General features: G+C 46.3%; 2 protein-coding genes and 2 pseudogenes across 2 annotated transcripts; all 4 read right to left on the minus strand.

Annotated features, from left to right (window-relative positions):
* Positions 1–12,970: 12,970 nt before the first annotated feature.
* Positions 12,971–14,077, minus strand: LOC124697408 (BTB/POZ and MATH domain-containing protein 1-like). The gene has a single exon (XM_047230005.1). The coding sequence runs from the start codon at positions 14,075–14,077 to the stop codon at positions 12,971–12,973; it is 1,107 nt and encodes a 368-aa protein (XP_047085961.1).
* A 3,838-nt stretch (positions 14,078–17,915) lies between these two features.
* Positions 17,916–21,685, minus strand: LOC124697409 (annotated as a pseudogene).
* Positions 21,686–25,748: 4,063 nt separating this feature from the next.
* Positions 25,749–28,590, minus strand: LOC124697410 (BTB/POZ and MATH domain-containing protein 2-like). The gene is made up of 5 exons (XM_047230006.1): positions 28,501–28,590; positions 28,349–28,409; positions 28,203–28,255; positions 27,691–27,787; positions 25,749–26,896 (listed from the first exon to the last, which is right to left on the minus strand). Exons 1-5 carry the CDS (start codon positions 28,588–28,590, stop codon positions 25,749–25,751), a joined length of 1,449 nt encoding a protein of 482 aa, XP_047085962.1.
* A 118-nt stretch (positions 28,591–28,708) lies between these two features.
* On the minus strand, positions 28,709–36,029 carry LOC124697413 (annotated as a pseudogene).
* Positions 36,030–72,089: the final 36,060 nt, after the last annotated feature.

Consider the following 72,089-nt stretch of genomic DNA (forward strand, 5'->3'; position numbering starts at 1 on the left):
AGTATACTATGCATGAGGCTTGCAACTTGTAAGATATAATTTACATAACTCATATGCTTTATTACTACCGTTGACAAAATTGTTTCATGTTTTCAAAATAAAAGCTCTAGCACAAATACGAGCAATCGATGCTTTCCTCATTGAAGGACCATTCTTTTACTTTTATTGTTGAGTCGGTTTACCTATCTCCTTCCACCTAAGAAGCAAACACTTGTGTGAACTGTGCATTGATTCCTACATATTTGCATATTGCACTTGTTATATTACTTTATGTTGACAATATCCATGAGATATACATGTTACAAGTTGAAAGCAACCGCTGAAACTTAATCTTCCTATGTGTTGCTTCAACACCTTTACTTTGATTTATTGCTTTATGAGTTAACTCTTATGCAAGACTTATTGATGCTTGTCTTGAAGTACTATTCATGAAAAGTCTTTGTCATATGATTCACTTGTTTACTCATGTCATTACCTTTGCTTTGATCGCTGCATTCATTACATATGTTTACAAATAGTATGATCAAGATTATGATGGCATGTCACTTCAGAAATTATCTTTGTTATCGTTTTACCTGCTCGGGACGAGCAGAACTAAGCTTGGGGATGCTTGATACGTCTCCAACGTATCGATAATTTCTTATGTTCCATGCTACTTTATTGATGATACCTACATGTTTTATGCACATTATATGTCATATTTATGCATTTTCTGGAACTAACCTATTAACAAGATGCCGAAGAGCCGATTGCTGTTTTACTGCTGTTTTTGGTTTCAGAAATCCTAGTAAAGAAATATTCTCGGAATTGGACGAAACTTTCGCCCGGGGTCCTATTTTTGCACGAAGCTTCCGGAAGACCGAAGACCTAACGAAGTGGGGCCACGAGGCAGCCAGGGGGTGGCCGGCGCGGCCCAAGCCCCGGCCGCGCCGACCTATCCCCTGGGCCCCTCGTGTGGCCCCTCGCGTTGACCCTCCGCCTACTTAAAGCTTCCGTCGCGAAAACCCCGATGCCGAGAGCCACGATACGGAAAACCTTCCGGAGACGCCGCCGCCGCGAATCCCATCTCGGGGGATTCCGGAGATCGCCTCCGGCACCCTGCCGGAAAGGGGATTCATCTCCCGGAGGACTCTACACCGCCATGGTCGCCTCCGGAGTGATGAGTGAGTAGTTCACCCCTGGACCATGGGTCCATAGCGGTAGCTAGATGGTCGTCTTCTCCTTGTTGTGCTTCATTGTTGGATCTTGTGAGCTGCCTAACATGATCAAGATCATCTATATGTAATTCTATATGTTGTGTTTGTCGGGATCCGATGGATAGAGAGTACTATGATTATGGTGATTATCAATCTATTGTTCATGTGTTGTTTATGATCTTGCATGCTCTCCGTTACTAGTAGAGGCTCTGGCCAAGTTTTTACTCTTAACTCCAAGAGGGAGTATTTATGCTCGATAGTGGGTTCATGCCTCCATTGAATCCGGGACAGGTGACGGAAAGTTCTAAGGTTGTGGATGTGCTTGTTGCCACTAGGGATAAAACATTGATGCTATGTCTAAGGATGTAGTTGTTGATTACATTACGCACCATACTTAATGCAATTGTCTGTTGCTTTGCAACTTAATACTGGAGGGGTTCGGATGATAACTCTGAAGGTGGACTTTTTAGGCATAGATGCAGTTGGATGGCGGTCTATGTACTTTGTCGTAATGCCCAATTAAATCTCACTATATTTATCATATCATGTATATGCATTGTTATGCCTTTCTCTATTTGTCAATTGCCCGACTGTAATTTGTTCACCCAACATGCTTTTATCTTATGGGAGAGACACCTCTAGTGAACTGTGGACCCCGGTCCTGTTCTTTACATAGCATACAATCTACTTGTTTTACTGTTTTCTTTGCAAACATCTTCCACTCGATACGTTTAATCCTTTGTTACAGCAAGCCGGTGAGATTGACAACCTCAGCTGTTTCGTTGGGACAAAGTACTTGGGTTGTGTTGTGCGGGTTCCGCGTTGGCGCCGGAATCCCTGGTGTTGCGCCGCATCACATTTCGCGACCATCAACCTTCAACGTGCTTCTTGGCTCCTACTGGTTCGATTAAACCTTGGTTTCATACTGAGGGAAACTTGCTTCTATACGCATCATACCTTCCACTTGGGGTTCCCAACGGACGTGTGCATCTACGCGTATCAAGCTATAATCCGGGGTCGCCTGGGGCCGGATAATCCGGGGTTCTGAAAAATTCCAGAATCACGGGGAATCCATCCCATCTTTCGTTGGTTATTTGCAAGACTCATGTGTGATGCAATAAATTATCACGTCACATATAAGGTGCAAATTTACCAATAAGATGGAGCAACCTAGATCATCCGACCGAAACACCTCAAACTCCAAGTTTTTACCAAACATGACAAATGAGCAAGATGGAAATGGCTTATGGTAGAGAGTAGGCTTAGGTTGTAGAAGATACAAAGCTGTTAATGGTACATGATCACTCAAGTTTGCAAGATATGAGCAAATAAGGCCAAACTAGAGTGATTTCCCATAAGAACATGGAGTTGTCAAATAAAAGGCGATAAGACTCAAATAACTCCAACTCTTCACAAAGAAGAGTGTGGTGGCCTAGGCCACCATATATGAGTGTTATGGCATGGCACCGCGAAGATGTATCTTGGGCCCAAAACCACTACTCATCATTGAAGCTCACATATCATTATATGATATAAAGAGAATGATTTCTTTTAATGTTGGCATTATGGGGGGAGGGATAGTTCAATAGTTTAAACCGCACTCCCCCTATTTCCATGCCCACATCTAAACCAAATAAAGTTTTGAGACAAAGGTGTGTTTGCAAGATGGTCAAGCTATACTCCTTGAATCAATGATATTTAGCTCATTCCTCAAATAAGAGAACCTTGCTTCATCAAGAGGCTTCGTGAATATATCGGCAAGTTGATCTTTGGTAGGAACATAGATGAGCTCAATATCACCACGGGCAACATGATCCCTAATGAAATGATTCCGGATCTCAATATGCTTCGTTCTTGAATGTTGCACCGGATTATAGGCAATCTTGATGGCACTTTCATTGTCACATAATAGAGGCACTTTGTCACAAATGACACCGTATTCCTTTAAAGTTTGCCTCATCCATAACAATTGAGTGCATCCACTTGCGGCGGCAACATATTCGGCTTCGGCGGTGGAGAGAGATATACAATTTTGCTTCTTAGAAGACCAACACACCAAGGACCTACCAAGGAATTGGCAAGCCCCGGAAGTTGATTTCCTATCATCCTTGTCACCCGCCCAATCCGCATCGGTATATCCATTGAGAATAAAGCTTGAGCCCTTGGGGTACCAAATACCATATCTTGGGGTATCAACCAAATATCGAAAGATTCTTTTGAGAGCCATCATGTGGCTCTCCTTAGGAGAAGCTTGATACCTTGCACACACACCAACACTCAACACTATGTCCGGTCTAGATGCACAAAGGTAAAGCAAGGATCCAATCATGGAGCGGTATACCTTTTGATCCACCTCTTTACCATTGGGATCTAGTGCAAGATGACATTTGGTAACCATAGGAGTGGCCACGCCCTTCAACTCGGTCATCTTGAACCTCTTGAGCATGTCTTGGAGATATTTTGCTTGATTGATGAAGGTTCCTCCTCTCAATTGCTTGATCTCAAAACCAAGGAAGAACTTCATCTCTCCCATCATAGACATCTCAAACCTATCGGTCATAAGCTTTGAAAATTCATCATTGAAAGCTTTGTTAGTAGAGCCAAAGATGATATCATCAACATATAATTGGCAAACGAAAAGCTCCCCATTAACCCTCTTAGTAAAAAGAGTGGGATCGATTAACCCAACATCAAACCCACGGTCTACCAACAATTCTTTAAGGTGCTCGTACCAAGCTCTAGGAGCTTGTTTGAGACCATAAAGTGCTTTATCAAGCTTGTAGACATGGTTAGGAAAGTTGAGATCCTCGAACCCGGGGTTGCTTAACATAAACCTCTTCATGCAAAGGACCATTAAGAAATGCACTTTTAACATCCATTTGTTGCAACTTAAAGTTATGATGCGATGCATAAGCAAGAAGGATACGGATGGACTCAAGACGAGCCACGGGAGCATAGGTCTCTCCAAAGTCAATTCCTTCAACTTGAGAGAAACCTTGAGCCACCAATCTTGCCTTGTTCCTCACAATATTTCCAAACTCATCTTGCTTGTTCTTGAATATCCACTTAGTGCCTATAACATTGCGGCACTCCTTTGGCTTCTCTACTAAGGTCCACACTTTGTTGCGCTTGAAGTTGTTGAGTTCCTCATGCATGGCTTCCACCCAATCCGAATCTTCAAGGGCTTCAAATACTTTCTTGGGTTCCACAACGGAGATATAAGCATGATGATTGCTAAAGTTAGCCAATTGCCTTCTTGTGGAGACCTTTGCTCGAACATCACCAAGGACCTTGTCATGAGTGTGTCCACGAATTTCAAGGATCCTATCTCTTCTTGCTAGACGACGGGCCTCGATCTCCTCCTTGGTTTTTCTAGGCCTTGGAGGTGTCACTTGATCAACTTGATCATTTGGGTCCCCGTCTTGACCTTCAATTTGAGCTTTCTCAATTTCTTGAGAATGCTCATCCTCATGTGCTTGATCTTGGACAATATTTGGTGAAGCGCAAATATCAAATGGATACTCATCGGAGCCATCATGAATTCTAGGTTGATCTTGTCCTTGATCTTGTACATGAGAGGGAGGGTTTTCTTCTTGTTCTTGGGTTGGTGCATCATTAGCTTCAAGGGATGGGGTTTGTTGATGTTGAGAGGATGAGGGCTCCACCGTGGTAGAGCATAGTCCTTCCCGAGACGCCACACCGTGTCCCTCAATGGGGCGGAAAAATCCCACACCCATTCTTACTATGGCATCTTGAGGTATTTCATCACCTCGCACATACATCAACTTGCCCCACTTGGGAGCCATCATTTTCTTCGAACCTCACACTACAAGATTCGATGATAATCCCGGAGGCTATATCAAAGATTCTATAAGTGTGAGATTCGGCACCGTAACCAACAAATATACCCTCCAAAGCTTTAGGAGCAAATTTAGACAAACGGACTCCTTTGATTTTGTAGAAACACTTACAACCGAACACCTTGAAGTATGAGATATTAGGCTTGTTGCCGGTGAGTATTTCATATGGAGTCTTGTTCAATCCCTTGCGGAGATAGAGCCGGTTAGAAGAGTGGCAAGCGGTGGAGATGGCTTCGGCCCAAAAGTTATAGCGGGATTTATACTCCGCCATCATAGATCTTGCCATATCCATAAGAGTCCGGTTCTTCCTCTCCGCAACACCATTTTGTTGAGGGGTGTAAGCAGCGGAATATTGATGACGAATCCCCTCATCACTAAGAAAATCATTGAGTGTGTAGTTCTTGAACTCGGAGCCGTTGTCACTTCTTATTGCCATAATGAGGAGGTTGTGTTGGCGTTGCACCTCGGTGGCAAAGTCAATGAATATTTGTTGAGTCTCATCTTTCGTCTTGAGAAAGTAGACCCAAGTGTATCTTGAGTAATCATCAACAATCACCAAGCAATGTTTCTTCGCACCAAGACTTGCATGAGTAACGGGACCAAAGAGATCCACATGAAGGAGCTCCAAGATCCTCTTGGAAGAGATGATAGTCTTGCTTGGATGCGGAGAGTCATGCATTTTGCCTTCAACACAAGCCCTACAAACACGATCTTTAGCAAAAGAAACACTTTCCATTAGTCCCACAATATGGTTCCCCTTGTGAAGACTTTGCAAAGTTCTCATGTTGACATGGGCTAGGCGGCGATGCCACAACCAACCCACATCCGCCTTTCCGAATAGGCACATCGCACTTGAAGTGGTGGTCCCCGAAAAGTCCACCACATACAAGTTATGTTCGCGATACCCAACGAAAGCGACTTTTAGAGTCTTGCTCCACAAGAGGACCACAATATCATTATCAATAAAGACGGCGAAACCCATCTTGCCAAGGGCGGAAACGGAAAGCAAATTGTAACCAAGAGTTTTGACAAGCATGACATCCACAAGTGTTATGTTGTGTGCAACCACAACCTTGCCAAAACCCAATACCTCGGATGTAGAATTATCGCCAAAGGAGACGGTGATATTGTTTATGTTGGGCCTCAACTCCTTGACGAGGTTCTTGCCGCCGGTCATATGACTTGTACATCCACTATCAAGTACCCATTTTGAACCTCCGGCGGCATAGTCCTACATGAGATCAATTCTTGGATTTAGGTACCCATTTCTCAATGGGTCCTCTTTTGTTAGCAACAAGGGTCTTTGGGACCCAAATAGACCAAGCAACATAACCATCATATGGGCCAACATATTTAGCATAAACATCACCATAATAATCTTTAAATAGAACATAGTGAGGGTTAGCATTTCCCGCATTATCATCATTAGTGGTGTTGCCCTTAGGGGCTTCACCATTGGTGATATCTTTCTTTTTCTCTTGTGCGGGCTTGGCCTTTTGCTTGTTAGCCTTCTTCGCCTTGGCATTGTACCCTAGGCCCTCCTTCCCATTGTTTGATCTTTGCTTACTCAAAAGATCATCCAAAGAAAGTTTATTTTGGGGAGAGGAAGCCTTAGCAAGTTCATTCTTCAACCTAGTATTTTCCTCAATAATATTTGCATGATCACAAGAGGGAGTAGAGGCATATGAAGCAAGCCTAATTTGAAGTTGCTCATTTGACTTGGATAGGAGAGAGTATTCACTCTTCAAAGCTTTGTGAGCTTTGTCTAGTTCATCTAGATCCTTCACAAGTTTCTCATGATCAACACCAAATTGGGCCTTTTCCTTTTTAAGCAATTTAGTCTTAGCCCTAGCATGATCTCTAGCTTTAGTGAGCTTGTTAATTTCATCTTGAGGCTCTTCAAGATTTTCTAGCCTCTCCTCAAGAGAGGCTATAGTTTCTTGACTTTCCTCAAGGGCATTTTTAAGAGCATGGATTTCAAGAGAGTCTTCTCTCTCTATTTGACCCTTTTTCTCAAGCATATCATTTTGTTGAGCTAAACGAGCCATGAGATTTGAAACATGCTTTTTGTTGATACCTTGTAGGTTAAACATGAATTCATCAAATTCTAGCATTTCTTGTTTCACTTTTAGACTAGCATCATCAACCCCTAGATCACTTGATATGTTAGGCATAGAGGGGCTAGGAGATGATACCTCGGAGGATTTGGCCATGAGACAACTTTCTTCCTCCACATGAATGATCTCATTGGGGGATTCACTTGGTGATGAAGAGTTAGTGGAGAGGGAGGCAAGAGCGACCAATCCATTAGAGGTTGCATCTTCTTCATCATCAACTTCATCATCCCCGGAGGAATATTCTTCTTGAGTTGATAGCACAATAGATGTGTCCAAGGAGGATGTTGCCATGAAGCAATGTGCATTCTTGATATGAGGATTCTCATTGGGGGATTCAAAGAGAGATGAAGAGGGAATGTTGGTAGTGACAATGGCGGCCACTTCTTTTGAGCTTCCTTCTTCATCATCACTAGAGCTCGCAACTTCATCGGAAGAATATTCTTCCCTAGTCACTAGCACAACTTTTGGGTGCCTCTTGCCCTTCTTGGTCTTGTTGTTGTAGAACTTCTTGTTGGGGGCTTTTGAGTATTTGCCCTTTGATTCTTTGCTCTTGTCCTTGGGAATGAGCCTTCCATTATGAAGCTCTCTATTTTCATAGGGGCATTCGGCAATGAAGTGGCGCTTGTCATCACAATTGTAGCATGATCTTGTCTTTGGACCAAAGCTAGTGAACCCACTCTTGTGGTTTCTCTTGATGTTGTCTTCCTTGGCCTTGGAGGGATCAACCCAAAAGGACTTTGCATGGAAGGCCATGTGATCATGATAGTGGCATTCCAAATCTTCCGGATAGGACATACTCCAAGATGCCCTATATTGCTCTTGAGGGTGCACTTCTTCTAAGGGGTTGACCACCAAGGCAAGATTGTTCCCTTTTGACATACCAATGGCACGATTGAGAGAATCATGAGAGTTTTGCTCGAGCACCTTGAGGGCTTGCATCTCGTGCACGGCATCTTGAGAAGAGAGAGAGGAATAGCATTCTCTCCCAACAAGGGTCTTGACATCAATGGGTACATATGGCATCATGCATTCAATGTACTTCTCCTTGATCCAAGAGTCATTGATGTGGGTGGCACCAATAAGCCGGAAGGAATCGGCAACAATGAGGAGTCTTGAATACATGTCTTGATGATCTTCATCCGGTAGCCTCATGAATCCTTCGGCTTGATTCCGAAGAGCATTATACTTGTTCCTTCTCGTGCTCTCACTTCCAATGCAACTAGCGGCCAAACCTTCCCAAGCTTCCTTGGCGGTGGTGTAGTTCCGGACCCGAGGCAAATCCTTTGTCCCCACACTAGTTTGAATCATGTGCAAGGCGGTGTTGTTGAGTTGACTATCAACCGCTTCTCTTCTAGTCAACTTGTCGGGGTTGTAAGGGTTGAAGCCTTCCTGGATGATTCTCCAAAGTTCATTGGAGGCACTGCAAACATGGGAGCGAAACTCAAATCGCCAAGTGTCGTAATTCTCAACGAAAAACTTAGGTGGGTCGCCCCGAATGTTCAAATGAGGATGGGGAACCGGTATATCGGGAGATAGAAAAGGTGGAGCTACTTGATTGTAGCTCACACCTCCACTAGTATCCCTAGGAGATGCAATGGTAGATTTGTTAGTGTTTAAGTTATCACCTTCCACGGGTTTGGTAGAGGAGGGTGGTGCCGAAGCACCTCCCTCTTCTAACACACCCGTGTCCTTTACCTCTACGACGGGAGCCTTAGGAGGGACCGGAGTCAAAAGCTCGGAAATCAATTTTCTCATGCTTTCCATTTGAGCGTCCATGGAGGATCTCAACGAATTGATTTCCTCCATGATGACCAACTTATCGGACTCTTCCATAGGCGTCTCGTCCGGCATACTCTTAGGCGGTTAAGCCCGAAATAAGAGCCGAGGCTCTGATACCAATTGAAAGGATCGTATGCCGCACCTAGAGGGGGGGGTGAATAGGTGCTAACCAATTTTTAGTTCTTTTTCAATTTAGGTTTGACACAAAGGTAAATTCTCTAGATATGCAACTAAGTGAATTTACCTATATGACAAGGTTATCAACTAAGCAAGATATAGCTACGCAATATATAGGAGATAGAGTGGGATAGAGGTAACCGAGAGTGTAGCACGCGTTGACACGGAGATGATTCCCGTAGTTCCCTTCCTTTGCAAGAAGGTACGTCTACGTTTGGAGGAGTGTGGTTGCTACGCAAGCCAAACCAACAGCCACGAAGGCTTCACTCGGATCTCCCGTGAGCAACGCCACGAAGGCCTAGCCCACTTCCACTAAGGGATTTCCTCGAGGCGGAAACCGGGCCTTTACAAGGTTCTTGGGGCACACATCCACAACTGAATTGGAGGCTCCCAAATCTGTAACAATACAACAATCAACAACAACACATCAACAACAAATCAACTAGGGAACCAAATAGGAACACTAGCATGAGATCCCTCAAACAAGTGAGGGGAAATAAAGAACGCTTCGGTGAGGATGTAGATCGGTGGCTTCTCCTTCGAATCCCCAAAGATCAAGAGCTTTGGTTGGGGGAGGAAGGAGATCTTGCAAATCTTGTGTTTCTTGAGGTGGCTCTAATGGTGGTGTAGCTTGGCAGAATTCTTGAGCAATGATTGAGCAAGCAACCAAGGTAGGAGAAGGGGGGTATTTATACCTCCCTTCAAAATCGAGCCGTTGCAGCTTCCGGGGGGCCGGATATTCCGGCCTAAGTAAGGGCCGGATAATCCGCCCCCCCGGATAATCCGGCCTACGGGACAAAAGTGTGACATTATCCGGCCAAATGTCCGGCCCACAACCAGAGAGACAATTCTTCAGGTCCTTAGCCAAATTCGAGGGGGCCGGATATTTCCAAAATATCCGGCCCGGATATTCCGGCCCTGGTACAATACCGGGACAATATCCGGGCAAATGTCCGGCCCCCATACTGAGCTGCTTTTCCTCGAAGACTCAGCCAAAATCAGGGGGTCGGATATTTCAACAATATCCGGCCCGGATTATCCGGCCTACCCAACATTTTCTGGTATCTTTTGGCAGATGAACAATTCCAACATACATGAATAAATATCTATGTAATTCCTGTACCACTTAAGCAATCATTAGTGTATCACATACATTGACATCAAACACTCAAAACATAATATGAGAGATGTTCTTTCACAAGTACCGCCCCGACGGCGCCATCATTTCCTGCGCGTCGGGCGTGTACCCCCACGGGGCAGTCGGCGGGGCTGTTGACCTTGGAGGAAGGGGCTGGGTCACGGACGAGGCGAAGCTTCCCGCCGAGGCTGAGCCGACGCCCGGGGCAATCAGGTGCTCAGCGAGCGCAACGTGGCCGTAAAAGAGCATGACATGCTCTTGCATGGCCTTCGCCTTCGTCTCTGTTTGGAGGAGCTGCAACTGCTCGGCCGCCCTCTGTCATTCCTCGGCGACAGCGGCCTCCTTCTTCCGTTGTTCGTGCGTCCTGCGCCGGTCGGCCCGCTTCTTGCTCTCGATCGCCCTCTGGTCCGTGGTGAGCTTGGGCTTCGCCTTCTTCGTCACCACCACGGGCTACGGGACCACCAGAGCGTCCAGGACAGGAGTCTCCTCCACGACAGGAGCGACAACGGCCGCGAGCTAGACCTCGTCTCCGATGGTGGCGGTGGCGGCGGCAGGAGCTTCGTCGGCCGTCTCTAGGTTTTGGGAGTGGACTGGAGTGGGTGTGTTTTGGGAGGCAGACAGGCGGGCCAGGGGAGGACGCGAGAGGGCAGCCCTCGGTGTCCGCGGCCACGTAAACGGGCCCAGATTTGTGCCGGTTTTGGATCGTCCTGGACACCGCGGCCATCCGTTTTAGGACGAGTCCGCACGCTGGGTCGCGTTTTTGTCCGGTTGGATTCGTCCAACCATCCGGAGGCACGGACGCGGTTGGGTCACCCCGGTGGAGATGGCCTTAGTGGCTGGGCGACGGCGGAGAAATGAACCGTACTCTGCTGCAGACTACGAATTTTACACGCGGGCTGAGTCGCCTGATGGTAAACTTTCGACGATGCTCGTTCACATCTTATTTGGCTCCACTTTTAAGGATTTGTCCTTTTCTCTTTGTTAACCATCAACCACCAGGAAACACGTTCTATATTGCACGGCTAGAGAATGTTTCTCCTGCTGCATTATCATCTGACACTGGGAGGAAACTGTGTACGACGTCAGAGTCATTGTCTAAACCTAGAGCAATAAAAGACCCTAGTAACAGCTAGGAACAAGCATTGCTGTAATTTCAAACGAGAGCATACCTGACATGTGGAGGAGAAAACCGTCACATATCCATTTCACACTTCAATTTTCTTTTTCTATTTATTGTTCCTTTTCAACATCCCTAATTGCATGCTAATGAATTTCGTACAAGAGATGAATCATCCGTAAATTTTGATGCTCTAGCTCAAGATTAAGTGAGTAATGCAGTTATTCCAACTACTACTCAAGACAAAACGGACATAAGGAACAATGGATACGAACATGAAGTCAAAATAGGCCAGAGGTTATAGTTATAGATCGCGTGAGATACCTGTTACATCATCGACTACTGTGTAGGGCATGTTTCGTTAAGCGTTGTAATTTACCCATTAACTGGAATCCATGGTCGTCCATCGTTCCAAGTTTAAGGCCTGTTCACAGCAAATTGTGTATTCCAGCAAGCAATGAGTAAATGACAAGTAGACAGTCCTGGAGCTCAAGAACAGCTCTAGCTGCCGGAAGAGAAGGGAAACTATACTAGAAAAATGTTAAGCATGTACTCCCTTCATTCCATGAAACATGTCTTAACTTTGTCAAAATTTAGATGTATCTAGACACTAAATAGTAGCAACACATAATTTTAGACAAAGTTAAGACAACTTTCATGAATATTCAAACCAAAAAGTTCCAATGCAATGTGAAAACTGCGGTAACTAGGAACTATGACACACTCATCTAAATCAGTCAAGTTTGTGGAATCTTTACTCGACATGGAGAGCACAATAAGCCTGTGTTTATTTCAAGCAGAAGGTTATCCAAAATGAATTTCTAAGCAAGTACCAATATGTAGGGATGTAAACATGCTGAACATTTTCCACTTCTGAAACTACTGTCATTTTATCAATGAAAAACTTGGGGCTCTTTGAGCTCCTTAATTCCAAAATAAAACATCCAATATACTAAAGACATAACAGCTTGTGGTTACAAAACTGCAAAAGAAAAGAAGGGGATCATAGCCTTACATGACAATACATGAGGCCAAACTTCATAACCTTTATAGGATCACTACACCAGCAGCCAATACTATGTCCGAATATCGTCACAACAAACTGCAGCTGCAGCCGCAAAAATTTGTAATCCTGACAAATAACAAGGCTAGCATTTTTCACTATATCCAACCCAGCATTTAAACAAGTCATGGTCTATCTGAAACTACTAAATAAACAGTGCCCTGTAGTGAACAGGAGGTGCATGAACACAGGAAGCAGCCCAATGCTCGCAGCGGTTGCTACAGAGCAATGAGACGAGCTCTGGGAAATATGCTACGTAGTTGAAAGAGTTAAAAGTTGTGAACTAAATGTTCACTAATTAGCATACATGGTTCTAGGTTTGCACATAGATTGTGAAACCGTTAATAGTAATTCTCTGCGTAGGATTCGACGACCAAACAAAAAAGGAGCAACGGACATCGCATCCTTGCGAGAACCAAACTACACATAAATCTACCAATACTAGCATTAGATAGCATGTAGGGTCTTTTACTAACTTCCTGGACCGGTGATTGCAGGTCACATCATGACTGAAACCGCATGTTCATTCCCTTGGCTTTCTTTTCCCAAGTAAACTAGGAACAATCTGGGACCTGAGGAGATCCTTCATAACACCTGGGCAGCTCTTGGCTAAAACATCAAAACCTTCAGACTCCATGGCCTCATCCAGATTCACCGGCGAGCTGAGGAACTCCATGCATGCTGCCTTAAGCTCATGGCAGTGGTGCTGCTCCGCCAATGCCAAGATGGTCGACACGGAGCTCGTGTTGATATGATTGCACAACTTATCTTCACAAAGGAGCTTCAGCCTCTCCAAATCATACCTGTCTGCTGCAACAAGCAAATTCAGAGTCATGGCATATTCTTCTTCTTGCTTCATATCTGGCAACGCATCCGCGTACATGAAGGAAAGCAGAGCCTTAAACACTTCTGCCTCCATGTCATCTATGCATATGGCCTCTGTGGTGGTTCCCTCCTTCATCGGGCCATAGAACTGTGCTCTGAAAACTGGAGACCATGCTGCGAGCACTAATCGGTGCGCCGAGAACATCTCCCCGCCGACTCGGAATTCAACGTCGATGCCTGTCTTGCTCGACAGGAGATCCCTGAAGAGCCGGTGCATGTGAGACGGTGGCACCACGATGGATGAGATCTCCTGCGCGTGGCACTCTCCCATGACAGTAACATCGACCTTGATAGTGAAGGAATCGTCCTTGAGATGCTCTGATTTCTCCAATGCCTCCCTTTCAATAAACTTGTCAAATCCCCAAGAGGTAATACCCACGGAAAAGTCTCTGATCTCGGTAGTCTTGGTATAGGCCGGCACCGGCTTCCCATGTTGGTCGACTAAGCTGAATTTGGCTTGTGCCTTCACTGTCTCGGCTTTGGCAAGGGTATCATGGAGTACGAGATAGAGGGATACGCAATCCACGGTATTGGAGTCGTCCCCATTGGGATAGTAACTAACATGCCATGTGCGGCCTCCGGCCACGAACGGGCAAGAGTCGATGCACTTGGCATTAGGGACCTCCTTGGTGCGCGAGTAGCCGACGATCTTGAGCAAGTGGTAGCCGCTCACGGCTCCGGCGATAATGGAGGAGGCGGATCCGGTGGGGTGTCCGTCGCCGGAGATACGATCGGAGGTCGTCATGGTGTAGGGGTGAACGGCTGGGAAGATCGCCGGTGGGGAGGAAGGAAGGGGGCGGCGGAAGGGTTTGGTCTCTGGGAGAGATGTAGCCAAGGAACGACTAGACGAAGAAAGCAACTGGACTCTTCTGTGGGTATGAATGGGCCGATAGAGGTGGATGTTGATGGGCCGATACAGAGAAGACGGGTCCATGGTAGCTTGCGACGAGGGAGAAATGATCTGCGACGCTGTAGCTGTAGGGCATGATTAATTAAGTGATGTAATTTTTCACGAAAACGCAAAAATCTTGCGTTTCGATGCATTGATAGATAAAGAAAAATTTATGTACAAGTTCGAGGACGGACACACCACGCCGTACAACTAGACCAAAAAAAAGAAAAAAACCTAGACTAGGGGAGTAACTGGCGCACATCCCAGGCTCCCGCGTCCGCCCAAAGCCGCGAGTCGGTAGTGATGTTGTTGAACAAGGATGTCACCAAAGATTGTGCGTTGTTGAAGACCACCGTTTTCCGGTGTTTCCAAATTCACCATGCCGTGAGCATGATAACCGACGAAGTGCCCTTGCGCACCTGGCGAGGGGCGGTCTGCACCGCCTGCGACCACCACTCCGTGAAGTCACCCTCAGCCGTGGGCGGGCCTGAAGTGGATCGGATCCACGACAGGACCTCAAACCACACCGTCCTGGAGAAGGAACATCCTGTAAGAAGATGCATCATGGTTTCGGCACACTGGTCACATAACGGGCATCTCGGCGCATGCGGCAGCCCCCACCGTGCCAGTCTCTCACCCGTCCAGCACCTGTCGAGGCAGGCCAACTAGATAAAGAACTTTACCCTAGGTGGCGCCTAGAATTTTCAATTGAGCTTCCAAGACCCTGAGATGATTGCCCCTGTAAGAGGGTGTCATAACAGGATCCAGCTGAATACTGGCCATCCGTCATCCACCGCCAAACCAACCTATCCGGTCCCCGATAGTTGAGTGTCCCTGAGTCTGCCCCACAATTGCACCTACTGCCGACGCTCGGTGCACCTACTATATCGGGGATCCAGGTGCGTTCAACCAACTCACGGACCGTGCGCGCCTTTCGCCAGCGCTTTGGTACCAAAGCGTATACCTTCGGCGCCATCTTCTTGATGAACCTGCGTCCAGCCATCTGTCCATTAAGTGATATAATTTGCCCATTTAAATACGTATCCATCGCAACTGGAATCCATGGTCGTGTCGTTCAAAGTTTCCCAAATTCAAACAATGGGTAAAGTGGCAAGTCCCGGAGCTCAAGAACAGCTAGCTGCCGGGAGCACAGGGAGTTAGGGAGTTAGGCATCTCCAACCGTGCGACCTAAACGGACGAGCTGAGCCATCCGTTTTGGGTCGTTTGGATGGCCACCCGGACAACAGACAAGGGCCCGCATCCGCGTGTTCGTTTAGGTCGCACGCTGCGTCCAACGTGCGGACGCAGCGCATATTCGAAGAAAAACAAAAAAGATATTTAAAATGTAAATTTAAACGATATTTGATTAAGCATATGCCCTATTTTGGGCAAATTTGTACATAGCCCTATTTTGGGCAAATAACTAACAAAAGAAGCCCTCTATATGGGCTTTAAAATTTAAAACAAATTAAAAAAACCCTAAGCTAGGGTTTGGTCGACGACGCGGTGGCCGCCGGTGCGCCGCCTAGTCCCTGTGGGCGTCGTCGACGACATCCCCGGGCGGCGAGGCACTGTTGTGGCTCGACCGCGCCGGGGACTCCGTCCACTGAGACCACAGGGCCTCCTTCCAGGCGGAGTGGGGGTCCGGAGCCACCCGATGCCCCGCCGCAGCAGCACGGAGCTGCGCCTCCCTCTCCTGCCAGGCAAGGCGCCTGGCCTGCTGGCGCCTCCCCTCCTCCGCACGGCGCCTGGCCTCCTGTCGCTGATGCTCCTCGCGGCTGAGCCTGGTCTCCTCGCGCCGCCGCGTCTCTTCCACCTCCCGGCGGGCCTGGGCGAACAACTCCCAGGCCTCGGCGTCCTCGACCGCCTGCCGGGCCTCCTCCTCCATCGCGGAGGTGCGAAGGGCCGCTTGGAGTTGCGGCCACTTCGCTTCCTCCTCCGCCGCCGATATCATCAGAGCGGCGCGGAGGTCGGGGTCCTAATCCGAGGACTCCGGCTTGGGCTGCAGCAGCAGCGGTGCCGATTGCGTCAATGTCGCGCCGCCGTGAGCGGCCTGTCCGATGTGCAGGCCGCCACGGTTCCCTTCGGCCCGCAGCGCCGACGACGGCTGCTGCTGGCCTCCTCGTCGTTGGCTCCGGGAGCGAACCGTCGTTTCGGGGCCATGGCGGCCGTTGCGCTCGGGGAGTGGACACTGGAGTGGGGAGTGGACTGGAGGGACAGATCCTCTCCCGTCCACATTTAATAAGCCTCCCCGATCACCGACAGGTGGGCCCAAGGGAGACAAGCAGCCCAGCGGCCGGACCCTACCGGATGCCGCGTGCCATCCGCGGCCACGCAAACCTAGCCCAGATTTGGGCCGGGTTTGCATCGTTCCGGACGCCGCGGCCATCCGCATTTGCGGTGCGTCGCCGCGTTGGGCCGCATTTTTGTCCGGCTGGACCCATCCGGACTCGCGGACGCGGGATGGGTCGCCGCGTTGGAGATGCCCTTAGAAGAATGTGCAGCATGTACAGTGAATATGCAAACTAAAAAATTACCAATGCAGTGTGAAAACTGTAAAGGAACTATGACACACTAATCTAAATCAGACTCTTTTTACTCCACACTGGGGAGCACAATTAGCTTGTTTTTGTTTCAAGCGGAAGGTTGTCTAAAATGAATTTCTATGCAAACTACCAATATCTAGGCATGAGCATTTTTTACTGTTGGAACTAGTAGTATGGTTTCATCAATGAAACTGGGGGCTTTTCGAAAACAAAAGTTCAAATACAAGACAGGAAAAAGATGTTCAGGTTACAAAATCAGCAATCCTTGCATGAAAATACTAGAGGCCAAACTTCGCAACCTTCATACGGTCACTGCCTCAGCAGACAATCCTATATCTAAGAATCATTAAAACAAACTGCAACCATAAAAAAAATTAGCATACATGGTTCTTGGTTTGCACATAACTTGTCAAACCGTAATGTTCAGTATTCCAGCAAGCAATTGGTAACGTGACCAGTAGACAGTCCAGGAGCTCAAGAACAGCTCTAGCTGCTGGAATCGCAGGAAAATTATACTAGAAGAATAATGTACAGCATGTACAGTGAATATGCAAACTAAAAAAAATACCAACGCACTGTGAAAACTGAAGTAACTAGAATAATATGACACACTCATCTAAACAAGACTTTTTTACTGGACACTGGGGAGCACAATAAGCTTGTGTTTGTTTCAAGCAGAAAGTTGTCTAAAATGAATTTCTAAGCAAGTACCAAATATCTAGGCATGAGCATAATTACTTTTGGAACTACAATTGTTGAGGGCTCTTTGAGCTCCTTAATTCGAGAACAAAACTTCAAATAGAAGACAGAAAAAAAGAGCTTCAGGTTGCAAAATCAGCAAGAGAGAGAAGAAAAAAAGGAGCATAGCCTTGTATGAAAATACTAGAGGCCAAGCTTCAACCTTCGATCACTACCTCAGAAGACAATACTATGTCAGAATCATTAAAGCGAACTGCAGCCATAAGAAATTTGTAATCCCTAAAAGGCTAACAATTTTTTTTCACTGGATCCCAAACGAGCATTTCAACAAGTCACAGCCTCTCTCAACCTGCTAAATAAACAGTGTCCTGTACTGAACTCAGGAAGCAGCACAATGCTTGCAGCGATTGCTACAGAAATGAGACAGGCACTGGAAAAAATGTAAATGGCAACTAGTTTAAAGTCTTATAAACTTCACTAATTAGCATACATGGTTCTTGGTTTGCACATGACTTGTGAAACCGTTAATAATAATTCTCTGCGAAGGATACGATGACCAAACAAAAAGGAGCAACGACATCGCATGCTTGTGAGAACCAAACTACACATAAATCTACTAATACTAGCATTAGATAGCATGTAGGGTCTTTTACTAACTTCGTGGACCGATGATTGCAGATCAACTAAACCTCACGTTGATGCACTTGATTTTCTTTTCCCTAGTAAAGTAGGAACAACCTGGGACATTAGGAGATCCTTTATAACACCAGGGCAGCTCTTAGTTAGAAACTCAAAACCTTCAGACTCCATGGCTGCAACCAGATTCGTCGGTGAGCTGAGGAACTCCAAGGATGCCGCCTTAAGGTCATGGCAGTGGTGCTGATCCGCCAATGCCAAGAAGGTCGCCACAGAGCTCGTACTGATACCTCTGCTCAACTTATCTTCACAAATCAGCTTCAGCCTGTCCAGATCATACTTGTCCGCAGCAATAAGCAGATGCTGAGCCATGGCATATTCTTCTTCTTGCATAATATCTGGAAACACATCCGTGTAGATGAAGGAAAGCAGAGCACTAAAGACGTGTGCCTCCATGTCATCTATGCATATGGCCTCTGCGGTGGTTCCCTCCTTCATCGGGCCATAGAACTGTGCTCTGAAGACCGGAGACCGCGCAGCGAGCACAGACCGGTGCGCGGAGAATGTCTCCCCGCCGACTCGGAACTCAACATCAACACCCACCTTGCTCGACAGGAGATCACCGAAGTGCTGGTGCATGTCAGACGGTGGCAGTACGATGGATGGCGTGTCCTGCGTGTGGAAGTCGCCCATGATAGTTACATCGACCTTGACAGTGAATGAATCGTCCTTGAGATGCTCTGATTTCTCCAAATCCTCCCTGCTGATAAAGTAGGAAAATCCCCATGAGTGTACATGTCCATCGTGTGATAAGTCACGGATTCTGCCCGTCTTGGTATAGACCGGCACCGGCTTCCCATGTGGTCGAGTAAGCTGAACTTATATTGTGCATTCACGGTCTCTCCTTCGGCAAGAGTATCATCGAATTTGAGAAACAAGGATATGAAATCGATGCTGTTGGATTGCCACCCGTTGGGACAGTAGCACACACGCCATGTGCGGCCTCCCACCCGGAACGGGCGGGATTCTATCTCTTGGCCGTTCGGGAGCTCCTTGGTGCGTGAATAGCCGACGATCTTGAGCAAGTGGTAGCCGCTCACGGCGCCAGCGACAATGGAGGAGGCGGATCCGGAAGGCGGGCCTCCGGCGACAGGCGAGAACGTTGGCATGACGTGCTGCGTGAACGGCTGGGCAGGTCGCCGGTGGGAGGGAGGAAGAGGGGGCGGCGACGAGGGTGGCCTTTGGGAGGTTTATGAGTGAGACTAAGAAATCAAGTGGACTCTTGTGTGGGCTGTCAATGGGCCCATACAGGGAAGACGTGTCCCACAAAATGAACTTTACGTGTTCACATTATCTTCGCAAAATTGCCGATTTGGCTTCATTTTTAAGGATCAACAACTACCAGGAACACGTTCTACATTGGACGGCTAGAGAATGTTCCCCTGGTGCATTAGAGCATCTGCAACAGAAGCTCCTAAAATCGGAGCCCTATATGTAGTTTGCAACGCGCTGTAAACCGATACCGCGCGTTGGCCCCGCCGGAAGCGCCATTTTGCCGCGCGTGCTCGGGCGGCAAAAGTGCTCCTCCACCGGAAGTGCCATTATGCAGCGCGTTGCTTCGTTTTCGTTCGAAATATAAATCAAACAAAACAAATAAAACACGAAAAATTACGAAATATATTGAAAGTTCGACATTTTAAGAGACATTTGAAACTACACTCGGAGTGACTCCGAGTCCCAGTCGTAGTCCGAGGAGTGGGAACTCGGAGTCGTCTCCGACACCGGCGTCGAAGTCCACTCGAAGGACGACGAGGAGGAGAGGACGATGGTGGACGGCCCTGCGCCATTTTTCTTCTCCTCCTCCTTCCTCGCCGCCTTCTCTGCCCTCGCCGCCTTCCTCGCCGCGGACTCCGCACGGCGCTTGTCGCGGCTCGCCTTCTCTCTCCTCTCCTCCTGCATCACAACAACAACTGCCCCCGACACCCAACGGCAGCCGTAGAGCGAGGAAGGGAGATAAAAAGCTTCAGCGGTTGGCCGCGTTCACGCGTGCCCCGTTTATAGCGCGCGCGGGATAGCGCGAACGCGCGCGGGCGGCAAAATTTGTAGCGCGCGCGTCTTTTTCCCACCTCCGCTAGAGCTTCGCGCAAGCGTCCGCGGGCGGCAAACTGGCGGTTTTTTTGCCGCGCGTGGCTTTTACAGCGCCTGTTGGAGATGCTCTTATCATGTGACACTGGAAAACTGTGTACGTCGTCAGTGTCATTGTCTAAACTAAAAGCGCTATAAGATCGTAGTAACAACTAGGAAAACGCATAACTAAAGAAATGCTGATATGTAGAGGAAACGACCGTCACATACCCAATTCAAACTTATATTTTGTTTTCTATTTATTGTTCATTTTCATCTTCCGTAATTGCATACTAATGAATTCGATACAGGAGATGAATCATCCGCAAAGTTGATCCTCTAGCTCAAGATTTCTTACGAAAGCGAGTAACATAGTTATTCCAGCTACTCAGGACCCAACGAGACCGAGCATAAGCGACAATAAAGACGAACATGAAGGCACAAAATAACCCTGATAGGCGGACACAAGAACCACCTGCCACAAGTTTTTTTTTTTTTGAAAGGGGGGCAAAAAGATTTGCCTCCATTCATTAAATAAGTAGGAGAGTCTTGACAAGACAAAAAAAGAAAAGCATAAGTTCCTAAGAGATTACTCTCCCGATATTACAAAACTCAAATGCTTCGCACCCGCGGCGCTCCAAAGTTTAGCCTCATCCTTAATGATTTGAAGTAAGATGGTTGGGGGCGCAGATTTATTGTTGAATACTCTTGCATTACGCTCCTTCCATATTGTCCAAGTGACAAGCATGGTTATAGAAGATATGGCCTTCCGGTTCTCCATTGCATTGCGCAACATCATCTTCCACCACTCCCGAAGGGACGCATCTCCCCCCCCCCCCCAAACCCTCTTAACCATATCCCAAAGCCTCTTGGTATAGCGGCATTGAGAGAAGAGATGAGCCGCCGTCTCTTGAGTTTGCATGCAAAGCGGGCAAAGCCCACAATTATCCCAACCCCTTCTCTCAAGACGATTCGCCGTCCAAATTCTATTGCGGATGGCCAACCAAGCGAAGAACTTGACCTTTGGAGGGGCCCAAACCTTCCACACCATCTTGTTCATATTTATTAATGTGGCTCCAAAGAATTGTGCCTTGTAGGCGGAGGTCGTCGTGTACTCCCCATTTGAAGTGAGGTTCCAAGTGATGGAGTCTTGTACGCCCTCAATAAGTTGAAAGGCATTTAATTGCACCCAAAGCCGGATGTACTCATGAATGTGATGGACGGTCAAGTTGGTGTCCATCTTTATTTTGGCAATCCAAGCATTATTGGTGAGTGCATGCTTGACTTTCCATTTCTTCCTCGTGGAGGCCTCATATATGAGCGGGGCAATATCTTTGGGCTTTTTTCCGTCGAGCCACGGGGAATCCCAAAAAGGAGCAATCTCCCCATTACCAATGGAGATAGTGGTGGAGGCATAGAAGAGCTCCATATCCACGTCATCACAGGGGGTACCCATGCCCACCCAAAGTTTACTCGGGTCATGCCATTCAAACCAAGGCCATCTCAACCGAAGAGCCCTCGCAAATTTCTCGAGATGTAGGATGCCCAAACCGCCAAGCTTCTTGGGTCTACACACCGATTCCCAATTCAACTTACACTTTCCCCCGGTGACCTCTTTGGTGCCGGCCCAAAGAAAAGCACGCTCGATTTTATTCATGGAAGTGATGCACCCCGGTGGGATTTTGAGCGGGGTTAGATGGAAAATTGCTTGGGACGTGAGGACGGATTTGACAAGGGCCCCTCTCCCGGCTGCATTGATATTTTTCCCATCCCAAGTAACAATCTTGCCGGCCATCTTGTCTTCTAACGGTTGAAAATCGATCCTCTTGAGCTTCCAAACCGATAGGGGCAGCCCCAAGTACTTGATTGGGAAGGAAGCGCGGATCACTGGAACCCCATCAAGCACCTCGTTAATGTCAATATCTTGACATCTAATGGGAATGACCATGCTCTTTTGGAAGTTTGTGAGGAGACCGGTAGATTCTCCGAATAAGGCGAGGATGGAGGAAAGATTTTGAATGTCCTCCTTCTTGGGATCCACAAAAACGGCCGCATCGTCCGCATATAGAGATGTTCGAATAATTGTTCCTCTTCCTCTTATCTTGTGAAGGAGCTCATGTTGGGTGGCCAACTCAAGTATTTTTTGGAGGGGGTCTATAGCAAGGACAAAAAGGAGTGGAGACAAAGGGTCACCTTGTCTCAAACCTCTTCCATGCAAAATGGGAGCACCGGCCACCCCATTTAGGAGGACCCTTGAAGAGGCGGTGCAAAGCAAGAACTTGGGCGGAACTTGGGCGGAAAACCGTGTCTCTTAAGAAGCTCAAGAATGTAGTCCCATCTCACGGAGTCAAATGCTTTGCGGATATCAAGCTTGAAGAGGAGCGAAGGGATTTTGCTCTTGTGTAGCCTTCTTGCAAGGTTTCTCACATACATGAAGTTGTCGTGGATGCTTTTTTTTATGAAGGCGCTTTGGGCATTGAACACAAGGTCGCACATTAGAGGGGCAAGGCGGGTAGCAATCATCTTGGCAATATTTTTTGAGATGGAGTGTATCAAGCTAATAGGCCTATAATCATTGACCTCCTCGGCCCCCTCCTTCTTTGGCAAAAGAACAATGTTGGCCGAGTTGACCCATTGGAGATGCGTGGTATGGAGATTGTTGAATTGATGAATGGCTCCCAAAACGTCCACCTTGATGATGCCCCAACATTTTTTGAAGAAGGCTCCGGTAAACCCATCGGGGCCGAGAGCTTTGTCGGAAGGCATTTGGGATATAGCTTTAAGCACCTCCTCCTCCGAGAATGGGTCATCAATTCCATCAAAACTCATATTGCCAAGGTTGAGATTATCCCACTTCAAGTCTCGAATTCTACATGCCCCATGCCCCATAACCGAGGAGAAATGGTTGTGCAAAATCTCTTCCTTTTGTTGGTGGTCGGTCACCCAACCTCCATTATTCTTGATGCGATGAATGTGGTTTTTCCTTCTCCTTGTGTTCACCCTCGAATGAAAGAACTTGGTGTTGGCATCACCCTCTTTAATAATGTTTGAAATTCTAGCACTTTGCTTTTTCCTAGCTCTCTCCAAGATTGCAAGGCTAATGACCCTTCTCTTTAAACCCGCTCGAAGTTCCCTCTCATCCGGAGAAAGAATCCTACTCTCTTGGGCAATGTCAAGTTGAAGAATGACAAGAAGCGCGGCGTGAAGTAACACCTTTGTGTTCGAAAACAATCCTCGGCTCCATTTGGCAAGATCCCTTGCCGTGTTCTTAAGCTTGTGGAAGAGATTTTGGTAAGGCTCTTCGTGTCCGGAGGGCAAAGCCCAAGCTTGCAGCACAATATTTTCGAACCCCGGGATGCACGTCCAAAAATTTTCAAATCTGAAGGTTCTCGGTCTTTGCGGGCCACTAGAGTCGGCAAGGAGTAGGGGGCAGTGGAATAGCTCGAGCTGCAGGAAAATAACGATTAACGAAAATTATAGATGTACTCTAGCAGAATGTTAAACATGTAATTAGCCAATGAATATTCAAACTACGATTTTTCAATGCAATGTGACCATTCTGGATTTCTGGTATAGGAACTAAAGAAGTCTTCTAAACTAGGCAAGTGTGCGACACCTTTACTTGGCATGAGGAACCATTAAGCATATGTTTATTACAAGCATAGGGTTGTCTAAAATAAATATCTATTTTGAAGTACTGGCATCTTTACCAACGAGAATCATAAGGTTTGTGATTTCAAAATTTCCTGGGTCAACTAATTCCAATGATTTGTCATGCTGCTCAAGAAGAAAAAATAGTCCGCGCTTGAAGAGTGAAAATAATCACACCAAGAACATTTTTTGTATTACAGGGGAACAATACCTGAATATTAGTGTAATCTTCCGCGCCATCAATATACTCTCTCAGCTGAAAAAAATGTTGCAGACTAATACAAATTCAATAAAGTGATAAATTCTAGGCTTTCTTTTGGCTTAACAGAGCGTCAATGCTACTGCTATGATTAGGCCTGGTTAGGCCTGGTAGATGAGCAAATAAAACCTCCAGCAACATCTCCAGCTCTTCCACTTCATTCTCATTTCCATCTATAGTTGCTGCACCGGCTCTACTAGCTCTTGATATTTTTGAACCAATGGTCCACCAGACACACTGATTGCAACTTTGTTGACTACAATTTTTCAACGCAATGTGACCACTGTGGACATGGTAGTACTCACGATGGGCAAAAAAACCGATGACCGAAGACCAAAACCAAAAAGACCGAGACCGAACCCGAAAAGACCGATACCGAAATGACCAATAAAATATTGGGTAGAAATTTTATAGACCGAATTAAGTTTGGTCAATTTGGTCATTTTGTTCTGAATAACCGAATAGACCGAAATGACCGAATTTTACGTAAGATTGTCCCAATGTTTAGATTTTTTGATATGCGTGAGATGTGATATTGTTGAATATTCATAAATTTCTCTAGCGTTGTTACATTTTTGTTTAGAATGTTTAACATTTATTCTTGACAATTGATAATAATATATGCAATGAAAAAACATCCAAAATACATCTAAAATGTTGCCAACCTTTTACTAAATAATCTCTAAGTTTTGCGTTGACAACGTCGACCACACTGTTCGGTCATGACCTAACCCGAACCCGAATTATTGGGTACCCGAATTTGTCGGATAGTTAAAGTAACAAGTATATTTCGATCTTCATTTTTTTTCTGACCGAATTTGAAATAGACCGAAATACAAAAACCGAATTTTCGGTCATGACCGAATGCCCACCCCTAGGTAGTACTTACACCTTAGCTGCATGCGAACCGTTACACCTTTTTTACTTTTGGAACTACTGTTGTTTTATCAAAATTTCAGAAACTGGGGGCTCTTTGACCTTACTCCAGGAGAAAAAAAAAAGGGAAATTCAGATACAAGACAGGAAAAAACATGTTTTAGGTTACAAAATTTGAAATAAGTGCGATTAGCACCTTGTATGAAAATACTTGGGGCTAAACTTCACAACCTTCATAAGATCACTAGTTCACTACCTTAGCAAAGACTACTGTGTCGGTATCATCATACAAAATGCCACCATAAAGTAACTTGTAAGCCGTAGAAGGCCAACACTTTTTCAGTGGATCCCGATTCTCAACCAGTCAGAGTCATCTCATCTAAAATTGATAAATAAACAGTTCCCTGTACTGCAGGGGATGCATGAACTCAGGAAGCAGTGCACCCAGAATCAATATTTGCAAAGCAACATGCACTTGGCAAAGTATAAAGCAACTAGATGTAAGGTTCTAACTACCTGTTCGCTAATTAGCATACATGGTTCTAGGTTTGCACATAGCTTGTCAAACCGTTAATGATAATTCTCCACGAAGGATACAACGTACATCATATCCTTGCGAGAACAAAACTAAACATAAATCTACTAATACTAGCACTAGATAACATGTAGGGTGTTTTAGCAGCTTTCTGGACAGATAATATTGCAAAATGACATCATGATTGCAACCTCAGGTTCAGGCCCTTGATTTTCTTTTCCCAAATAAACAAGGAACAACCTGGGACATGAGGAGATCCTTCAAAACACCGGGGCAGCTCTTGGCTAAAAACTCGAAACCTCCAGAGTCCATGGCCTCAGCCAGATTGGTTGGCAAGCTGAGGAACTCCAAGCATGCCGCCTTAAGCCCGCGGCAGTGGTGCTGGTCGGCCAATGCCAAGATGGTTGCCACGGAGCTCGTATTAATACCACTGCTCAACTTATCTTCACAAATGAGCTTCAGCCTCTCCAAACCGTACTTGTCTGCTGCAACAAGCAAATGCTGAGCCATGGCAGACTCTTCGCCATGCTTCATTTCCCCAGGCAATGAATCTGTGTACATGAAAGTGAGCAGAGCACTGAAAACTTCTGCCCCCACATCGTCTACAGATATGGCCTCTGTGGTGGTTCCCTCTTTCATCAGGCCAAAGAACTGCGCTCTGAAAACTAAAGACCGCGCGGCGAGCACCAATCGGTGCGCCGAGAATGTCTCCCCGCCAACTCGGAATTTGACATCGACGCCCGCCTTGCTCGACAAGAGATCCCCGAAGTGCCGGTGCATGTCAGATGGTGGCACCAAAATGGAAGGTGCCTCCTGCGTATGGAAGTCGCTCATGATAGTAACATCGACCTTGACCCTGAAGGAATCGTCCTTGAGATGTTCTGATTTCTCCAATGCCTCCTTTTTGATAAACTTCTCAAATCCCCAAGATCTGCCCACGGCCACAGAAAAGTCTGTGATCTTGGTAGTATGGGTATAGGCTTGCACCGGCTTCCCATGTTGGTCGAGTAAACTGAATTTAACTTGTGCCTTCACGGCCTCGACTTCAGCAAGGGTTGCACTCCATGTGCGGCCTCCCACCCGGAATGGGGAACAGAGGATACACTTGCCATTGGGGACATCCTTGGTGCGGGAGTAGCCAACGATCTTGAGCAAGTGGTAGCTGCTCACGGCGCCGGCAATGATGGAAGAAGCGGATCCGGAAGGGGTACCGTCGCAGGCGACAAGCGAGGACGTAGGCATGGTGTACGGCTTGATTGGTCGGGCTGGTGGCTGGCGGTGGTGGCTCGGGGAGGGAGAGGCGGCGAGGGTTTGTGGGAGGTGTATATCAGTGAAGCCAAGGAACGCTAGACAAAGAAAACAACTGGGCACTGTTGCATACTGTGATCAATTCACAATTTCTTCGCATGGCTGTTTGGTGCCATTTTTGTGAGTTGGTTCCATTTTACTATGAATTGCTCTTTTTTCTTCCTTTCCGTGAAATTTTTTTTGCCCATCTTCAGGCTAGTGTGCATGCCATGAAAGGAAAAACCATTAACTACAAGGAAAACACGTGCTACACTGCTATATTGCGCCGCTTGTTTTGTAAAGCAAGGAAGGTGCATTACCATGTGGTCATGGGAAAACAGTGTATGTTGTCAGTGTCAATGTCTAAGCTAAAATAACTAAAGAACTGTCAACAAGTATCCCCAAAATAACTGGTGACAGAAAGAGGAGACAGTCGTCACATATCCCTTTCAAACTTCTATAGTATTTTCTTTTTCATTTATTGGTGCCTTTTATCGCCCTCGCCCCTAATTCCATACTAATGAATTTGGTACAAAAGAATAATCATCCGCACAGTTGACGCTCTAGCTAAGATTTCGAGCTGAGGAAAGCGAATAATACGATTATTCCAGCTAATCAGGACCCAACGAGACCCTTGTGCCTAGCATAAGCGACAATGGAAATGAATACATACATGAAGTCACAAAATAGCCCAGATACAAGAACCACCTGCCACAAGTTCTAGATCATGTGAGATACATGTTACATCATCGATTACTGTTTAGGTCTTGTTTTGTCAAGCGATGTAATTTACCCATTTAAATATGTCTCATCATAAATGGAATCCATGCTCGTTGGTAGAGTATTTTCATACCAAATTCAGTATTCCAGCAAGCAATGGGTAAAGTGACCAGTAGACAGTCCCAGAGCTCAGGAACAGCTCTAGCTGCTGGAATCGCAGGGAACTTATACTAGAAGAAGAATGTTCAGGATGTATGGAGTGAATATGCAAACCAAAAAACACCAATGCACTGAGGAGTCTAGGATACTATGGCACACTCATCTAAATCAGACATTTTTACTTGACATTGGGCAGCACAATAAGCTTGTGTTTGTTTCAAGCACAAGGTTGTCTAAAATGAATTTCTAAGCAAGTACCAATATCAAGGCATGGGCATTTTTACTTTTGGAACTACTATTGCTTCCTCAATGAAACTGGGGGCTCTTTGAGCTCCTTAATTCGAGAACAAAACTTCAAATACAAGACCGAAAAAAAAGAGCTTCAGGTTGCAAAAGCAGCAAGAGAGAGAGAGAGAGAAAAGAAAAGAAAAGGAGCATATATAGCCTTGCATGAAAATACTAGAGGCCAAACTTCAACCTTCATACGATCACTACCTCAGCAGACAATAACAATACAATGTCAGAATCATTAAAACAAACTGCAGCCATAAGAAATTTGCAATCCCTACAAGGCCAACATTTTTTAACTGGACCCCAAACGAACCTTTCAACAAGTCATGGCCTCACTGAACCTTCTAAATAAACAGTGTCCTGTACTGAACTTAGGAAGCAGCGCAATGCTTGCAACGATTGCTAAAGAAATGAGACAGGCAATGGAAAAAAAAATGTAATGCGCGACTAGATTAAAGTCTAATAAACTTCACTAATTACCTAATTAGCATACATTGTTCTTGGTTTGCACATAACTTGTGAAACCGTTAATAATAATTCTCAGCGAAGGATACGATGACCAAACAAAAAGGAGCGACGACATGGCATCCTTGCGAGAACCAAACTACACATAAATCTAGTAATACTAGCATTAAATAGCATGTAGGGTGTTTTACCTCAACTTCCTGAACAGATGATTGTATATCACATCATGATCATGTTCATGCCCTTGATTTTCTTTTCCCAAGTGAACAAGGGACAACATGGGACCTGAGGATATCCTTCAGAACACCAGGGCAGCTCTTGGTTAATAACTCAATAACTCAAAACCTTCAGACTCCATGACCACATCCAGATTTGCCGGTGAGCTGAGGAACTTCAAGCATGCCGCCTTAAGCTCATGGCAGTGGTGCTGATCTGCCAATGCCAAGATGGTCGCCACAGAGCTCGTATCGATACCACTGCTCAACTTATCTTGACTGTTAGAGTAATTCTTGCTCAGGAGTTAGCTAGTACCTTCTAGTAGTAATGTAGGTGCTTGTATGTTCTAGGAGTACAATTCATATGTAAGCCCTAGGCAGTAGCTAACTTTGGTTAGCACTAGAAAGCTGTAGAAGGTTAGGTTTACAGTAGAAAGCTCTAGAAGGCTTTAGAAATCTAGTTGTTGTACCTAGCTTGTATCCTATAAATAGCACTATGCAATACAAGCTGCATGAAGCTTTTGACATCATCACAAAACCAGACCACTTCCCACACACTACACTACCTGTGAACTAGCTAGCAAGGCTAACAATTGGTATCAGAGCCTTGGTGAAGTTAGGATCCTCAGAGATGTCGGCTCCAGTTCGAGGTGTTGCTGGCAGTCCGCCTCGCCAGCCGCAGCGCCGTTCCCCTTCACCACCACCAAGACGACCGCGCCACCGTGATGCAGGAAGGCGCGAGATTGTGGTCGAGCGAGTCGTGAAGGACGTCGGCGGTGGCAGTTACCCGATGCTGACGCGGACGAACTACACCGAATGGAGCCTCCTCATGAAGGTGAAGCTGCAGGCTCGGGGCATATGGGATGCAATTGAGCTCGGCGCCGACGACTATCAGGAAGATCAAATGGCGCTGGAGGCCATCTTGCAAGCGGTGCCACCAGAAATGATGGCTGGACTAGCCGTCAAGCGGACAGCAAAGGAGGCGTGGGAGGCGATTCGAGCCATGCGCGTCGGTTCAGATCGCGTGCGGAAGGGCAAGGTGCAGCAACTAAAGAAGGAGTTTGAGATGATCTCATTCCGCGACGGGGAGTCTGTTGATGATTTCGCGCTACGCCTTACGAACCTTGTCACAAGCCTCGCCACGCTCGGAGCACCTATCGACGAAACTCAAGTCGTCGAGAAGTTTTTGCGGGCTGTGCCGCCAAGGTGTCGCAGATAGCCCTTGCGATCGAGACCCTCCTTGACACTTCTGATATGTCATTGGAGGAAGTCACCGGTCGGCTGAAGGCAGCTGAGGATCGTCTCGAGTCGCCTGAGTCGGCGCGTGAGCAGGGCAAGCTCCTACTCACCGAGGAGCAATGGCTAGAGAGGATGAAGGGGCGCCAAGGAGGCAGCTCCTCCAGGCCTGCACACGGCAGCGGACAGCGACGACGACGGCCACCACGTAAGAAGGGTGGAGAAGGCAACGACGATCTTGCAGCGGCTAGGGACGGCCCGCGAGATGACACATGCCGCAACTGCGGCCGTCGCGGCCATTGGGCCAAGGACTGCAAGCAGCCCCGGAGAAGCAGGGCATACCTGGCCGAAGCAGAGGAAGATGATGAGGAGCCTGCACTCCTCATGGCGCAGGTCTGCACCACTGCTGCCCCTGCCATGGTGGTGCAGCAAAGCACTACTCCAGCTCCAGCCATGCCGGTGGAGAAAAGTGAAGCTCCAGCTGCTGCCATGGTGGTGCAGCAGAATGTTGCTCCAGCCCCGGCCATTGTGGTGCAAGATAGCACCATCACAGCTCCAGAGCATGCCCCTCTTCACATCGATGAGCCGAAGGCAAAAGCTTACCTTGGGACGAGCAGCGACGACGAGCGAATCGAGGGCTGGTACCTCGACACCGGCGCTACAAATCACATGACGGGCCATCGGGACGCCTTTGCTGAAATTGACCATACAATCACCGGCACTGTCAAATTCGGCGACGACTCGGTCGTGGAAATCAAGGGCATGGGCACCATCATCTTTGCAAGCAGAAATGGTGAACACAAGGCTCTCAGCGGCGTCTACTACATCCCACGCCTGAAGAACTCGATCATCAGCATTGGTCAACTTGACGAGAGCGACGCATGCGTGCTGATCAGGAGAGGTGTGCTTCGCATATGGGATCAGCAAGGACGACTCCTTGTTCGGGTCACACGCGGCCGGAATCGCCTCTATCTCCTCCATCTTGAGATTGCGCGGCCAATTTGTCTCTCTGCCCGCCGCGATGATATTGCTTGGCGCTGGCATGAGCGATTTGGGCATCTCAACTTTGATGCTTTGGAGAAGATGGGACGCCTCGCCATGGCACGTGGGTTGCCATGGCTGGAACACGTGGAGCAATTCTGTGACACATGCGTCATCATGAAGCATCGCCGCAGCCCGTTCCCTTGGCAAGCAAGGTATCGAGCACAGGAGCCACTTGAGCTTGTCCACGGCGACCTCTGCGGTCCCATTTCGCCGGCGACACATGGAGGCCGGCGCTACTTCTTGCTGTTGGTGGATGACGCCACTTGCTACATGTGGGTGATGCTCCTGGCAGCCAAGAATGATGCAACAGATGCCATCAAAAGAGTTCAGGCAGCAGCGGAAGCTCAAAGCGGATGCAAACTACGTGTGTTGCGCACGGACAACGGCGGTGAGTTCACCTCAACTGATTTTGCAGCCTACTGTGCTGATGACGGAATCGAGCGCCACTTCTCCGCGCCATATGCCCCACAGCAGAATGGCGTCGTCGAGAGGCGGAACCAAACAGTGGTGGCAATGGCACGTTCTTTGCTGAAACAGAGGAGTGTGACAGCTGAATTTTGGGGGAGGCGATCAAGCATCGCTGTCTTCCTCCTAAACCGAGCTCCCACCAAAGCCCTCACAGGAAAGACGCCTTACGAGGCGTGGCATGGCCGCAAGCCGGCTGTCCACTACCTTCGCACCTTCGGGTGCTTGGCATATATCAAGGAACAGGGGAACCTACGCAATCTTGATGACTGCAGCTCTCCCGCTGTCATCATTGGCTATGAGGATGGAGTAAAGGCATACAGACTGTGATGTTATCTTTGATGAAGAGCGAGGTTGGGATTGGGCAGCAGATGGCGGCGAAATCCCCAGCAGCAACTTTGATGTGGAGTATATCAGCCGTCATGCCACAAGACTGCCTAGCCATGTGTCCAGTTCAGCAGGGGACAGATCTCTGTCTTCGAGACGTGGGGCTCAAGGTGCCTCAACTAACGCCCCACCAACACCTCCATCAGCTCCAGCAACAAGTGTTGCAACCGCATCAACCCCGGTTTTCGTCACGCCACTAGCAGATGATGATGACTGACTGGATGTTGCGCATGGAGACACACCGGTTCGCTATCGCAGGGTCGAAAACCTGATTGGAGACGAACCAGTGCCTGGGCTCGCACCGCGCAACCTCGACTCTGAGCTACACTTGGCCAGCACGGGGGAGCCGTGCTCATTCGCAGAAGCTGAGCGCGACAAGGCATGGCAGGCAGCCATGCGCGAGGAAATTGAAGCAGTGGAGCGAAACAACACATGGGAGCTTGTTGACCTGCCACACGGGCATCAACCAATAGGCCTCAAATGGGTCTATAAGTTGAAGAAAAATGAAGCCGGCGAAGTAATCAAACACAAAGCACGGTTGGTCGCTCGTGGCTTCGTCCAGCAAGCCGGCATAGACTTTGATGAAGTCTTTGCTCCCGTCGATCGCATGGAATCAATCCGGCTGCGGCTTGCTTTGGCTGCCCAGGAGGGGTGGCCCGTCCACCACATGGACGTAAAATCAGCCTTCCTCAATGGAGAACTGAATGAGGAGGTCTATGTGAAGCAGCCACCGGGTTTCGTTGTCACCGGAGAAGAAGGAAAAGTCCTACGGCTGCGCAAGGCCCTCTATGGTTTACGGCAAGCTCCACGGGCATGGAATGCGAAGCTCGACTCCACGCTCAAAGAAATGGGCTTCAAGCAGAGCGAGCACGAGCATGCAATCTACCGGCGCATCACGGGTGACGCAATCTTGCTCATTGGAGTATATGTGGATGATCTAATCATCACAGGTTCGTCCAAGGGAGCAATTGAGAGTTTCAAGGCCGAGATGAAGACAAAATTCCAGATGAGTGACCTTGGATTGTTGTCATTCTATCTCGGAATTGAAGTCCAGCAGCATGGCGATGGCATCAGCCTATGTCAAGCACACTATGCCTCGTGCATCCTGCAGCTGGGCGGAATGGAAGGATGCAATCCAGCACACACCCCAATGGAGGAGCGGCTCAAGCTTAGCCGTGAAAGTACAGCAAAAGAGGTGGACGCTACGAAGTACCGACAAATCGTTGGCAGCCTACGCTACCTCGTCCACACCAGGCCAGACCTGGCATTTGCTGTTGGGTTCGTCAGTCGTTTCATGGAACGACCCACGAAGGAGCATATGATGGCGGTGAAGAGAATTCTTCGCTACGTCGCTGGCACGACCCACTATGGTCTTCACTACCGACGGAAGACAAAGGATGCACATCTAATTGGTTACAGCGACAGCGACCTTGCCGGTGACATTGACACTAGGAAGAGCACGAGCGGCAATCTGTTTTTCCTCGGCAACTGCTTGGTGAGTTGGCAATCTCTCAAGCAAAGGGTGGTTGCTCTGTCTTCATGCGAGGCAGAATATGTCGCGGCCACAACCGCAGCAACTCAAGGAATTTGGCTGGCTCGACTTCTTGGAGAACTTCAAGGAAGAAAAGCCGAGACAGTTGAGCTAATGGTAGACAACAAGTCTGCCCTGGCATTAGCCAAAAATCCAGTCTTCCATGAGCGCAGCAAACATATCAATATTCGGTATCACTTCATCAGAGGCTGCTTGGAAGATGGAAGCATCAACGCCAGCTTCATCAATACTTCAAATCAGCTAGCTGATATTTTGACAAAATCACTTGGGCGAGTGAAGTTTCAGGAGCCGAGAGCTAGAATTGGAATGGTCCAAATCAAGTCAAGCATGAAGAGCAAGGATTAGGGGGAGAATTGTTAGAGTAATTCTTGCTCAGGAGTTAGCTAGTACCTTCTAGTAGTACTGTAGGTGCTTGTATGTTCTAGGAGTACAATTCATATGTAAGCCCTAGGCAGTAGCTAACTTTGGTTAGCACTAGAAAGCTGTAGAAGGTTAGGTTTACAGTAGAAAGCTCTAGAAGGCTTTAGAAATCTAGTTGTTGTACCTAGCTTGTATCCTATAAATAGCACTATGCAATACAAGCTGCATGAAGCTTTTGACAGCATCACAAAACCAGACCACTTCCCACACACTACACTACTTGTGAACTAGCTAGCAAGGCTAACATTGACAAATCAACTTCAGCCTGCCCAGATCATATCTGTCCGCGGCAACAAGCAAATGTTGAGCCATGGCGCATTCTTCTCCTTGATCCATATCTTTTTTTTTTGCGAAAATTCCACCGATCTATTAATAATCATCAACGGTAGTACAAAGATGCCTAAAAGTAATAAAAATTACAAAAAGGTCATTGGACCACCTAGCGACGACTACAGACACTAGCACGAGCCGAAGGCGCGCCGCCGTCCTCGCCCCTCCATCACCGGAGCCAGGCAAAGCTTGTCGTAGTAGAGCTTGTTGTAGTAGACAGACGGGAAGTCGTCGTGCTAAGGCCTCAAAGGACCAGCGCACCAGAGCAGCAACCATCGCCAATGATGACAACCGTAGATCGGAAGAGACTGACCTGAAACCACACAATCGAACACGAGAGATGACCGGATCTTGGGAGATCCGCCGGACACACAACTCCACACGCCCTCCGCCGACGCTAGATGCACCACCGGAGCGAGGATAGGACGGGGAGGACCTTATTCTGACTTCAGGAAGTAGCCGCCGCCTCACCATCCCGAAAAAGACACCGAGAACAAACTAAACGAACACTGAAACATTCCCGCCGGCGAGAGGCTGCGGTCCGCCACACCTCCAAGGCCCCAAGGCCACCTGAGGCGGAGCGGACCGGCAGCGTCGCCGACGAGAGGGACGAAACCCTAGATGGGTTTTGAGCCGCCTCCGATCGCCTGTGTCTTCCCGTACCGCTTCGTGATAAGTAGTATGCTTGTTAGACTCTCCTTGATCCATATCTGGCAGTGCATCAGTGTACATGAAAGTAAGCAAAGCCTTAAACACTTCTGCCTCCATGTCATCAATATGTATGGCCTCTCTCATCGTCCCCTCCTTCCATCGGCCCAAAGAACTCTGCTCTGAAGACCGGAGACCGCGCCGCGATCACCAACCGGTGGGCCGAGAATGTCTCTTGGCCGACTCGGAATTTGACATCAATGCCCTCCTTGCTCAACAGGAGATCCCCGAAGTGCCGTTGCATGTCAGATGGTGGCACCGAAATGGATGGTGGCTCCAAAATTGATGGTGTCTCCTGCACGTGGAAGTCGCTTGTCTAAGGATAGATGCCCCACCTACACTTTAGGCGTTATATGATTCATCGTTCCGATATGTATCTCGCCTAGTTTTTATTATTTATCCTTTTGGACTTGAGACAACAAAACGGCTGTGTGCATCCTGGTTATGCAGAGGCTGGATGTAATTGCTTATTAAAGTAATAAAGCATCCTTTATCGAAAAAAACGTGGAAGTCGCTCAAGATAGTAACATCGACCTTCACAGCGAAGGAATCATCCTTGAGATGCTCTGATTTCTCCAATTCCTCCCTTTTGATCCACCTCTTGATTCCCAAACGTTTAGACACAGCAAAGTCTATGATCTGGGTAGTAAAGGTACGCGTTGGCACCACCTTACCATGTTGGTCGAGTAAGCTGAATTTGGCTTGTGCCTTCACGGCCTCGGCTTCGGCAACGGCACCATCGAGGGTGAGATAGAGGGATATGAAATCGATGTACTCGGACCTGCGCCCGTTTGGAAAGTACTCCAGATACCATGTGCAGCCTCCCACCCGGAATGGGGAAGCGCGGATCCGCTTGCCATTGGGGACCTCCTTGGTGCGGGAGTAGCCGACGATCTTGAGCAAGTGGGAGCCGCTCACTGCACGGGCGACGATGGACGAGGCGGATATAGAAATGGGGCCGTCGCCGGCGACACGCGAGGAGGCCGCCATGGTGTACGGCGTGAACGGATGGGCAGGTCGCCGGTGGGGAGTGAGGGGGCGGCGGCGAGGGTTTGGCCTTTGGGAGGTGTACCGCTGGACACTCTTTTGTGGGCTGTGAATGGGCCGATTCAGAAACACGCCGAGTCCATAGTGGCTAAGATCATCTCCAGCCGTCTTCCCCGGATCCTCGTTTTCGCTCGGATTTGGGCTTTCATCCATCCGGGAAGTCTAGGTCATCCTCGGCCCCCCACGGGAAGTGCTCGGGGAGTCCGGACGAAACGAACGCGGAAAATGTCGAGAAAACTTTCCGCGCGGCTGGTGGCCCCGACTTGTTGGCGAGAAAGGCGGATCGTCGTCCTCATCGCATCGTCTTCCGCATGCTGTAAAAGCCTGCCACCGGTCAGTCTTCGCCGGACGCGTAGCTTCCACGCGGCGAGTTAATGCCGTCGCCTCAGTTTCATGCGCGTCGCCCTCTATTATCGCGGAACTACCGGGTCTGGCCGCATTCGCCACCCCGTCTCCCTATTCACCACATCTCTCCCCAAACTCATCGAGCAAACAATGGCGAACTTCGGCGACGGCGCGGCGAACAACGGCTTCGGCCGTCATTCTCTCCACCAATGGGAGGGGAGGCTGCTGCACGCGGCGGGCTACCCCACGCCGCTGGACTTCCGCGCGCCCGGAGGTTGTCGCCTGAGCGTGGGGCGTCCCGATCCCGCCGCCGCCAATCAGATGCGGTGCTCGTCACCCTCAGCGACGAGCAGCGCGCGGGGAGGACAACGCCCTCCCAATGGACGCCGCGCTCACCTGGTCCATGCGGGATTGGAGAGGCAGGAGGCGCAACAGCAGAGGCGGCTGCTAGACCTGGCGGCCACGCGGCGACGTGCCGCCGAGCCACACCGACCGCACCCATCGCACTCGTCGCCCCTGTGCCGCTCATCAAGCTCGAGGAGAGCAGCGACGATGAACTGTATCGGCCGACGCCGCCACACGGCGACCCTGGCCAGGGTTCAAGCCGTTGGTACGGAGACGCCGGCCAGAGCAGCCAGCAGGCGCCGCCGCCCGAGGATGCCGGCAACTCCAGCGATGACGAGGATGACGGCAGCGACTACACGGCATTCTACCACCATTTCGGCATGTAGATCATCGTGTTCTAGCTTTAGTTTATATTTCCCTCTGGCTGAATTCAAATATATTACAAATTCGGTCTATATATGTACGAACTCGCCTATATATGTTAAATATCTCTAAATTTCGCCTATGTTTGAACGTATTTCATCTGGTTTTTTCTGAACTTGCCTATGTTTGTTCAAAATTTCCATCCATCTTGAGCTCGTCGCTGGGAAAATGGGCCTCCCCAGGCCATATTTTACATCCATCCGGCGCTAAATAGCGTCGGATTTCGGCCTGGGGAGCCCCAACGGCTGGAGATGCTTTAAGGCCATCTCCAACGGGGCAACCTTGCCCCAAACCGTGCCCGTGCGTTTCGGATGGGTCCAACCGGACAAAAATGCGGCCCAGCGCACGGACCCATCCCTAAAACGGATGGTCGCGGCGTCCGGGACGACCCAAAGCCAGCCCAAATCTAGGCCTCATTTGCGTGGCCGCGGACACCGAGGGCTACCCTCTCGCGTCCTCCCCTGGCCTGCCTGTCTACCTCCCAAAACGCACCCACTCTACTCCACTCCCAAAACCTAGAGATGGCCGACGAAGCTCCTGTCACCGCCACCATCGAAGACGAGGCCCAGCTCGCGGCTGTTGTCGCTCCTGCCGTGGCTGGACGCTCCGGTGGTCCCGCGGCAGCGATGAAGAAGGCGAAGCCCAAGCTCACCGCGGAGCAGAGGGTGATCGAGAGCAAGAAGCGGGTCGACCGACGTCGGGCGCACGAACAACGGAAGAAGGAGGCCGCTGCCGCCGAGGAGCGGCAGAGGGCGGCCGAGCAGTTCCAGCTCCTCCAAACGGAGGCGAAGGCCATGCATACAAGAGCATGCCATGCTCTTTTACGCCACGCCGCGCTCGCTCAGCACATGGTCGTCCCGGGCGTCGGCTCAGCCTCTGCCTCGTCCGTGACCCGACCCCTTCCTCCAAGGTCAACAGCCCCACCGACTGCCCCGTTGGGGTACACGCCCGACGCGCACGAAATGATAGCGCCGTCGGGGCGGTACTTGTACCCGTCACGGGATGGGTCACCGGAGGTGGGCGAGTCCATGATAGGGCATCGCCTTCGTCCATTGACCTCAACCGTGCGCCGGTGGTGCACTCCAAGGCCCCCAAGCAGCTGGGAGCAGCAGCGATGACCGGTGCCCGCAAACATGTTCGACGATTTGTTGGGCGAGCGCGCGCCGCCATCTATGCAGGCAGCGTCCACCATGCAGGCCCCTCTGTCTTACCCATCGACGATGCCGACCACCATGCCATATCCGTCGACCGAGCAGGCTCCCCCGCCACCTCCCATTGACATAGAGGAGGACACCACTAGCCATCACGGCCCCATGAACATCGACCAAGGGCCGTTGTTCAGTGACGAGCTCACACAAGAAGCAGTTGTACAAGCTCGAGGTCGCCGGCTTAGCAAAAGAACCAGCAACTACACGCAGCTGGAGGAGAAAATGGTCGTCGAGGGATGGTTGGTCATTGGGCAAGTGAAAGGATCGTATGCCGCACCTAGAGGGGAGGGGTGAATAGGTGCTAACCAATTTTTAGTTCTTTTTCAATTTAGGCTTGACACAAAGGTAAATTCTCTAGATATGCAACTAAGTGAATTTACCTATATGACAAGGTTACCAACTAAGCAAGATATAGCTAAGAAATATATAGGAGATAGAATAGGATAGAGGTAACCGAGAGTGGAGCACGCGATGACACGGAGATGATTCCCGTAGTTCCCTTCCTTTGCAAGAAGGTACGTCTACATTTGGAGGAGTGTGGTTGCTATGAAAGCCAAACCAACAGCCACGAAGGCTTCACTCAGATCTCCTGTGAGCAACGCCACGAAGGCCTAGCCCACTTCCACTAAGGGATTTCCTCGAGGCGGAAACCGGGCCTTTACAAAGTTCTTGGGGCACACATCCACAACCGAATTGGAGGCTCCCAAATCAGTAACAACACAACAATACATCAACACAAATCAACTAGGGATCCAAAGAGGAACACTAGCAAGGGGGCCCTCAAACAAATGAGGGGGAAATGTAAATCGCTTCGGTGAGGATGTAGATCGGTGTCTTCTCCTTCGAATCTCCAAAGATCAAGAGCTTTGGTTGGGTGAGGGAGGAGATCTTGCAAATCTTGAGTTCTTGAGGTGGCTCTAATGGTGGTGAGGCATGGCAGATTTTTGTGCAATCATTGAGCAACTTGTCCCATTGGAGAAGAGAGCTATTTATATGAGTGGAGCTCTCAGATCTGACCGTTGTGGACGTTTTTCAGTAACACCGGAAGTTCCGGCCAGAAGGGCCGGAAGTTCCGGCCGGCACTGGAAGTTCCGGCCGTGATGTGACGCCCCGGAACCGGTACCATGAGGATTCCAGCGATCCCACCGAAATCCGCATGATATCAATTCAGAGACGCCCTCCGACACGACGTGCGCGACGAATCACACACGTGATGCCAGAGGAATTAACACGAGCGGTAACATTACAACAGGATTACAATAGAGCCCACAAGAAACATATATTACAACAACGACTCCAACGAGTCAAGATACAAATATACAATACAAAGATCCGAATCATACAAAAGATCAAGTACGTCCGAGTACGGACAAGATACAAATTGGACTAAGAGTCCTGAAGATAACCAATGGCGTCCATAACCCTGCCCAGGCCAAGCCGGATGGGTAACCTTGCTAACGTCGTCATCTTGTACCTGTCGAAGTCGGGCCATCGGTTGCCGACAAAAGGGAGGGAACAGAAGAGAAAGAGAAAAGGCGAGAGTAAGTACCAAGGAACGAACTTCGGCACGTACTTAGCGAGACTAGAAATGGCTATGCTCGCCGGGCGAATATATATATCGCCTGGGGCTGTATGGTAGGTTTAGCGGCAGCAAAACTATAACCAATAGAGACACGCTACAACATCCGTCTACTCAGACAAGATAAGAGAGCGCACAAGGTAACAGATAAATACTACACAAACATAACCCAGCCGATTACACATATCCCCTTCAACAAAGCGAAGAGGCAATGTAAAAGGCACTCAACGGTGGACAAGTTTTATTAGGTATCGGTTGTAGTAATGCTATATTACTAATCAAGTTATTAGCAAATTATTATCAACAACATAAAGGTGTAAGTTGTTCTATGATCGAGCTATACAATTCCAAGTCGTCCATAACCGCGGACACGTCTTATCGATAAGATTGTAACCCTGTAGGGTGCCCAAATGTAGCCACACGCACGCTCAACCCACTTGCGACAGGTGGATATCACGACTCGCACTCTCCTTCACTACAACAATGTCCAGGAAGCCACCTAACTAAGTTAAACCCGTATCAGAGTCCGGCCGTGCTCCGAAGCGGACTCAGCTATTGCGTCAGCGTACTAGGTGATCAGTGCCCAGCGGGATGACCACTTCGCAGCGGCTCCGCAACCTACGAACGTGCAAGAAACAACGGGGTACAAGGCCCCAAAAGTAACATCATATCATCTGACCACAAAGAAACATGCTTGCACGCCCGGGAGAAACAAACAAACATGCAAACTAATTGTGGCCACTGGACAAAGCTGTAGATTCCGGCAGTGGTCGAGGGGAGACCCAGTAAGCTTACCCACGTGTGGTTAGAGCGCTCAGTCTCGGAACAGATAACAAGAACTCGGGTCCTATGGGACATTAGCGAGTCAAAGTTCTGATGCTTTCGCAAAGGGGTTCACAGATGCCTCTGCTTACAATTTTAGTTGTTAACAAATAAGTAAAGCATGTGTATCTCCAACAACTGATATAGCATGTGATAACATCCCAACAACCCATCATATCCCGATAACAGATCGAGATAAACAACAGAGCCTAAACACGCCTACGACTCGCAAGGCTCAAACATCAAGCAACGGCTATGGGTAAGGAATGATATATATAGGATTATTATGGTAAACAAGTGGAATAGGACACGTGACTCGATAGAGAAGCGCAACATAAGGATAGCAGTGAGAGCGAGAGCAAAATATAAAATAGGTGAAGGAGGTGGGCTCGCCTATGAAAAGCTGCAGGAGAACTTGTCGGAGAACTCGTCGTATCTCACCACACCACTTCGCGATCCTATCCGGGAAGAAGCAAATGCTGGAACACACAACGTATGCAAGTCTTACTATTACGAAGAAGAATCGGCATGATCAAAATATGCATGCATGGCAGATATGATGCGATGCACTTATCCAATTTAAACGGAATCGGAATCCGGACAAGCAATTATTAGGTTCTAGTTGTTTATCTACCCCGCATATTAAATGTTGATTAGCATGTCATAAGCATGGCATGGGTGCGCTACACAAATTTAAATGGAACCGAGATAAGAGATAAGTAGTCCCGCACAATTCCATATTTATTTAGGTGATTCACTATTTACCCAAACCCACAAGACATGCGATGCGATGCAATATGGTATAATTAATGCAACAAGATATATAGCACATTTATAAAATAGTTTGGTTAGGTTCGGGGTCTCACGATATCGGTAAAGGATGGTCGCCGGATCGAAATCGGAGAGGAAGAAGAAGGTGGGGTTTCGGCCTTCTAAACCATGAAGGAGAACTTGCGGTTTGCGTCGATGGTCTCCGAGGGTTGAGGTCGAACTTGGTTGCGTCGGCAACGGCGCACTTGGTTTCGCGGGGAGAAATGAACATCTGCGCCCGCGTACGAGTTACATGCCATCACCACAGCACCACGAGATCAACAGTACACTCCACCAACACAGAACCGTGAACCAAGGCGGCCAGGCGTGCGTTGACCTGCACTGGAATACAACTCCTGTCAAACAGCTTATGGGCACGCATGCGTGACGAAGAGAAACAAGCGGCCGGAGGCGCGGGCAGTACTTCGAAGTCCTTGGCGTCGACCAAGAGTCATGGACAAGCTCGGGGAGGTCGGGACGGACCGGCGGCGGCGGCGGACAGCACGGCAGAGAGGAGCAGCACGGGGACCTGCAGAACTTGTGCCTAGCAGCAGGGAACGGCGAGGGCCGGCGGCGCAGGCGCGGCGGTGACGAGCTCGGGAGGGCGCCTGAGGGAGGTGGCCGCGGGCGCGTGCTCGTAGCGGCGGCGTTCTTGTCGACGTGGTGAGCGGACGCATGGCAGAGAGGCGACGGACGACGGTGTCTGTGCGGGGCAAGAGGGGAGCGGCACCAGGAGGTGGCAGAGCTTGGGGAGGAGGCTCGCCGGCCGGCGGCTGGACCAGCCGCGGAGCAGGGAAGGGAGGTGAGGCACGCGTAGCAGCGAGAGGAGGCGCTCGGGATCGGGCAGAGGCGAGCGAGGGGAGCGACCGTGTCAGGCTCGAGAGATGGTGGAAGGACCTGATGGCGAACAGAAAAGAGGGAGAGGGGGGCGGCTGCAAGATTGCCAGGGAGGGGGAAGCTGGCCGGGTGGGGAAGCTAGGGTTTCTCCTGGGTGGGCTAGATCGGCCGCCGGCTGGGCCTTTTGGGCCTGGCCGGTTGGGAGCTTGTCTCCCCTTTTTTTTTAACATGTTTTCTTTTATTGTTTTTTGTTTGTTTCAAAGCCATTTTCAAATAGATTTTGGCAACGAAATAAATAGAGAAAGGAGAGATATAATTTGAAACAAAAAGATGGAATTGTACTAGAAATAAAGTAGGGTTTAATAAAAATATTTTTTAAGGTTGAAAATATATGCATGATGCCATGATGATGCACAAAAGAAAGAGCACAAGCAAAAACTAGTAGGGGTATTTTTCTGGGTCGCTACACGTGAGGACCGGAAGTTCCGGCGAGAACCTTTTGCATCAGACGGGCAGGCAGATAGAGGTTTGGGCGGAACTAGGGCGGAACTTCCGGTGACCGGAAGTTCCAGCCAAGTTCCGGAATTGCGAGAAAACCATACTGGACATACTGAGCCACATTTGCGACATTTCCGGAACAAGCCCGGAAGTTGGGCGGAAGTTCCGCTGACCAGAACTTCCGCCCCTCTTCGCCGGAACTTCCGGCCAGCGAACAAACCTTCAAGGAAAACGGCGCTGAGAAGCCACTGCTGGAAGCAACAGGGCGGAAGTTCCGCCAGCTGGGGCCGGAACTTCCGCCAGAAATGAAAAACCTGCATAATCTTCAGAACTGACATACAATACCACCAGCCATGTATATATCATGTAATCTTGAACCTGTCTACATCAACGCACATAAATATATACCTAGTGTTGACATCAAACACAAAAAACCCAAAAGGGCGGGAAATGTTCTTTCAATTTCCCCCTTTTTGGTGTTTGATGACAACACAAGTATTTGCAACGAATGATCAAAAATAAACAACAAGTATGTGAGAGATATAGAGGAGCTCCCCCTATTTATGAGCATTACCACATAAGAAGCTCCCCCTATATCTTGCACCCATCTTCCATGGATTAGCAACACAACATAGTGATAAGCATATATAAAGATAGATCATGCACACACATAGATATCCATAGAGGACTCACATACGAAGTGTACCATACACAACAATAAGGTTCCACACACATAGATAAGGTTCACAAACCACATAAAAGCTAAGAACATAGTTCGACACCACAAAGATAAATGAAGTGACAAGCAATAAAAATCAAAGCCAACACGAGCTTATGACTCCCCCATGCAAATACCCAACGGAGAGCAACCTAATAAGGTCTCACTCTCCCCCTTTGGCACCAAGGCACAAAAAAGGGATAGGAGAAACTACACGCCCCAAGGGTCGGCGTTAGCCCAGCCGGGAGGAAGATCCGATGGAGCGCCGTGGAAGGGTGGAGTGTGAGGAGGAGACTCGATCTCAAGACCATCTGGAGGGAGAGGGATGCCATGCTGAGAAACCCACTCAGCCTCTGGAGTAATACTCTCCTCGGATCCGGGAGGAGACACATCCACATTGAGGGCCCTCATAATGCTCTTCTGACGACCCCGAGACTTCTTGGCCTCAACATGCTGCTGATACTGACGGTGATTGACTGCTGAGGTGAGACAAAGATCTGTCGCATGCGGCGGGCAAGCTTAGAAGCCCAGCTTGGTGGCTTCTCATCCATGGGAGCAACATCTTCAATGGGCATGTTGTGGCGCTTGACCCTAAGAACCTTCACTTCATGAGATGTGACGTTGAGAGGAATAGAGTGAATAAGGCGAGCCGAACAAGTAGCAGCCCAAGTGTCTTCAATGAGCTTCATGATGAAAGGAGCAAATGAAGGAAGCTTTTTCTCCATCACACATGACCACATCTCATTGTAGATGTAGTCCATCACATCAAGCTTCTCACCGGTGCCCTTCTTAGCATAGGAGTTTGCCATAAGATCCACTTCATATAGATGCAATTCATCAAGGTTGCCACCCTTGGGTCCAATTGTTTCCCGGTATACTCGAAGCATGATGTCCCAAGTAGGGAGAAGATCCGCACTCTTGCCCAGAATACCCCAACCTTTGATATAGAGGTGTTCCAAGACTTCCTTGGTTTGAGCAAATGAACTATCATGAGACCTCCAACCATTTTCATTCACACGCGGAGAGCGAGGGTATCCAAGAGCATCTCCAAAGCTTGCCAAGTTGGCCTCAAGGAGGGTGTGATGAGTCATCCACCGGAAAGTTCTAGCTTCATCTTGTTCAAAGTGAACGGTGGCATAGAATTGATGAACCAAACCGATGCCATAGTCCTTGTTGAGCTCCATAATGGGATAGAGCCCAAACTCACCACACATAGCATAGGCTTCTTCAAAGTATCTTGTGGCGGCCATCTTGGCGGTGTCAATGGCTGATACGCGCGAAGCACACGTCCGTTGGGAACCCCAAGTGGAAGGTATGATGCGTATAGAAGCAAGTTTCCCTCAGTATGAACCCAAGGTTATCGAACCAGTAGGAGCTGATACGTCCCAAACGTATCTATAATTTCTTATGTTCCATGCTACTTTATTGATGATACCTACATGTTTTATACACATTATATGTCATTATTATGCGTTTTTCGGAACTAACCTATTGACGAGATGCCGAAGGGCCAGTTGCTGTTTTCTGCTGTTTTTGGTTTCAGAAATCCTAGTAAGGAAATATTCTCGGAATCGGACGAAATCAACGCCCTGTACCTTATTTTCACCGGAAGCCTCCAGAGCATCGAAGAAGTACCGGAGAGGAGCCAGGGGGCCCCTAACGCCAGGGCGGCGCGGCCAAGGGGTGGGGCGCGCCCCCTTAGTGTGTGGGACCACCAAGCCCCCTCCGAGGCTCCCCTTTCGCCTACTTAAGGTCTCCGTCGCGAAAACCCTATTACGTTCGACGAAACCCGAGAAAACCTTCCTGAGCCGCCGCCATCGCGAAATCAAGATTCGGGGGACAGAAGTCTCTGTTCCGGCACGCCGCCGGGACGGGGAATTGCCCCCGGAGTCATCTCCATCGACACCACCGCCATCTCCATCACCATCGCTGTCTCCTATGATGAGGAGGGAGTAGTTCTCCCCCGGGGCTGAGGGCTCTACCGTAGCTATGTGGTTAATCTCTCTCTCTGTACTCCAATACAATGATCTCATGAGCTGCTTTACATGATTGAGATCCATATGATGAGCTTTGTATCGCTACTAGTTATGTGCTACTCATGTGATGTTATTAAAGTAGTCTATTCCTCCTGCATGGTGTAATGGTGACAGTGTGTGCATCGTGTAGTTCTTGTCGTAGATTATGATCATGATCTCTTGTAGATTGTGGAGTTAATTGTCATTATGATAGTATTGATGTGATCTATGCCTCCTTCGTAGTGTGATGGTGACGAGTGTGCATGCTATGTTAGTACTTGGTTTATTTTGCAAAGATCTATTATGCTCTAAGGTTACTTAAATATGAATGCTGAATGTTGTGGCGCTTGTTAACTCCGGCTTGAGGGAGCTCTTGTAGCCCTACACAACGAATAGTGTTTGTCATCCAACAAAAGAGTGTATGTAGCACAAATGAGAGAAGTTATTATTTATTAGGGATTTCTATTTTCGTGCCCCTGGTTCGTTAGTTGTACTCAGTTTTCCCCAGTCCCTTAGTTTTTCCTCAGTTTTCCCCTCCTATAGTTTGAAACACGCACAAGTGCTGGAACGGCCGATAGCCGTCAGGTCGGAGGCCTTGACCGTTAGTCCGACCGGGTGGGGCCGCACGGGGCAGCTCCTCCCCGACCGTCTCGTGCCGACGGGTAGGGTCGGGGAGACACGTCGGAGCAGCCATCCATCTATCGCCGACGTGTGGGCCATTTTATTTCATGATTTTATACGCGGTGTCTGCCAATGACAAATGGGGCCGCTCTATAGGGCTGCCGCAGCCAATGACCGGTGGGGTCGTATATTTTTCGGGAAAAAGACATATATTGCCGCTCCGTGGAGCCGCCGCAGCCAATGACCAGTGGGGTCGTCTATTTATTTAGGGAAACTCATATATTGCCGCTCCGTGGGGCCTCCGCAGCCAATGACCGGTGGGGTCGTCTATTTTTCAGGAAAAGACATATATTGCTGCTCTGTAGGGCTGCCGCGACCAATGACCAGTGGGGTCGTCTATTTATTTAGAGAAAATCATATATTGCCGCTCTGTGGGGCCTCCGCAGCCAATGACCAGTGGGGTCATCTATTTTTTAGGAAAAGACATATATTGCCGCTCTATGGGGCTGCCGCAGCCAATGACCAGTGGGGTCGTCTATTTATTTAGAGAGAAAAAATCATATATTGCCGCTCTGATATATGTCTTTAGAGAATATCATAGAGAGAAGCAACAAGTTCGCTAATTAATTATTCTTAAGCTAGATCGGAGAACCGCTGGCAGCTCGTTCCCCACCGTCGGACGGAGCAGCCATCGCCGGCGCCTCGTCGCGCCGCCGGCTCTGTCCCCCGGCGGCGTCGGCCGAACTGTGGCGCTGCACGTCAACCATGGCTCCAGCACTTGTTTCGTCCGCACGCATTGTACCCACCGCAGGAAAGTCCGCCGCAAGCAGATCCGCCGCCCACGACGACCGGGATTTGTTCCGCGCACCAATTGGTAGACCTCCGCTTCTGCCTCCCCCGCCCCCTAATCGATTCGGTTCCCGTAATTTATTGGAGTTTGCAGGTACGAAATAGTCCTCAATGTCTCGTCGTAGCGGGTACACCGGCAAGGGTGGGGATTCGATCATGTCGTGGCCACGTTCTACTTCTCCTACCTCGTCGGAAGTGCAGGTATATAGCTTCAGCTCTCTGTACTACCGTTGAATTTGAAGTTCCGCCATGGCCTGTTTGGGTGATTTCGGTTGTTCTTTTTTCCATTATTGTTACGAGTTAGCCGGGCAAGCCGATGATCCATGGTACATTGCATACCAAGATAAATCAACCCGGTGGTGTAGCCGAGAGGATGGATTTGGAGGAGAAGGTGGCCAATTTAGGTGATGAATTGGCCCGTAAAAACCTGATGATATTCGAGCTGAAGCGTATTGTGGAGGAAGTAAAGAAGAATTCAGAGCTTATTCGCAAGGAGAAGTTGAGAGTTGAGACAGATCTTGCCGTATTTGATCAAGTGGTAGAAAATCTAGAACATGAACTTAAAGTGATGGGAGAGGAGAAAAGTAGATTTATCTGTGCAGTTTTATTAGGTGTCATCCCTGTCCTAGCAGTTATGTGGTTCTGGTAGACGATTTAGTATAGAATTGTTATTCGGTAGATGGCTCTAACCATTGTATTTTGTTGTGGCTCTAAGCACTCGTATTTCGGTGTACAATTTCCTACTTGTGCTAAGTAATGCGCACGATAATTTTAGCATGCATGAACATTTTATAAAAGTGAAGGGATCCCAAAAGTGAAAGCATGTACCAGCCTCCGGATCAAATACATATCAATATCTTCCCAATCAAGTTGGGATAGAATTCAAATCATACATACGGATGTACATGGACACATCAAGAACGTGAAGAAGCTTTTTTTGAGACGGAGGTAGTAGTTCGAACAATTTTATCCCATTTGGAAATTGAAAAATACAAATTTATAATAATTTATCCCAATTTGCGGCGTCGAACACGGCCGCGCAGCGATGGGCAAGAAAGGCCGGGACGACGGGCGGGCTGAGGGTGGTCATCTGCGCCATCAAACGTTGAAGCGATGTTATAGGCGATGGCTTCAATGTTCGTGGCATCGATGACCGAGTGTCGGAACCGCCGTCGTCTTGGTGTACTTCATCGGCGATGGATCCGCGGAGGGCTGGATCGGCGGCTTTGCAGCGCGGTTGTAGACGATGGCTTCAATCGTCTTGGCATCGATTCGCACTCTCGGCACCGGAAGTGAGACATCAACAGGCTCCGACATTGAGGGCTGGGTCTGCGCCGTCGAAGCGATGTTGTAGGCGATGGCTTCAATGTTCGTGGCATCGATGACCACTGTCGGCACGACCGCCGTCTTGGTGTTCTTCATCATTCAACAGATCTGAGAATAGAATCGAAAGTGAGACAGAGAGAGACATTTCAACTATTTCTGACGGTTAGATCCTCACCGGCACTCTTAGATCCACGGCGCACGCACGGTTAGATGCACGCCGCCGCACGCACGGTTAGATCCGCGCCGCCGCACGCCGCCGCAAGCACGGTTAGATCCGCGCCGCCGCACGCCGCCGCAAGCACGGTTAGATCCGCGCCGCCGCACGCCGCCGCACGCACGGTTAGATCCGCGCCGCCGCGACCGCCGTAGTAAGAGAGGAAATACGAGAGAGGAGGATGCGGCTGGAATATGCGACTGCCGGGGTTGGTAGGTATGTGCTCTGCTCTTGTCTCCGTATGCGTCCATCGTGGTAGAGAGAGATACGAGGCCGTCCGATCATAAATGATCGAACGGTGCAAGCGTTCGTTGAGCTTTCATCCAACCAAGATCCGTGTGACATATATCTCGACCAATCGAGAGATCAGCCGGTGAGTACAAGTTAGGAAAACCGAGTAGAGCCGAGAGGGGGAAAAGTGAGGAAATATTTATCGGAAGGGCAAAACTGAGTATGACTGAGTAAAACAAGTGGGCCCGGAGGAGAAAGCTGAGTAACACTAAGTAAAACAGGGGCACCCAAATAATAAACGGACTAAGGGAAATTGAAGCTTTTGGCATAAAAATTGTAAAATTGTGTTATTTGAACAATATATTACATTTTGGCCGACTAGATATTGTTTGCAACTCAAAGATACACAAGTGTGACGAATTTGGACTCATTTGGACAAAGTTTGTAAGCATAGTGGGTATTTGGGAGGTGTATTGAGCTGAAAGCCCTGCATCTTCATATCTAGTAGCTCATGGACTAGGAAGTGGTTTTGAAGCTTTTGGCATAAAAACTTCATATCTCTATATTTCCTTTTCCATTATTATTTCTCTAGGTTGTAGGTAACATAACAAGGCTCCATGGGAAGGTTCCACCATGTTTTGAATTATTTTGAATTGAACCCTAAAATGTTAAAACCCTAAAACCCTAAAACCCTAAAACCCTAAAATGATAAATGTGGCTTAAATGTGGCTTAAATGTGGCATACAAATTGTTCATACAAATTCAAATTGTTCAACACAAAGGGATCCCCAATACAAAGGGAACCACAATACAAATTGTTCATACAAATTCAAATTGTTCAACACAAAGGCATCCCCAATACAAAGGGAACCCCAATACAAATTGTTCATACAAATTCAAATTAGTTGTTCAGAATAAAATCTTTCTCTTGCTCCTGGTGTGACTCGCCGGGGCCACCACCTTACTCCGGGTAACCCTACCAGGGATATTACCGGTGTCTACCTTCCTTTTGCCCTCTTTCTTGTTATTCTTCTTCTGCGAAGCTTGTGCTTTTTCTTCTGCCATGAGTTCTTCGAAGTTAGCATCTAACATGGCCTTACAACTATCGAGTTAATCTCGATTATACTGTTCCCTCTCCTCTGCACTCATCGGTTGAAGCCTTTCTACATCCATCTGTTCCCTCTGCTCTCGATCCATCGGTTCAATCTCCTCATGTTGAACTGCTGCTTCAATCTCCTCTTGCATTTGCTTGCTTCAATCTCCTCATGTTGAACTAGCTGCTTCAATCTCAAGTTGAATTGCTGCTTCATTCTCCTCTGCATTTTCTCGCTCCCGCCTGATCTTCCATTCCAAAAGCTGGATCAACTCCATTTTTACAAAGCCTAGCAATGTGTCCAGGGATTCCACAACGTTTGCACTTACGTTTTCGAATCGGTGCACCACCCTCTGCACTAGCTGCGATCCTATTCTTCCTCGGCCTACCCGCCGGTCTAGTCAATACTTGGAGAGTACGAGTTTGAAGCCTGGATCGACTTTCATCCATTGGTCTTTTCCCAACAAGGTAGGAACATTCATAGCATATGCAGCCCTAAATTTGGCAACAGAGAAATACTCGACACATACGATCAACTTCACCATCTTCACCCCTATAACACTCATGAAAAACAATGCGTGTATGCAGGGGTATCCCACGGATCCGCCATCCCCTACAATGGCATGTCCTATCAACCAAACTCATTTGGATACCTCCACTGCTTGTTTTTACCGTCGGTGTAGGTTACCTCGACCTCCATTCCTTTTCTGACGCATTGCATCCTCAATTGTTTTGCCATGTCATGCAAAGACTTAATCAAAGATGGGAGCATGAGATGGCCAGCATATTTTGTGGATGCAATTCTTTGACGCAGATCGATCTTTATCATGATCATCTGCCTAATCTTATCAAATATTTGCCACAGCATAAGCCCTTTCAATGACTTGACCTTTGAGTTGAAACTCTCCGCAAGGTTACTTGTTACATAGTCTACTTTGCAAATTTCATTGAATTGGCTTCTTGACCACACCCTAAAATGATAAATGTGGCTTAAATGTGGCTTAAATGTGGCTTAAATGTGGCATACAAATTCTGCAGAAACCAAGTCCAACTTTCCTGTGACTCAACCTCCAAAACCCCATAAGCAACAGGGAACATCCAATTATGTCCATCAACTGCAGTAGCAGCAACTAGCTGTCCTTTAAACCTTCCATGAAGAGATGATGCATCCACGGCCAGATAAGGCCTGCAACCGTCCAAAAAGCCTTTCCAGCAAGCTTTGAAACAAACAAAAGCCCTTCTGAAACATTCCTTGTGCATTACCTTCCCGCTTTTCAATTTGTAGGGAGCTGTATGCTTGTCTATCGCTACAACACTGCACTGGACTAGCCATCTCCACTTCAGATTTGAAAGTGTAAAGCAACCGAAAGCTTTCATTCCATGGACCATTGATCTTGTCAAGAGCCATTTCCTTTGCATAGAACATCCTCATGTAAGGTACTTCCATTTTATACTTCTCAACCACCTTTTTTACGAGTGCTTCGTTGGACCAAGTGAAGGATCTTCTCTCAGCCAATCTAGGATTATATACGCCAACCACCTAGTCTTCGCTAGCTTTGTTTTCAGCTCCGGCTCTCCCCCTAGAGGTGGACACCTATGGATCTCCTTATTCTTCTTTATCTGAAACATAATGATAAGGGATGTCGGTAATAGATAACAAATTTTACACCGTGATCTAAATACACAACCGGTTGGCGTAGTACTCGAACCAAGCCGCTTCGCGCATTGTGGATGCATGCAGCCTAAACCTACACCTTGGGTATGTGCATTTAATTGTGAACCTACCTGGCTCACTTTTAATAACCTCATAATTATTCTTAGTGAGAATGAGATATGTAGTAATTGCATTACGGCAGTCCATCATCGTTTGAAACACGGTGCCTTTTGCAAGCTGAGGATCCTCCCTGTTCCACTCAATTGTTGGCAAGTCTTCACCTTCGTAATCGGCTAAAACGAGGCTGTCATCGTTCTCATTCTTCTCTTCATCATCAGTCTCATCAAATCTGGCACCAAAAGCAATATCTTCCATGTATTGATCCTCCATTGCCTGCTTACCGCATCGATCTACCAATTCAGGAAACATTAACTCATCCTCATCATCTTCGGAGACCGATCCCCAATCTCCGCATCGTCCTCCACATTGACCACGAGAACGATCCGGCTACCACTCGCACCGGGGACGGATGGTGCTCGCTGTGGACCTACAAGGAGCGCCGCGGCGCACACTATTAGCAGAGGCAGCGGCGAGTAGAGAGACATGATGCCCGACCACCCGATGATGCCCCAACACCGAGATGATGTTTGGCCCCTGTCCACATGGATACGAATTTTTTCGAAACGGCAAGAAGCATTCAAAGCAAAAAGAATTCCCGGATCGTCATCGGAAATTAGTGGAACAAATCTTCGCTCCGTGCTTGTTGAAATATTCGGAATGAATCGCTCGCGAGGGCTCCAGGGGTACTTATCGCAGATGTTAGCTTTCAAATCCCTCAACGAGATGGTGGTTGCAACCACCGCAGGGAAGTTAAACCGATTGGTAGTGCGTTTAGAATCACGCGTAAAGCTAGAATCCAGCCTAACCACCAGCCGAAAAGCCAGCGCTGGATCAATCCTATTCGAAAAGCAATGCAGTTAGTTGAGCAACAACGATTCGTGCTCAAAAACTGCCTACTGTTAATTCACAAGGCAGACGATGCTTACCCAGATGGAATCCATGCGTTAGATCCCTCCGATTCCCAATCTTCTCCAAGGTTGACGGGAAGAGGCGGCACACCAGACGGATATACAAACTCTACCGCGACAGGGGTAGATCTAGATCTGGTGGAGGCGGATCCCTCTCCGCCTCCCGGGGGTGGTGGTGGGGGAGGGGGCGGCGGCTCGGCGGCTCGGCGGCGGACGACGCCATAAGTTAGGTGGGCAGGACGGCGTGGCGGCGGAGGGGCGGTGTGTGAGCTCCTCCAGTCTCGGGCGGAGGGGCGGTGTGTGAGCTCCTCCAGTCAACGATCCAACACGGTTCGAAGGCAACGGTAAATTCACGGCTCCCTATCCGTCACCGTAACGGTCAAGGCCTACGACCGGACGGCAACCCTCCCGTCCGAGCGCCTGCGAGGGGTTTCAAACTAGAGGGAGGGGAAAACTGAGGAAAAGTTAAGCGGCTGGGGAAAACTGAGTACAACTAACGAAGCAGGGGCACGAAAATAGAAATCCCTATTTATTATGCGATCAATGTTGAGAGTGTCCACTAGTGAAAGTATGATCCCTAGGCCTTGTTCCTAAATACTGTTATCGCTGCTTGTTTACTGTTCTACTGCATGTTTACTTTCACGCAATATTACTACCATCAACCGCACGCCGGCAAGCTATTTTTCGGCGCCGTACTACTTGCTCATATTCATTCATACCACTTGTATTTCACTATCTCTTCGTCGAACTAGTGCACCTATTAGGTGTGTTGGGGACACAAGAGACTTCTTGCTTTGTGGTTGCAGGGGTTGCTTGAGAGGGATATCTTTGACCTCTTCCTCCACGAGTTCGATAAACCTTGGGTGATCCACTTAAGGGAAAACTTGCTGCTGTTCTACAAACCTCTGCTCTTGGAGGCCCAACACCGTCTACAAGAATAGAAGCACCCGTAGACATAAAGCTATTTTACGGCGCCGTTGCTTGAGGAGGAAAGGTAAAGGTACTCACACTCCGGATCTCGGCTACCAAGCTATTTTCCGCGCCGTTGTAAGTACTCGAAGCTATTTCCTTTAGATCCTGCAATTGCATCTTTTTGTTTCTTGTTTTTATTTTCACTAGTTAGGCATAATGGAAAACAACAAAAAAATTAGTGAGCTTTTTAATCTTTTTCCTGATTTAGAATTGTTGATGCAAAAATTAAAAAACCTGTGGAACCTTATTTGCATGCTAGTAGCAATGTTATTAGTATGAATGCAATTACTGCTAATGCTATGGAGAAGTCTAAGCTTGGGGAAGCTAGTTTATGCGATCTTTTTAGCCTCCCATCTTTAGGGGAGAAAATTTGCTCTGATGATACTTTATCTCCCATATGCGATAACTCTAATGATGCTTGTGACATTTTAAATCCACTTACTGAAAGTATTCCTTACAAGATACCTATGAAAATTATTGAACGTGTTATGGATAACCGCTATGAAGGGGATGGAACTGTTCATCCTGAAGATCATTTACTGTTTTTGCATGAATTATGCGGGTTATTCAAGTGTGCAGGAATTTCAATGGATGAAGTTAGGAAGAAATTATTTGTCATGTCGCTATCTGGTGAAGCGGCGCATTGGTATAAACTGATGAAGGACGGGCGCTCTCTTGATTGGAAGGATATTGTGCCTCTATTTTATTCCAAGTTCTATCCTCCAAGTGAAATTCACAAAGATCGAAACCGTATATATAATTTTTGGCCTCATGATGGAGAGAATATTGCCCAAGCATGGGAGAGATTGAAGTCCTTAATGCTCAAATGCCCCAATCATGAGCTTCCTGGTAATATCATCATTGATAATTTCTATGCAAGACTTTCTTTTCAAGATAAAACCTTGCTGGATACTGCTTGTTCCGGATCATTCACACGCAACAAAGAAGAGTTTAAATGGGACCTTCTTAATCGGATTCGAAGAACGTCGACGATTGGGAGAACGACAAAGGTAAAGAGTCGGGTATAAATTATGATTATGAATGCATTGAAACTTTTATGGATACTCGATAAATTTCGAAATATGAGTGCTACTTATGGTCTTGACTCTCAAGTTATTGCAAATCTTTATAAAGCTTTTGTTTCTCACATTGAATTGCCTAGGAAGAATTTTGATAAGTATCATGAACCTTTTAAAGAGGCTTGCATGAAAAATGAAATTGTTGTTAATGATTGCAATAAGCATGCTCAAACTCCTGAGAATGCTATTTCCTATAAGCATGTTAATTTTTGTGGAATGCATAGACCTTGTGGAATTAATCAAATCGAAGATGAATATTGTATCCACCATATTAATGAAAAAACTAGAAAGTGGGCTAGGACTCTAGATGATCTTGGTAAAAAAGTTTGTGCCCTCTATCCTTTTATTTGTGAAGTTTGCCATGAAGTGGGTCATTTTAATTTTCAATGCTCCTCCAATGATAATTTGAACCCAATGAGTGCTGCAAATTTGTATTGTGATGATGAAATTACTCCTAATCAGCATGATGAACTTACTTTATTTTTGTGGTGTGAAGAGCTCTCAAGAAAAATCTCTTTGTTACATATGAGTGATCTCGATATTGATGATGTCCTGCATGGGTGTTTTTATTATTGCATTGATAATAGCCATACAAATACTTACATACAAAATATTTTAGAAGATGACACCTTGCCAAAATATGATAGGACCGCTGTGTGTTTTCAACTAATTAATGAAAAGGAGGGATCCTCCCAAGTTTCTTCTATTGTTTCTGAAAGTAAATCAGGTTATGCGGACAAGCCACCCTTCAAGCCTCTTCCTCCTAAAGAAGGAAACAAGAAGAAGGGAAAGAAGAAGAAGAAGAAGAAGAAGAGGGGGAATAAGAAGAAAGAGGTAACGGCATATCCACGCGTGTATGAGGTAACAATAGGAAACCGTAAGCATGTTGCTCCTAATGATTATTATGATAATGAATCTGAGTACGATGATCTTCCTATACCCTTTACCCACATTAGTGATCATGATTTGGATGAGCACACTACCTTTGATATTGAAAATCTCTTTGGTACTGATTATGAAAGTAATGATGATAGCATTATTCATGTCCCCTTAAACGATGATATTGAAAGCTCTAAGCTTGGGGATGTTGTGCTTGAAGATCCTGTATTTGAGACCTCTACTTTTAGTGAAAATGATGATATTACATATTCCGGGTGTAGATAATTGCTATAGAGATGTATATGACACATGTTACAATTATCCTTATGAAACTTGTCATAGTTATGATGGGCTTGTCAAAAACCATTCCCTTAGTATGCAACTTGTTTACCATGTTCAAATTCTTGATAATGATCCTGCTCCAATTACTATTAATGAGAAGAGTTTTTCTTATGTCAAAAATAATGATACCTTTATGCATATGAACCATGATAAGAATGTTTTAAGTGATGGTTATATTGTGGATTTCATCAATGATGCTACTGAAAGTTATTATGAGAGAGGGAAACATGGTTATAGGCATCTTAATAATATTAAGTTTCCCCTCTTTATGTTGAGAATCTTGAAGTTACTCGTGTTTTATCCTCTTATTCTTGTCACTTTGTTCTTCATGAATTCATTTGTGTACAAGATTCCTTTGCATAGGAAGTGTGTTAAACTTAAATGCTCTCTTTTGCCTCAAATATTATTTCTTGCGAGTGCATCATTAAAACTGCTGAGCCCATCTTAATGGCTATAAAGAAAGAACTTCTTGGGAGATAACCCATGTGTTTATTTTGCTACAGTACTTTTATTTTGTATTTGTGTCTTGGAAGTTGTTATTACTGTAGCAACCTCTCCTTATCTTATTTTTATTGCATTGTTGTGCCAAGTAAAGTCTTTGATAGTAAGGTTCATACTAGATTTGGATTATTGCGTGAAAGCAGATTTCTTGCTTGTCACGAATCTGGGCCTAGTTCTCTGTAGGTAACTCATAAAATTATGCCAATTTACGTGAGTGATCCTCAGATATGTACGCAACTTTCATTCAATTTGAGCATTTTCATCTGAGCAAGTCTGGTGCCATTTTAAAATTCGTCTTTACGGACTGTTCTGTTTTGACCAATTCTGCCTTTTATTTCGCATTGCCTCTTTTTCTGTGTTGGATGGATTTCTTTGTTCCATTAACTTTCAGAAGCTTTGTGCTATGTCCAGAAGTGTTAAGAATGATTGTGTCACCTCTGAACATGTGAGTTTTTGATTATGCACTAACCCTCTAATGAGTTGTTTTGAGTTTGGTGTGGAGGAAGTTTTCAAGGGTCAAGAGAGGAGGATGATATACTACGATCAAGAAGAGTGAAAAGTCTAAGCTTGGGGATGCCCCGGTGGTTCATCCCTGCATATTTTAAGAAGACTCAAGCATCTAAGCTTGGGGATTCCCAAGGCATCCCCTTCTTCATCGACAAATTATCAGGTTCCTTCCCTAGAAACTATATTTTTATCCCATCACATCTTATGTACTTTACTTGGAGCGTCTGTATGTTTTTGTTTTTGTTTTTGTTTGAATAAATGATTGTTTGGGAGAGAGACACGCTCCGCTGGTTCGTATGAACACATGTGTTCTTAGCTTTTAATTTTCATGGCGAAGGTTGAAACTGCTTCGTTAATTGTTATATGGTTGGAAACAGGAAATGCTACATGTAGTAATTGGTATAATGTCTTGAATAATGTGATACTTGGCAATTGTTGTGCTCATATAGATCTTGTTTAAGCTCTTGCATCATGTACCTTGTACCCATTAATGAATAATTACATAGAGCTTGTTAAAATTTGGTTTGCATGATTGGTCTCTCTAAGTCTAGATATTTTCTGGTTGAGGTGTTTGAACAACAAGGAGACGATGTAAAGCCTTATAATGCTTACAATATGTTTATATGTGAGTCTTGCTGCATCATTGCATACTTGTGTTTGTTTCGAATAACCTTGCTAGCCTAAGCCTTGTATCGAGAGGGAACACTTCTCATGCATCCAAATCCTTGAGCCAACCACTATGCTATTTGTGTCCACCATACCTACCTACTACATGGTATTCCTCCACCATTCCAAAGTAAATTGCTTGAGTGCTACCTTTAAACAATTCAAAAGTTATCACCTCTGATTTGTGTCAATGTTTTATAGCTCATGAGGAAGTATGTGGTGTTTATCTTTCAATCTTGTTGGGCAACTTTCACCAATGGACTAGTGGCTTCATCCGCTTATCCAATAACTTTGCAAAAAGAGCTGGCAATGGGATTCCCAGTCCCAAATTAATTAACAAAAATAGACACTCCTCCATGGTATGTGATTGTTGGACGGCACCCGAAGGATTCGGTTAGCCATGGCTTGAGAAAGCAAAGGTGGGGATGAGTGTCATCTAAATAAAACTAAAATAAAAAAGGCACTCCTTCATGGTATGAGATTGTTGGCAGGCACCCGAGGATTCGGTTAGCCATGGTTTGTGAAGGAAAGGTTGGAAGGAGTGCCACACAAAAATAAAAATAAAATGGGAGCCGCTCTTTGAAGGTTTGTCTGGCAAGGGGGTTAGAGTGCCCACTACCATTCGTTGACAACAACAAACACCTCTCAAAACTTTACTTTTATACTCTCTTGATGTTTTCAAAATCAAAGCTCTAGCACAAATATAGCAATCAATGCTTCCCTCTGCGAAGGGCCATTCTTTTACTTTTTATGTTGAGTTAGTTCACCTATTTCTTTCCACCTCAAGAAGCAAACACTTGTGTGGACTGTGCATTGATTCCTACATACTTGCATATTGCATTTGTTATATTACTTTGTGTTGACAATTATCCATGCGATATACATGTTAAAGTTGAAAGCAACCGCTGAAACTTATATCTTCCTTTGTGTTGTTTCAAAGCTTTCTACTAAGAATTTATTGCTTATGAGTTAACTCTTATGCAAGACTTATTGATGCTTGTCTTGAAAGTATTATTCATGAAAAGTCTTTGTTATATGATTCATTTGTTTACTCATTATCTTCATCATTGCTTCGAATCTCTGCATTCATCTCATGTGCTTTACAATAGTATGATCAAAGTTATGATGGCATGTCACTTAAGAAATTATCATTGTTATCGTTTACCTACTCGAGGGCGAGTAGGAACTAAGCTTGGGGATGCTTGATACGTCCCAAACGTATCTATAATTTCTTATGTTCCATGCTACTTTATTGATGATACCTACATGTTTTATACACATTATATGTCATTATTATGCGTTTTCCGGAACTAACCTATTGACGAGATGCCGAAGGGCCAGTTGCTATTTTCTGTTGTTTTTGGTTTCAGAAATCCTAGTAAGGAAATATTCTCGGAATCGGATGAAATCAACGCCCTGTACCTTATTTTCACCGGAAGCCTCCAGAGCATCGAAGAAGTACCGGAGAGGAGCCAGGGGGGCCCCACACGCCAGGGCGGCGCGGCCAAGGGGTGGGGCGCGCCCCCTTAGTTTGTGGGACCACCAGGCCCCCTCCGAGGCTCCCCTTTCGCCTACTTAAGGTCTCCGTCACGAAAACCCTATTACGTTCGACGAAACCCGAGAAAACCTTCCTGAGCCGCCGCCATCGCGAAATCAAGATTCGGGGGACAGAAGTCTCTGTTCCGGCACGCCACCGGGACGGGGAATTGCCCCCGGAGTCATCTCCATCGACACCACCGCCATCTCCATCACCATCGCTGTCTCCTATGATGAGGAGGGAGTAGTTCTCCCCCGGGGCTGAGGGCTCTACCGTAGCTATGTGGTTAATCTCTCTCTATACTCCAATACAATGATCTCATGAGCTGCTTTACATGATTGAGATCCATATGATGAGCTTTGTATCGCTACTAGTTATGTGCTACTCATGTGATGTTATTAAAGTAGTCTATTCCTCCTGCATGGTGTAATGGTGACAGTGTGTGCATCGTGTAGTTCTTGTCGTAGATTATGATCATGATCTCTTGTAGATTGTGGAGTTAATTGTCATTATGATAGTATTGATGTGATCTATGCCTCCTTCGTAGTGTGATGGTGACAGTGTGCATGCTATGTTAGTACTTGGTTTATTTTGCAAAGATCTATTATGCTCTAAGGTTACTTAAATATGAATGCTGAATGTTGTGGCGCTTGTTAACTCCGGCTTGAGGGAGCTCTTGTAGCCCTACACAACGAATAGTGTTTGTCATCCAACAAAAGAGTGTATGTAGCACAAATGAGAGAAGTTATTATTTATTATGCGATCAATGTTGAGAGTGTCCACTAGTGAAAGTATGATCCCTAGGCCTTGTTCCTAAATACTGTTATCGCTGCTTGTTTACTGTTCTACTGCATGTTTACTTTCTGCAATATTACTACCATCAACTTCACGCCAGCAAGCTATTTTCTGGCGCCGTACTACTGCTCATATTCATTCATACCACTTGTATTTCACTATCTCTTTGCCGAACTAGTGCACCTATTAGGTGTGTTGGGGACACAAGAGACTTCTTGCTTTGTGGTTGCAGGGTTGCGTGAGAGGGATATCTTTGACCTCTTCCTCCCTGAGTTAGATAAACCTTGGGTGATCCACTTAAGGGAAAACTTGCTGCTGTTCTACAAACCTCTGCTCTTGGAGGCCCAACACTGTCTACAAGAATAGAAGCACCCGTAGACATCAGGAGCCAAGAAGCACGTGAAGGTTGTTGGTGGAGGAGTGTAGTGCGGCGCAACACCAGTGAAACCGGCGCCAACGTGGAACCTGCACAACACAATCAAGATACTTTGCCCCAACGTAACAGTGAGGTTGTCAATCTCACCGGCTTGCTGAAAACAAAGGATTAAACGTATCGAGTGGAAGATGGTGTTTGTTTGCAAAGAACAATAAAGAACAATGATTGCAGTAGATTGTATTCAGATGTAAAAGAATGGACCGGGGTCCACAGTTCACTAGTGGTGTCTCTCCAATAAGATAACTAGCATTCTGGGTGAACAAATTACAGGTGGGCAATTGACAAATAAAGATTCAATACATATCAACGATGATTACTATGAGATTTAATCAGGGCATTACGACAAAGTACATAGACCGCTATCCAGCATGTATCTATGCCTAAATAATCCACCTTCGGGTTAGCATCCGCACCCCCTCCAGTATTAAGTTGTAAACAACAGACAATTGCATTAAGTATGGTGCGTAATGTAATCAACACAAATATCCTTAGAAAAGCATCGATGTTTTATCCCTAGTAGCAACGAGCACATCCACAACCTTAGAACTTTCTCGTCACTCGTCCCGGATTCAATGGAGGCATGAACCCACTATCGAGCATAAATACTCCCTCTTGGAGTTACAAGTATCAACTTGGCCGAGCCTCTACTAGCAACGGAGAGCATGCAAGAGCATAAACAACACATATATGATAGATTGATAATCAACTTGACATAATATTCTAGATTCATCGGATCCCACCAAACACAACATGTAGCATTACAAATAGATGATCTTGATCATGTTAGGCAGCTCAAAAGATCTAAACAATGATAGCACAAGCGGAGAAGACAACCATCTAGCTACTGCTATGGACCCATAGTCCAAGGATGAACTACTCACGCATCAATCCGGAGGCGGGCATGATGATGTAGAGCCCCTGCGGTGATGATCCCCCTCTCCGGCAGGGTGCCGGAGGCGATCTCCTGAATCCCCCGAGATGGGATTGTCGGCGGCGGCATCTCAGTAAGGTTTTCCGTATCGTGGCTCTCGGTACAGAGGGTTTCGCGACGAAGGCTTTAAGTAGGCGGAAGGGCGGAGTCGGAGGGGTCACGGGGGCCCCACACGCTAGGGCCGTGCGGCCAGGGCCTGGGCCGCGCCGCCCTATGGTGCTGGCGCCTCGTGGCCCCACTTCGTTTCTCCCTCGGTCTTCTGGAAGCTTCGTGGAAAAATAAGACCCTGGGCGTTGATTTCGTCCAATTCCGAGAATATTTCCTTTGTAGGATTTCTGAAACCAAAAACAGCAGAAAACAGCAACTGGCACTTTCGTCATCTTGTTAATAGGTTAGTGCCGGAAAATGTATAATAATGCTGTAAAGTGTGTATAAAACATTCAAGTATTGTCATAAAAGTAGCATGGAACAAAAGAAATTATAGATACGTTTGAGACGTATCAAGCATCCCCAAACTTAGTTCCTACTCGCCCTCGAGTAGGTAAACGATAACACAAATAATTTCTGAAGTGACATGCTACCAACATAACCTTGATCAACATTATTGTAAAGCATATGAGATGAATGGAGTGATCTGAAGCAAAAGATTTCTAACAAAAGATGATGACTAAACAAATGAATCATATAGCAAAACTTTTCATGAATAGTACTTTCAAGACAAGCATCAACAAGACTTGCATAAGAGCTAACTCATAAGCAATAAATTCAAAGTAGAATGCATTGAAGCAACACAAAGGATGATTAAGTTTCAGCAATTGCTTTCAACTTGTAACATGTATATCTCACGGATATTTGTCAACATAGAGTAATATAACAGGTGCAATAAGTAAACATGTAAGAATCAATGCACACAGTTAACACAAGTGTTTGCTTCTAAGATAGAAAGAAGTGGGTAGACTGACTCAACATAAAGTAAAAGAATGGCCCTTCGCAGAGGGAAGCATGGATTACTATTTTTGTGCTAGAGCTTTTATTTTGAAAACATAGAAACAATTTTGTCAACGGTAGTAATAATTCATATGTGCTATGCATAATACTTCCTACAAGTTGCAAGTCTCATGCATAGAGTACTAATAGTGCTCGCACCTTGTCCTAATCAGCTCGGATAACACGGATTATCATTGCATGACATGTGTTTCAACCAAGTGTCACAAAGGGGTACCTCTATGCCGCCTGTACAAAGGTCTAAGGAGAAAGCACGCATTGGATTTCTCGCTTTTGATTATTCTCAACTTAGACATCCATACCGGGACAACATAGACAACGAGATAATGGACTCCTCTTTTAATGCTTAAGCATTCAACAACAGATAATATTCTCATAAGAGATTGAGGTTGTATGTCCAAACTGAAAACTTCCACCATGATTCATGGCTTTGGTTAGCGGCCCAATGTTCTTCTCTAACACATGCATACTCAAACCATTTGATCATGAAATCACACTTACTTCAGACAAGACGAACATGCATAGCATCTCACATGATATCCAACAATGGTAAAAAGTTGATGGCGTCCCCAGAAACATGGTTACCGCTCAACAAGCAACTTATAAGAACTAAGACACATAACTACATATTCATCACCACAATAGTTTTTAAGCTATTTGTCCCATGAGCTATATATTGCAAAGATAAAGGAATGAAATTTTAAAGGTAGCACTCAAGTAATTTACTTTGGAATGGCGAGAAAAATACCACATAGTAGGTAGATATGGTGGACACAAATGGCATGGGTTTTGGCTCAAGGTGTTTGGATGCACGAGAAGCATTTCCTCTCAGTACAAGGTTTGGGCTAGCAAGGTTGTTCGAAGCAAACACAAGTATGAACAGGTACAGACAAAACTTACACAAGAACATATTGCAAGCATTATAAGACTCTACACTCGTCTTCCTTGTTGTTCAAACACTTTACCGAGAAAATATCTAGACTTAGAGAGACCAATCATGCAAACCAAATTTTAACAAGCTCTACGGTAGTTCTCCATTAATAGATTAAACTACATGATGCAAGAGCTTAAACATGATCTAATGAGAGCTCAAAACAATTGCCAAATTTCAAGTTATTCCAAACCATATGAAGCATTTTCTGATTCCAACCAAATAGCAATCAACGAAGCAATTTCAGCCTTCGCCATGAACATTAAAGCACAACTAAGAACACAAGTGTTCCATATGAAAAAGCGGAGCGTAATATCTCCAATATAAGGATGGTGGGATCCAACTTTATTCAAACCAAAACAAAAATAAAAGCAAACAGACGCTCCAAGTAAAGAACATAAGATGTGATGGAATAAAAATATAGTTTCACTAGAAGTGACCTGATAAGTTGTCGATGAAGAAGGGGATGCCTTGGGCATCCCCAAGCTTAGATGCTTGAGTCTTCTTAAAATATGCAGGGATGAACCACCGGGGCATCTCCAAGCTTAGACCTTTCACTCTTCTTGATCATATTGTATCATCCTCTTCTCTTGACCCTTGAAAACTTCCTCCACACCAAACTTCAAGCAAACTCATTAGAGGGTTAGTGCATAATCAAAAATTCACATATTCAGAGGTGACATAATCATTCTTAACACTTCCGGACATTGCACAAAGCTTCGAAAGTTAATGGAACAAAGAAACTCATTCAACATAGCAAAAGCGGCAATGCGAAATAAAAGGCAGAATCTGTCAAAACAGAACAGTCCGTAAAGACGAATTTTACAGAGGCACTTAACTTGCTCAAACGGAAAAACTCAAAACTAATGAAAGTTGCGTACATATCTTTGGATAAATTGGCAGATTTTTTTGATTTTTTTACAGAGAGTTCTGCGCGAATTCGTGACAGACAGCAATTCTGTTTCTGCGCAGCAATCCAAATCTAGCATCAACTTTAACATAGAGACTTTACTTGGCACAAAAAAACATGATAAGGAGAGGTTGCTACAGTAGTAACAACTTCCAAGACTCAAAAATACAGTAGTAAAATAAAAAAATGGGTTATCTCCCAAGAAGTGCTTTTCTTTAACACCTTTCAGCTAGGCGCAGAAAGTGCAAATCAAGTATTATCAAGAGAAGAAGCATCAACATCATAACTTGTTCTAATAATAGAATCAAAAGGCAACTTCATTCTATTTCTAGGGAAGTGTTCCATACCTTTCTTGAGAGGAAATTGATACTTAATATTACGTTCCTTCATATCAATAACATCACCAACAGTTCGAAGAAAAGGTCTTCCCAACACAATAGGACAAGATGCATTGCATTCAATATCCAAGACAACAAAATCAACGGGGACAAGGTTATTGTTAACCGTAATGCAAACATTATCAATCCTCCCCAAAGGTTTCTTTTTAGAATTATCAGCAAGATTAACATCCAAATAACAATTTTTCAATGGTGGCAAGTGAAGCATATCATAAATTTTCTTAGGCATAACAGAAATACTTGCAGCAAGATCACATAAAGCATTACATTCAAAATCATTGAATTTCATCTTAATGATGGGCTCCCAACCATCTTCTAACTTCCTAGGGATAGAAGCTTCAAGTTTTAATTTCTCTTCCCTAGCTTTAATGAGAGCATTTGTAATATGTTTTGTAAAGGCTAAATTTATAGCACTAGCATTAGGACTTCTAGCAAGTTTTTGTAAGAACTTTATAACTTCAGTAATATGACAATCATCAAAATCTAAACCATTATATTCTACAGCAATGGAATCATTGTCCCCAAAATTTGGAAAATTTCAGCAGTTTTATCACAAGCAGTTTCAGGCAATTTTGCACGCTTTGCACTAGGAGTAGAAACATTGTCAACACCAATTATTTTACCATTGATAGTAGGAGGTGTAGCAACATGTGTAGAATCATCATTACTAGTGGTGGTAATAGTCCAAACTTTAGCTACATTATTCTCTTTAGCAAGTTTTTCTTTTTCTTCTCTATCCCACCTAGCATGCAATTCAGCCAACATTCTAATATAATCATTAATTCGAACTTGGATGGCGTTTGTTTTAGCAAACCTAGCATCTTTAACTTCCTCAGGCATAACTTTAAGTATTAAAAGATCAACATCAAGAGCAAGACTATCAACCTTAGAAGCAAGACCATCAATTTTACCAAGCTTTTCTTCAACAGTTTTATTAAAAGCAGTTTGTGTACTAATAAATTCTTTAAGCATGACTTCAATACCAGAGGGTACACTCTTATTATTGTTGTAAGAATTACCATAAGAATTACCATAACCACTACCATTATTAGAAGGATATGGCCTATAGTTGTTATTACCATAATTATTCCTATAAGCATTGTTGTTGAAATTATTATTTTTAATGAAATTCACATCAACATTTTCTTCTTGAGCAACCAATGAAGCTAAAGGAACATTATTAGGATCAATATGAGATCTACCATTTGCAAGCATAGACATTATAGCATCAATCTTATCACCCAAAGAAGAGGTTTCTTCAACAGAATTTACCTTCTTACCTTGAGGAGTTCTCTCAGTGTGCCATTTAGAGTAATTGATCATCATATCATCAAGAAGCTTCGTCGCAGCGCCCAAGGTGATGGACATAAAAGTACCTCCAGCAGCTGAATCCAATAGGTTCCTCGAGGAAAAATTCAATCCTGCATAAAAGGTTTGGATGATCATCCAAGTAGTCAGTCCACGGGTAGGGCAATTCTTTACCAAAGATTTCATTCTCTCCCATGCTTGAGCAACATGTTCATTATCAAATTGTTTAAAATTCATAATGCTACTTCTCAAAGATATAATCTTAGCAGGAGGATAATACTTACCAATAAAAACATCTTTACATTTAGTCCATGAATCAATACTATTCTTAGGCAAAGAAAGCAACCAATCTTTAGCTCTTCCTCTTAATGAGAAAGGAAACAATTTCAGTTTTATAATATCACCATCTATATCCTTATACTTTTGCATTTCACAAAGTTCAACAAAATTATTAAGATGGGCAGCAAGCATCATCGGTACTAACACCGGAAAATTGCTCTCTCATAACAAGATTCGAGTAAAGCAGGTTTAATTTCATAAAATTCTGTAGTAGTAGCAGGTGGAGCAATAGGAGTACTTATAAAATCATTATTATTTGTGCTAGTGAAATCACACAACTTAGTATTTTCAGGAGTACCCATTGTAGCAGTAATAAAAGTAAACTAAGCAAGTAGAATAAAGTAAAGACAAGTAACTAATTTTTTTGTATTTTGATATAGAGCTAGTAAACAAGACAGAAAGTAAAGCAACTAATTTTTTTTGTGTTTTTGATATGAAGCAAACAAGACAGTAAATAAAATAAAGTAAAGCAAGACAAAAACAAAGTAAAGAGATTGGATATGGAGACTCCCCTTGCAGCGTGTCTTGATCTCCCCGGCAACGGCGCCAGAAATTTAGCTTGATACGCGCGAAGCACACGTCCGTTGGGAACCCCAAGTGGAAGGTATGATGTGTATAGAAGCCAGTTTCCCTCAGTATGAAACCAAGGTTATCGAACCAGTAGGAGCCAAGAAGCACGTGAAGGTTGTTGGTGGAGTAGTGTACTGCGGCGCAACACCAGTGAAACCGGCGCCAACGTGGAACCTGCACAACAAAATCAAGATACTTTGCCCCAACGTAACAGTGAGGTTGTCAATCTCACCGGCTTGCTGAAAACAAAGGATTAAACGTATCGAGTGGAAGATGGTGTTTGTTTGCAAATAACAATGAAAGAACAATGATTGCGGTAGATTGTATTCAGATGTAAAAGAATGGACCGGGGTCCACAGTTCACTAGTGGTGTCTCTCCAATAAGATAACTAGCATGCTGGGTGAACAAATTACAGGTGGGCAATTGACAAATAAAGATTCAATACATATCAACGATGATTACTATGAGATTTAATCAGGACATTACGACAAACTACATAGACCGCTATCCAGCATGCTTCTATGCCTAAATAATCCACCTTCGGGTTAGCATCCGCACCCCCTCCAGTATTAAGTTGTAAACAACAGACAATTGCATTAAGTATGGTGCGTAATGTAATCAACACAAATATCCTTAGACAAAGCATCGATGTTTTATCCCTAGTAGCAACAGCACATCCACAACCTTATAACTTTCTGTCCCTGTCCCAGATTCAGTGGAGGCATGAACCCACTATCGAACATAAATACTCCCTCTTGGAGTTACAAGTATCAACTTGGCCAGAGCCTCTACTAGCAACGGAGAGCATGCAAGAAGATAAACAACACATATATGATAGATTGATAATCAACTTGACATAATATTCTAGATTCATCGGATCCCACCAAACACAACATGTAGCATTACAAATAGATGATCTTGATCATGTTAGGCAGCTCACAAGATCTAAACAATGATAGCACAAGCGGAGAAGACAACCATCTAGCTACTGCTATGGACCCATAGTCCAAGGATGAACTACTCACGCATATCTCCGGAGGCGGGCATGATGATGTAGAGCCCCTCCGGTGATGATCCCCCTCTCCGGCAGGGTGCCAGAGGCGATCTCCTGAATCCCCCGAGATGGGATTGGCGGCGGCGACATCTCAGTAAGGTTTTCCGTATCGTGGCTCTCGGTACAGAGGGTTTCGTGACAAAGGCTTTAAGTAGGCGGAAGGGCGGAGTCGGAGGGGTCACAGGGGCCCCACACGCTAGGGCCGCGCGGCCAGGGCCTGGGCCGCGCCGCCCTATGGTGCTGGCGCCTCGTGGCCCCACTTCGTTTCTCCCTCGGTCTTCTGGAAGCTTCGTGGAAAAATAAGACCTGGGCGTTGATTTCGTCCAATTCCGAGAATATTTCCTTTGTAGGATTTCTGAAACCAAAAACAGCTGAAAACAGCAACTGGCACTTCGGCATCTTGTTAATAGGTTAGTGCCGGAAAATGTATAATAATGTTGTAAAGTGTGTATAAAACATTCAAGTATTGTCATAAAAGTAGCATGGAACATAAGAAATTATAGATACGTTTGAGACGTATCAATGGCGTGTTGAGGGGCTACCCACTTCTTGAAAGGCACATAGACCTCATAGAAGATCTCCTCTTGAGTCTTGTTGTGGAAGCGCTTATCCGTAACCCGATTGCTCCGAGGAGTGAGGTAGGGGTTTATTTGCCGGAGCTCCTTGTACTCAAGATAAAGCATGTTCTTTATTGACACATGAACTTGCTTGCCACAGACTGCGGGTGACTTGGTATGCCTTTGAGCTGCGAGTTGACGGGCCGTGAGCTTGGATGGTCGAGTTTGCTCAACTTCTTCTTCTATTTCGTCCACAGGCCCCTTGTTCCTCTTCTTGGAGCCACCTGGGATACAACCATGATGGTAGGAAAGATAAATGAGTGCATACAAGCAAGGAGGTCAAAGCCATATCCTTCACAGAATATCGAAGACATAGCAGAAAACAGGCCAGGCCGGAAGTTCCGGGGGAACCGGCGGAAGTTCCGCCCCGGGCGGAAGTTCCGGCTTGTGCGGCCGGAACTTCCAGCTATTCGAGAACAACAAGATTTCCCACCAGATTCGAGACAATGGCGTTGTGAACTGCAGTACATCAACATCCTATGCAACATCTAGCAAAGAATCGGCATCTAGAGAGATTCTACCAAAGCTTAGCCTAGAGTATGCCCTATTGTTCATCTAGTGAGGTCTACCCACACATAGAGAGGGAAAAGGCACAAACCGGGAGGAGCCATGGTGGAGGAGAGGGAGGGGATGCCAATCCACGGAGCCGATCCGGCGGAGGTCGCCGGAGGAAGGAGATCCGGCCGGAGAAGATGCAGCCGCCACAGGGGAAGAGTAGAACACGAACAGATCTGATGTGGGGAAAAGTGGGAGGCGAAACTGCCCCCCCCGTCCCCGGCCAGTTAAGTGGGAAAATCGTAAGGGCGGAAGTTCCGCCCGTTGGAGCAGGAACTTCCGGTCCCCCAAAATTTCCACCGACAGAACAGCGACACAGCAGGCAGACGCTGGCCAGAAGGATCAAGCCGGAACTTCCGGTTGGAACGGCCGGAACTTCCGGTCAAGCTGAAAACAGGGCCAAAACAAGATTTTGACAGGGAATGAGGTGCACTCGGAGTAGGAAGAGGATATGGCTTAGATGAGATAGGCTTAGGATAGATGATCCAAACTGTAAGATGGTACATGATCACTCATTTTTGCAAATAATGCAAATGAAGGCCAAAAATGAGCGATTTCCCATAAAAACAAGGAGATGTCAAATAAAAACCAATTAAGATCCAAATTACTCCAAGTCTTCACAAAGAAGAGTGTGGTGGCCTAGGCCACCATATATGAGTGTTATGGCATGGCACCGCGAAGATATATCTTGGGCCCAAAACCACTACTCATCATTGAAGCTCACATATCATTATATGATATAAAGAGAATGATTTCTTTAATGTTGGCATTATGGGGGGAGGGATAGCTCAATAGTTTAAACCGCACTCCCCTATCTCCATGCCCACATCTAAACCAAATAAAGTTTTGAGACAAAGGTGTGTTTGCAAGATGGTCAAGCTATACTCCTTGAATCAATGATATTTAGCTCATTCCTCAAATAGCAAAACATTGCTTCATCAAGGGGCTTCGTGAATATATCGGCAAGTTGGTCTTTGGTAGGAACATAGATAAGCTCAATATCACCACGGGCAACATGATCCCTAATAAAATGATTTCGGATCTCAATATGCTTCGTTCTTGAATGTTGCACCGGATTATAAGCAATCTTGATAGCACTTTCATTGTCACATAATAGAGGCACTTTGTCACAAATGACACCGTATTCCTTTAAAGTTTGCCTCATCCATAACAATTGAGTGCATCCACTTGCGGCGGCAACATATTCGGCTTCGGCGGTGGAGAGAGATATACAATTTTGCTTCTTAGAAGACCAACACACCAAGGACCTACCAAGGAATTGGCAAGCCCCGGAGGTTGATTTCCTATCATCCTTGTCTCCCGCCCAATCCGCATCGGTGTATCCATTGAGAATAAAACTTGAGCCTTTAGGATACCAAATACCATATCTTGGGGTATCAACTAAATATCGAAAGATTCTTTTGAGAGCCATCATGTGGCTCTCTTTAGGAGAAGCTTGATACCTTGCACACACACCAACACTCAACACTATGTCCGGTCTAGATGCACAAAGGTAAAGCAAGGATCCAATCATGGAGCGATATACCTTTTGATCCACCTCTTTACCATTGGGATCTAGTGCAAGATGACATTTAGTAGCCATAGGAGTGGCTACACCCTTCATCTCGGTCATCTTGAACCTTTTGAGCATGTCTTGGAGATATTTTGCTTGGTTGATGAAAGCCCCTTCACTTGATTGCTTGATCTCAAAACCAAGAAAGAACTTCATCTCTCCCATCATAGACATCTCAAACCTATCGGTCATAAGCTTTGAAAATTCATCATTGAAAGTTTGGTTAGTAGAGCCAAAGATAATATCATCAACATATAATTGGCAAATGAAAAGCTCCCCATTAACCCTCTTAGAAAAAAAGAGTGGGATCGATTAGCCCAACATCAAACCCACGGTCTACCAACAATTCCTTAAGGTGCTCATACCAAGCTCTGGGAGCTTGTTTGAGACCATAAAGTGCTTTATCAAGCTTGTAGACATGGTTAGGAAAGTTGAGATCCTCAAACCCCGGGGGTTGCTTAACATAAACCTCTTCATGCAAAGGACCATTAAGAAATGCACTTTTCACATCCATTTGTTGTAACTTAAAGTTACGATGCGATGCATAGGCAAGAAGGATACGGATGGACTCAAGGTGAGCCACGGGAGCATAAGTCTCTCCAAAGTCAATTCCTTCAACTTGAGAGAAACCTTGAGCCACCAATCTTGCCTTGTTCCTCACAACATTTCCAAACTCATCTTGCTTGTTCTTGAATATCCATTTAGTGCCTATAACATTGCGGCACTCCTTTGTCTTCTCTACTAAGGTCCACATTTTGTTGCGCTTGAAGTTGTTGAGTTCCTCGTGCATAGCTTCCACCCAATCCGAATCTTCAAGGGCTTCAAATACTTTCTTGGGTTCCACTAAGGAGATATAAGCATGATGATTGCTAAAGTTAGCCAATTGCCTTCTTGTGGAAACCTTTGCTCAAACATCACCAAGGACCTTGTCATGTGTGTGCCCAAGAATTTCAAGGGTCCTTTCTCTTCTTGCTAGACGACGGGCCTCGATCTCCTCCTTGGTTCTTCTAGGCCTTGGAGGTGTCACTTGATCAACTTGATCATTTGGGTCCCCGTCTTGACCTTCAATTTGAGCTTCCTCAATTTCTTGAGAATGCTCAACCTCATGTGCTTGATCTTGGACAATATTTGGTGAAGTGCAAACATCGAATGGAAACTCATCGGAGCCATCATGAATCCTTGATTGATCTTGTCCTTGATCTTGTACATGAGAGAGAGGGTTTTCTTCTTGTTCTTGGGTTGGTGCATCATTAGCTTCAAGAGATGGGGTTTGTTGATGTTGAGAAGATGAGGGCTCCACCGTGGTAGAGCATAGTCCTTCCCGAGACGCCACACCGTGTCCCTCAATGGGGCGGAAAAATCCCACACCCATTCTTACTATGGCATCTTGAGGTATTTCATCACCTGCACATACATCAACTTACCCCACTTGGGAGCCATCATTTTCTTCGAACTTCACACTACAAGATTCGATGATAATCTTGGAAGATATATCAAATACTCTATAAGTGTGAGATTCGGCACCGTAACCAACAAATATACCCTCCAAAGCTTTAGGAGCAAATTTAGACAAACAAACTCCTTTGATTGTATAGAAACACTTACACCCGAACACCTTGAAGTATGAGATATTAGGCTTGTTGTCGGTGAGTATTTCATATGGAGTCTTGTTCAAGCCCTTACGGAGATAG

Source organism: Lolium rigidum, chromosome 3 (assembly GCF_022539505.1).
Source record: "Lolium rigidum isolate FL_2022 chromosome 3, APGP_CSIRO_Lrig_0.1, whole genome shotgun sequence".
NCBI lineage: Eukaryota > Viridiplantae > Streptophyta > Magnoliopsida > Poales > Poaceae > Lolium > Lolium rigidum.

What these genes read in the sequence shown, in the direction of transcription:
- LOC124697410 (XM_047230006.1), bottom strand. Translation starts at nt 28,590, where the DNA reads ATGTCGTCGCTCCTTTTTGTTTGGTCATCGTATCCTTCGCTGAGAATT. An exon ending in TGTCTGCTGAGGTAGTGATC is followed by an intron (nt 27,788 to 28,202) that starts GTATGAAGGTTG and finishes TTCTTCTTCTAG; the next exon opens with TATAAGTTCCCTGCGATTCC. An exon ending in TTGCTGGAATACTGAATTTG is followed by an intron (nt 26,897 to 27,690) that starts GTATGAAAATAC and finishes TTCTTTGTCTAG; the next exon opens with CGTTCCTTGGCTTCACTGAT.
- LOC124697408 (XM_047230005.1), bottom strand. Translation starts at nt 14,077, where the DNA reads ATGACGACCTCCGATCGTATCTCCGGCGACGGACACCCCACCGGATCC.